Source organism: Oncorhynchus kisutch, linkage group LG6 (assembly GCF_002021735.2).
Source record: "Oncorhynchus kisutch isolate 150728-3 linkage group LG6, Okis_V2, whole genome shotgun sequence".
NCBI classification, from domain to species: Eukaryota; Metazoa; Chordata; class Actinopteri; order Salmoniformes; family Salmonidae; genus Oncorhynchus; species Oncorhynchus kisutch.
Window position 1 is genome coordinate 28419971 of NC_034179.2, and position 70603 is coordinate 28490573.

A 70603-nucleotide genomic window follows, 5' to 3' on the forward strand; every position below is an offset into this window, starting at 1 on the left:
ACTCTGGAAGAGCTCCAGAGTTCCTCAGTGGAGATGGGAGAACCTTCCAGAAGGACAACCATCTCTGCAGCACTCCACCAATCAGGCCTTTATGGTAGAGTGGCCAGACAGAAGCCACTCCTTAGTAAAAGGCACATGACAGACCACCTGGAGTTTGCCAAAAGGCATCTAAAGGACTCTCAGACCATGAGAAACATGGTTCTCTGGTCTGATGAAACCAAGATTGAACTCTTTGGCCTGAATGCCAAGCTTCATGTCTGGAGGAAACCTGGCACCATTCCTATGGTGAAACATGGTGGTGGCAGCATCATGCTGTGGGGATGTTTTTCAGCAGCAGGGACAGGGAGACTAGTCATGATCGAGGGAAAGATGAACAGAGCAAAGTACAGACAGATCCTTGATGAAAACCTGCTCCAGAGCGCTCAGGACCTCAGACTGGGGTGAAGGTTCACCTTCCAACAGGACAACAACCATACGCACACAGCCAAGACAACGCAGGAGTGGCTTCAGGACAAGTCTCTGACTGTCGTTAAGTGGCCCAGCCAGAGCCCGGACTTAAACTTGATCAAACACATCAAATAAGATGTTATTTGTCACATGCACCGATTACAACAGGTGTGTAGACCTAACAGTGAAATGCTTACTTACAAGCCCTTAACCAACAATGCTTTAAAAAAAAAAGTTAACTAGAAAATAGAAAATAAAAGTAACAAATAATTTAGCAGCTGCAGTAAAATAACAATAGTGAGGCTATATACAGTGGGTACCGGTACAGAGTCAATGTGGGGGGGGGGCACCAGTTAGTTAAGGTAATTGAGGTAATATGTACATGTAGGTAGAGCTAAAGTGACTATGCATAGATTATAAACCGAGAGAAGCAGCAGAGTGAAAGAGGGGTCTGGGTAGCCCTTTGATTAGCTGTTCAGGAGGCTTGTGGCTTGGGGGTAGGAAGCTGTTAACTTCTCTGGGATATGTGGGACCTCGCCAACAGCCAGTGAAATTGCAGGGCGCCAAATTCAAACAACAGAAATCTCATAATTAAAACTCCTCAAACATACAAGTATTATACACCATTTTAAAGATACACTTCTTGTTAATCCAGTCACATTGTCTGATTTCAAAAAGTCTTTAGAGCGAAAGCACACCTTGCGATTATTTTAGGTCAGCGCCTAGCCACAGAAAACCATACAGCCATTTTCCAAAGAAGGAGAGGTGTCACAAAGACAGAAATAGCTTTAAAATGAATCACTAACCTTTGATGATCTTCACCGGATGGCACTCCCAGGACTCCATGTAAGACAATAAATGTGTGTTTTGTTCGATAAAGTTAATCTTTATTTCCAAAAACCTCATTTGGAATTGGTGGGTTATGTTCAGAAATGCATTGTCTCAAACAAACATCCGGTGAAAGTGCAGAGAGCCACATCAAATTACAGAAATACTCATCATAAACATTGATCTAAGATACAAGTGTTATACATACGATTATAGATAAACTTCTCCTTAATGCAACCGCTGTGTCAGATTTCAAAATAACTTTACGTTAAAAGCACACCATGCAATTATGTTAGGTCAGCGCCTAACCACAGAAAAACATACAGCCATTTTTCAACCAAGGAGGTGTCACAAAACTCAGAAATAGCATTATAAATATTCACTTACCTTTGATGATATTCATTGGAATGCACTCCCAGGAATCCTAGTTCCAAAATAAGTGTTTGTTTTGTTCGATAAAAAGTCCATCATTTATGTTTAAATACCTCCTTTTTGTTTGCGCGTTTAGTTCACAAATCCAAATTCACATGGCGCAGGGACTTAGTCCAGACGAAAAGTCAAAAAAGTTCCATTACAGTTCGTAGAAACATGTCAAACGATGTATATAATCAATCTTTAGGATGTTTTTATCATAAATCTGCAATAATATTCCAACCGGAAAATTCCTTCGTCTTTAGAAATGAAAGGGAACGCAGCTCGCTCTCACGGCCGCAAGCGTGACTTAGCTCATTGGCTTTCTGCCAGATCCCTGGTTCAAACGGCTCTTATTCGCTTCCCCTTCATAGTAGAAGCCTGAAACAAGGTTCTAAAGACTGTTGACATCTAGTGGAAGCCTTAGGAAGTGCAATATGACCCTATAGACACTGTATATTGGATGGGAAATTACTTGAAAAACTACAAACCTCAGATTTCCCACTTCCTGGTTGGATTTTTGTCTCAGGTTTTTGCCTGCCATATGAGTTCTGTTATACTCACATACTTCATTCAAACAGTTTTAGAGACTTCAGCTTGTTTTCTATCCAAATCTACTGGGCCTGAGTAGCAGGCAGTTTACTCTGGGCACCTTATTCATACAAGCTACTCAATACTGCCCCCCAGTCCCAAATAATTTTTTAAGAAGCCTTTTGGACCTCGACTATGCGCTCCGGTACCGCTTGCAGTGTGGTAGCAGAGAGAACAGTCTATGACTAGGGTGGCTGGAGTCTTTGACAATTTCTAGGGCCTTCCTCTGACACCGCCTGATATAGAGGTCCTGGATGGCAGGAAGCTTTGCCCCAGTGATGTACTGGGCCGTACGCACTACCCTCTGTAGTGCCTTGCGGTCGGTGTGCCATTCGTCATACCCAAGAAGACTCAAGGCTGTAATCGCTGCCAAAGGTTCTACATCAAAGTACGGAGTAAAGGTTTTGAATACTCATGTATATTTAATATTTCCGGTTTTTTCTCCAATAAAAAAACTATTTTTCCTTTGTCATTATGGGGTATTTTGTGTAGATTGATAAGAAGAAAAAAAACATTTTTTCAATTTTATAATAAGGCTGTAACGTAACAAAATGCGAAAAAATTCAAGGGGTCTGAATACTTTTCAAATGCATATATATATATATATATATATGTATATGCATATATATATGCACTTTTCAAATGCATATATATATATATATATATAAATATATATATATATATATATGCATTTGAAAAGTATTCAGACCCCTTGAATTTTTCAAATGCATATATATATATATATGTATATGCATATATATATGCACTTTTCAAATGCATATATATATATATGCATTTGAAAAGTATTCAGACCCCTTGAATTTTTTCGCATTTTGTTACGTTACAGCCTTATTATAAAATTGAAAAAATGTTTTTTTTCTTCTTATCAATCTACACAAAATATATATATGTACAGTACCAGTCAAAAGTTTGGACACAGCAACTCATTACAGGGTTTTTCTTTATTTGTACTATTTTCTACGTTGTACAATAATAGTGAAAACATCAAAACTATGAAATAACACATATGGAATCATGTAGTAACCAAAAAAGTGTTTAAACAAATCAAAATATATTTTACACATGAGATTCATCAAAGTTGCCACCCTTTGCCTTAATGACAGCTTTGCACGTTCTTGACATTCTCTAAACCAGCTTCACCTGGAATGCTTTTCCAACAGTCTTGAAGGAGTTCTCGCATGGCGGTAATGCACCATAACACTTTTTTTATTTTTTTATTTTACCTTTATTTAACTAGTTATAGAAATAAGAACAAGAACAAATTCTAATTTTTAATGACGGCCTAGGAACAGTGGGTTAACTGCCTGTTCAGGGGCAGAACGACAGATTTGTACCTTGTCAGCTCGGGTAGACCGTGTCCTTCTAACGACAGTGAGGGCAAGAATTAGAGGACACAGGGTGCTAGTTAGTTAGTTAGCTAGCTAGGACTCTGGTTCACAGGAGGCAGGATAGGTATTTAGCTAACGATAGCTGGGACACCGGTAGACGGTGTCCTTTGCCCCCGCTTGTTGGGCACTGTTTTCCTGCAGTTCTGTTAACAACAGCGAGGGCAGATGTTCAGCAAGCAGGAGCGAAGGACACTGTGTGCTAGTTAGCTAGCAGGCAGGATTGGTAGCGAGCTAGCACACCGATAGACAGTGTACTTCACCCCTAAAAAGTCAGATAATACTTTTATTAAACTTTTGACCAAAATGTTTATCTCATAGACAATCAGTGGAAATCCAGAATATCAAAAGTGTCCCACAAGCATAAAGATGGCATGCTCGAGGGGGGGTGTTCATGCAGGAACCAGTGGGATGCTCGAGGGGGAGGACGTTCATGCAGAAACCAATGGGCGCATTGTAGGAAGATGTAGGAATGCCCACATGCAGGAACGGCCACATGCAATCACAAATGTATTAAAGTTGGACAATTCCATAAAATTCTTGAAAAACTAGTAGGTTGCTAGAAAGAGTAGGGTATTAAACATAGCTGCTAATTTGTCAGGAAAAATATGAAATTCTATGGGAGCTTGTGTGACACACACACACACACACACAGTGGACAGAGGCTTAGAGCACTGTGAGTTCATTTGGGATATGTGAACTGGCTCATTGACACTGAAGAGAGGTAAGTATTCTGTTTTTCCTCTACAAGTTATTCCCTGATTTCTCTGGAATGTGATTTAGCATATGCAGATGATGGCTAAGAAATTGTATTATTGTGTCTGCTGTCCACAACAGAACGTCAGTGATGACTGATAACATAGTCTAATGACTTATTGACAAGAGTTATCCAGCTGTTTTGTGAGTGGTCATGATTGATGGATGCTTTTGGAAATTTTGCTGATGGTATTGACCACAGATAGATAGCCTGCTGTAGTTGTTATGTGCTGGCATTAGGCCTGTAGGCACTAACCTGTGGGGGGTTAGCCAAGACACTTTTGCAACAATAACGTTCTCTAAAGATGACCAGAAGAATGGTCACTGATTTGGTTGATACATGCATTATGGTCGTGATGTTAAAATTGATTGATATTAATGAAATAAGGTCTTGCAGAAAAAAGCAATTGATGACATTTCATGAATAAATTCCTTCAACATTAATTTCTTCAATCTGTGCTATTCAGAGCAACCCAGAGCTCCGAATCCCAGTGCAGCACAATGCAGCTATGTGTTAACAAGGAGAACATTGACCACACTCACATTAACAATCAGCCCTCTATTCCTCAGTGCCAGAGCATATAGCCCGTGCCTCTTCTAGCCTGGCTCTGGACAGTCCCTCCTCTCATATAGTGAAGCCTTAGCTCAGTTAAACCAGGCAACGAGTTTTGCTCGTGTTAGGGCTGAACAAGGGTGCCTAGTACTACCACACATGCTTACTAATTTCTCTCCCCCTAATTCTCAGTTGTACATTTTTAAGCCAGTCTGGTCATACATTCTCCCATAGCTGCCATTGAACATACCAACCATCACCTCTGTCCAACACACTCTATTTCTCAGGTGGAGAAATCCATTCAGCCCCCCCCAGCAGTGACACTCTCTCTGCCATGGCCTCCTGTATCACTGCCCACAAGGGCTGGTTTGGTGAGAGGGGGGTTCACCAGGGGGTTGGGCTGGACATCCTCTTCAGTGGCAGGGACTTTGACACACCAGATCTGTACTCCCCAAATGACACTAAACAACCTCAGGAGACCAAGTCACACTATGCCTGTCCCAGGGCCCCCCAGAGGTCCATGCATGGCTGGGGCACATACAGCCCCCCTCTGCAGATATCCAGCCCCAGCACTGAGAGAAGAGGGGGAGCATCCTCTTCTGCCAGGCCTGTCTCCCTCAACCAGTGCCAGGGCTACCATGCCCACACCCTGCCCCTGCCCCGCAGAGTCCTGGCTGTCTTCAGACCCAGGTGAGTAACAGACAGGGGGAGTAAGGAAGTGAGGGAGGGACACCTTGGTGGGTAAGACACCTGGCGGGAGTGAGAGACAGGAAGGGGGACAAAAAGGGAGGGTGGAAAGGGACACACAGGTGAGAGACAGGCATAGTGAGACAGAGACCATAGTGGGAGGGACCCTGGTATAGATTGATGTGTTTAATGATTCCGGGTCAGCTGAGAGCTGCAGAGTCCCACATGGGGGGACCACAACCTTCGTGTGACACATAACTGTAACATACAAACACACTGGGTGCGGCATCGGGTTAGCAATAAGTGATTGGATTAATGCTTGGATAAGTCTCAATAATGTCGACATTTCTCTATGTGTCCCATGTGCGAGTTTGCACATCTGCACTGTGTGTGCATTTCTTTGGTGTGTTTGTTTGTACTGCTGTGTCTGTCTATGTTTGTGCTGTACCCGTGGTTCTGAGATGTGTGTGTTTGTTTTGCCTGCAGTGTCTACAGCAGCACTCAGGGATTTAAGACTACCACAGTGGACAAACCTCGCATGCTCAGAGCCACTATCAGATCCCGCCCCTCGGACCCTAACCAGTCTGGCCGACAGCAGAGCCAGCACCAGAGCCAGGACCAGCACCAGAGTCAGCCTTTCCAGCACCAGCAGCAGCCCAGACCAAACCAGCAGCAGCACCAGCGAAGCCTAAGCCCCAAGCTTCTCTACCAACCAAGCCTTCGTCCCAAGCCGGTCTACCAGCCAAGCCTCAGTCCCACTCTTCCTGTCTATAGGAGACTCACAACCTGGCAGCACAAGGACAACACCAACATAGACAGCAACACCATCAAGACCAACAACAGCTCTCACAGTAACAGCATCAAGAGGTTAGTTTGAGCGTAAGAGAGAGAGAGTGAGAGAACGTTATTCTATATTATTTCAGTTATTGCAGTTCTATAGTGCATGTATCAAGTACTTACTTCATTAATGAGAAAATAGAGAAAAGGCTATGTGATCTGAGTTGACAAAGGAAGGTTCCAAGAAAATGTCTATTCAGTTGATCCAAACAGGATTTGCAGCGTGTTTAGATGATTTATTACTGAGTAACTGTGCGGTACCACTCTGTAATCAGACAGGTGGACATGACGTCCCAGAATGTGTTTGGTCAGCCACGTGTCCTGGCCTCGCTGCGGGGACCTCCCTCTCCGCGACAGACCCGCAAGACAACAAATCTAGAGGAGGAACTGAGGAGGCTCATCATAATGGACAACACATTAGAGGAATCAGGGAGGGATGCAGTGAGTTAAGACCTCAACACACATCATAGAGGCACAGGTGTTGAATATTGTTCTAACATACTCAAATTCAATATGAGTACGAACCTTACAGATCTGATTTTCCTGTGTTTTATATATATTTCCACACTATGAGGTTGGAATAATACTGTGAAATTGTGAAAATGATGATAATGCCCTTTTAGTGTAAGAACTGTTTGAAAAGACCGCTTGAAATTGAAATTTCAGTCTGTCTTGTGGAAAGGCGTTTTGGCCTGCCTGGTGACATCATAAGTGACCAATAAGAAAGAGAGTTCCAAACCTCTCTGCCAATAACAGGTAGTTTTCAGTTTTTCCATTCCCACTCAGACCACTCCCAGACAGTCCTTGCTTGCTTGAGAAATTGCTCTTTGCTAAGAAGCTATTTTCATTTTATTTTGACAATTTTAATTGAAAACAATCCCAGTAAGGTACTTAATTGTTACCCAGAAATTATTTGATATTAAGAACAGCTGCATTGAACCTTTAAAGTTCAAGATTATGTCCATGTACACATTTAACTGACCACAGCTCATTTTGCTTCTGTTCCCTAGTACTGCCGTCATAGCCTCTCCACAGAGATCAGTCTAGGCAGTGGTCCCATGGACTACAGTCTGGCCTGTTCCCCAGTGTCTGACTGCTCAGAGTTGGCAGGGCTGGAGGACCTGTCTGCCTCTGAGCTGTCCCTGACAGAGGGCTGGGACTCTGGGCACATCCCCCTACCGGACCCTGCAGGGAGCCTGAAGTGGAGCAACCTGGTCAACACTGCCAAGGCCTATAAGGGTAGGAGAGTATGTGTGCAAGAAGCATGTCCATGTGCCTGAACTTGCCTATGAATGCTTGTGAGATGCATGGCATTTAAGACTAAATGAGAATATGCAGGGATTTTTGTGACATCAGTGTATGGTGCATTTATGTTTCATGTTTGTAGCACAGAGGACAGTGGAGCCCATTCCCCCCAGTAAGTCCATGAAGCATGGATCAAAGGGTGGACCCACGGCTTGCCCACCCAATTACTACCCTCCTCAGGACTACAATTTCCAGCCTGTAATAAGAAGGTACTGTACACACATTCTCTCTCCCTATGGTTCCATTCCCTTTACTGTGCGGATATACACACATAATGGCTCTACTCTGACTTAATGAAACTGTGGGTCCTGTAAGATCTGGCTATTAATTCTCAAAGGCACATGGGAATAGTATGGAGTGTGCCATTATGGCGTTTTATATTTTAATTCACCTTCAGCACATAATCTTTTCCCCCATGAAGCTTGTGTTGAAGTTATTCTGTATTAAGAAGATGTTTTGCTTCTCTAAAGTGAAGTGACCAGTGATCTGTCTGATAGACTTCACAACCTGGAGGTGCTGCTGAGACACTTGGAGAGCAACCTGGAAAAGGTGAGACATTTCTATCTCAGATACACAACCCCCATCTGTCATCATTAAATCAATGTGTTGACCACCTCAGCATCTCTTTTTAAATAACCCCAATGACCTCTCTCTCTCTTTGTCTCTCTCTGTGACGGTCAGGAGAAGCAGGACAGGATAGCCCTGATGGGGGAAGTGACGATTCTGAGGGAGACCAACCAGCGCCTGTGGGAGGAGTCTCTTTCATCTAATGAAAAGCTCTGTAAACTCAGCCTGTTGTTCAACGTGGCCCCAGGAATGGTGCCTAGAGAGAGAGAATGACCAACAACACTAAGAGGAGAGAGGGATAACTTGAACAGAGGGGTGGAGGACTGTCTGCAAAATGTGATCAGAGAATGAGGATATATAAACTCAGCAAAAAAATAAATGTCCTCTCACTGTCAACTGTGTTTATTTTCAGCAAAATTAACATGTGTAAATATTTGTATGAACATAACAAGATTCAACAACTGAGACATAAACTGAACAAGTTCCACAGACATGTGACTAACAGAAATGGAATAATGTGTCCTTGAACAAAGTGGAAATCACGCATTGTCATGCTGGAGGGTCATGTCAGGATGAGCCTGCAGGAAGGGTACCACATGAGGGAGGAGGATGTCTTCCCTGTAACGCACAATATTGAGATTGCCTGCAATGACAAAAATCTCTGTCCGATGACGCTGTGACACACCGCCCCAGACCATGACGGACCCTCCACCTCCAAATCGATCCCACTCCAGAGTACAGGCCTCGGTGTAACGCCCCAAAGTTGTTGCTGGTGATGTCTGGTGAGGACCTGCCTTACAACAGGCCTACAAGCCCTCAGTCCAGCCTCTCTCAGCTTATTGCGGACAGTCTCAGCACTGATTGAGGGATTGTGCGTTCATGATGTAACTCAGGCAGTTGTTGTTGCCATCCTGTACCTGTCCCACAGGTGTAAGGTTCGGATATACCGATCCTGTGCAGGTGTTTTTACACGTGGTCTGCCACTGCGAGGATGATCAGCTGTCCGTCCTGTCTCCCTGTAGCGCTGTCTTAGGCGTCTCACAGTATGGACATTGCAATTTATTGCCCTGGCCACATCTGCAGTCCTCATGCCTCCTTGCAGCATACCTAAGGCACGTTCACGTAGATGAGCAGGGACTCTGGGCATCTTTCTTTTGGTGTTTTTCAGAGTCAGTAGAAAGGCCTCTTTAGTGTCCTAAGTTTTCATAACTGTGACCTTAATTGGCTACCGTCTGTAATCTGTTAGTTTCTTAACGACCGTTCCATAGGTGCATGTTCATTAATTGTTTATGGTTCATTGAACAAGCTTCGGAAACAGTGTTTAAACGCTCTACAATGAAGATCTGTGAAGTTATTTGGATTTTTATTAATTATCTTTGAAAGACATGGTCCTGAAAAAGGGAGGTTTCTTTTTTTGCTGAGTTTATATACAAATATATACTGTATATACAGTACCAGTCAAAAGTTTGGACACACCTACTCATTCCAGGGTTTTTCTTTATTTGAACTATTTTCTACATCGTAGAATAATAGTGAAGACATCAGAACTATAAATAACACATATGGAATCATGTAGTAACCAAACAAGTGTTAAACTAATCCAAATATATTTTATACTTGAGAATCTTCAAAGTTGCCACCCTTTGCCTTGATGACAGCTTTGCACACTCTTGGCATTCTCTCAACCAGCTTCACCTGGTGACTACCAAATTGAATTACTAGCACTGTGAATATACTTTAACCTGAGATGCCCAAAGTCAAGTAATAATAACTTTTAAAGGACTACTAAGTATACTTAGTTTGAGGGCCAGTGGCCTTGACTTTAGATTATGAAAAACTGAGTTACACAATGTGATTTTTTCAAATAATTAATTTTGAATAATCTAAAATACTATATTGTGTGGTATTTAAAATAAATGTTAACTCATCTCAAATAACTCAACAAAGTAGTAATAACAAGTTAGAGCTTTTATTTACAGAACATACACTACATGACCAAAGGTATGTGGACACCCCTTCAAATGAGTGGATTCGGCTATTTCGGCCACACCCATTGCTGACAGGTGTATAAAATCGAGCACACAGCCATGCAATCTCCATAGACAAACATTGGCAGTAGAATGGCCCCTACTGAAGATCTCAGTGACTTTCAACGTGGCACCGTCATAGGATGCCACCTTTCCACAAAGTCAGTTTGTAAAATTTCTGCCCTGCTAGAGTTGCCCTGGTCAACTGTAAGTGCTGTTTTTGTGAAGCTGAATTGTCTTGGCACAACAACGGCTCAGCTACGAAGTAGTAGGCCACACAAACTCACAGAATGGGACCGCTGAGTGCTGTTGCGCGTAACAATTGTCTGTCCTCGGGTGGTTTGTCGAGATCAGTGTGGAAGAACTTGACTGGCCTGTGCAGAGCCCTGACCTCAACCCCATCGAACACCTTTGGGATTAATTGGAACACTGACTGCAAGCCAGACCTAATCGCCCAACGTGCCTGACCTCACTAATGCTCTAGTGGCTGAATGGAAGCAAGTCCCTGCAGCAATATTCCAACATCTAGAGGAAAGGATGTGGTCATCCTGTCTGGGTTGGCGCCCCCCCTTGGGTTGTGCCATGGCGGAGATCTTTGTGGGCTATACTCGGCCCTGTCTCAGGATGGTAAGTTGGTGGTTGAAGATATCCCTCTAGTGGTGTGGGGGCTGTGCTTTGGCAAAGTGGGTGGGGTTATATCCTTCCTGTTTGGCCCTGTCCGGGGGTGTCTCCTGACACTTCAGCAAACTTCAATTCTCAATTTGAATAACCAAATACAACATTAAGACTTCAGTTCTTACCTGCCTGGTAAAAGATGAGTGATTCTTAAAATGTGTAATATAGAAACACAGACATTACACATATATTCATAAATTCAATGTGTATAAATAGGCAATAAATACATCTGTCAGTCCATGGTGCAAGTGATTGTTTTGTGCTACATACTGTGTAGTCTGGAATTGATTTGGTCGTTTGCATTATGATCATAAATACAGTGATGAAATAAATGTCAGAATGTGTCACGTTCTGACCTTAGTTCTTTTTTATGTCTGTTTTAGTATGGTCAGGGCATGAGTTGGGTGGGTTGTCTATGTTCCTTTTTCTATGATTTGGGATTTCTGTGTTTGGCCTGGTATGGTTCTCATACCATACTTAGGTAGCCTGGTTTCACTTTTGCGTTGTGGGTGATTATTTTCCGTGTCAGTGTTTGTTCCACACGGGACTGTTTCGGTTATTCACGTTGTTATTTTGTAGTTTAGTGTTCATGTAAATAAAGTATCGTTATGGACACTTACCACGCTGCGCATTGGTCCTCCGATCCTTCCTACTACTCCTCTTCGTCAGAATCACAATCGTTACAGAATGACATGACTAGTAAAACACTGCCTTGGCATTATAACCCAAGGGAAGACCTCACTTAATGTAAATAGAAAACTCCCAAGTAAAAATGTAATCAATGATATCTTTAAAATCAAGTTTGAACATTTTGTATAAATACATTTCAACCTGAAGTAGAAAACAATAAGTAACAGTTCAAATGTGGCGTGCAAGACAGAGATAAAGTGTCTGCGTTTGAGAATATAATTTAACCTCCAACGAACTCCATAATTAACTCATACAGTAAGACTTAAATAAACAGTGTTTATTTGAATATGGACACAGATATAAATATGGACATCCAATGCTAGATGCATATGGTCAGTGAAGGGTCAGTGTCAGGAGGTAGCTTCTCTAGGAGCCTCCTCTGGCTGCAGCACACAGGTCTCTCTGGGCCAGCAGCATGTGGAGGGGGTGGGTACACAGTCCTCTTCCTCCCGGTCTCCCTCTCCTTCCACCAGCTCACGTTACGGTTCTGCTGGCGGCAGAAGCGACGAGCCGTTCAGACTGAGAGAGATAAAGCGAACACACATTCCTCTAAAGAAACTAATGAAGCACATCCTCTCATTACCAAACTACAATATCAGAGTACAGAGACCTACACAGTGAGAGGGATACTGACCAGTAGACACGCCTCTCCTGCTTGGGCATGACGTGCCACAGGCTGGCCAGCTCCTTGGTGACCACAGTAGACGGAGTGCCAGGGTGAGTGCTGTTCAGAGACATGGCAGCCATCTTTGTTATAGACACACAGAGGTAGAGAGCATCCAGCTGAAACACAGGGTTATGGGGGTTAAAGGGTTTACTCACCAGAGGTAGGTCTTCCTGTTGATGCGGCAGAACATGATAAAGCCATTGATACTCTTCTTCTTTAGGGGTGGAGGGACTTGAGGGTGAACCCTGGTGGAGGCATTGCGACTGCGCCGGCGTGCTGTGCTGCTGGTCTTCGACTTCAGAGGGACTAGTTGTTGCTTGGGGGTCCAGGTGATGTCCCCCTCCTCCCCCGGGGAGGACTGCCACTCTCCTTCATGCCTCGCCACAGCTTCACCTTCCGACAGCTAGGGGGAACAGTGGCTTTATATTTGACTTGAACATACTCATGTACCTAACATAATTTCGAATCAAATTTTATTCGTCACATGCGCCGAATACAACAGGCATTACAGTGAAATGCTTACTTACGAGCCCCTAACCAACAATGCAGTTTAAAAAAAATACAGATAAGAATAAGAAATAAATGTAACAAGTAATTAAAGAGCAGCAGTAAAATAACAGTAGCGAGACTATATACAGGGAGGTACCGGTACAAAGTCAATGTGCGGGGTCACTGGTTAGTTGAGGTAATATGTACATGTAGGTAGTTATTAAAGTGACTATGCATAGATGATAACAACAGAGAGTAGCAGCAGTGTAAAGGGGGGGGGGGAATGCAAATAGTCTGGGTAGACATTTGATTAGATGTTCAGAGGCTTATGGCTTGGGGTAGAAGCTGTTTAGAAGCCTCTTGGTCCTAGACTTGGCTCCGGTACCGCTTGCTGTGCAGTAGCAGAGAGAACAGTCTATGACTAGGGTGGCTGGAGTCTTTGACAAATGTTAGGGCCTTCCTCTGACACCGCCTGGTATAGAGGTCCTAGATGGCAGGAAGCTTGGCCCCAGTGATGTACTGAACCGTTCGCACTACCCTCTGCCTTGCGGTCGGAGGCCGAACAGTTGCCATATCAGGCAGTGATGCAACCATGCTCTTGATGGTGCAGCTGTAGAACCTATTGAGGATCTGAGGACCCATAAAAAATATGGGTCCTCAGATCCTGAGGGAGAATGGGTTTTGTCGTGCCCTCTTCACGACTGTCTTGGTGTGCTTGGACCATGTTAGTTTGTTGGTGATATAGACACCACAGAACTTGAAGCTCTCAACATTCTCCACTGCAGCCCCGTGAGAAAGGGGGCCTGCTCTGTCCTCTGTTTCCTGTAGTCCACAATCATCTCCTTTGTCTTGATCATGTTGAGGGAGAGGTTGTTGTCCTGGCACCACACGGCCAGGTCTCTGACCTTCTCCCTATAGGCTGTCTCGTTGTTGTTGGTGATCAGGCCTACCACTGTTGTGTCATCTGCAAACTAAGCATGCACCCCTGAGTGGCCAGGTGTTGAGGATCAGCGTGGCGGATGTGTTGTTACCTACCCTTACCACCTGTGGGTGGCCCGTCAATAAGTCCAGGATCCAGTTGCAGAGGGAGGTATTTAGTCCCAGGATCCTTAGCTTATTGACGAGCTTTGAGGGTACTATGGTATTTAGAGGATTGTAAACAGCTTCTACCCCCAAGCCATAAGACTCCTGAACAATTAATCAAATGGCAACCCAGACAATTTGCATTGCCCTCCCCCTTTTACACTGCTGCAACTCTCTGTTATCATTTATGCATAGTCATTTTAATAACTCTACCCACTTGTACAGTTTACATACACTTAGGCTGGAGTCTTTAAAAAGCGTTTTTCAACCACTCCACAAATTTCTTGTTAACAAACTATAGTTTTGGCAAGTTGGTTAGGACATCTACTTTGTGCATGACACAAGTAATTTTTCCAACAATTGTTTCCAGCCAGATTATTTCACTTATAATTCACTGTATCACAATTACATACACTAAGTTGACTGTGCCTTTAAACAGCTTGGGAAATTCCAGAAAATTATGTCATGGCTTTAGAAGCTTCTGACATAATTTGAGTCAATTGGAGATGTACCTGTGGATGTATTTCAAGGCCTACCTTCAAACTCAGTGCCTCTTTGCTTGACATCATGGGAAAATCCAAAGAAATCAGCCAAGACCTCAGAAAAAAAATTGTGGACCTCCACAAGTCTGGTTCATCCTTGGGAGCAATTTCCAAATGCCTGAAGTTACCACGTTAATCTGTACAAACAATAGTATGCAAGTATAAACACCATGGGACCACGCAGCCGTCATACCGCTCAGGAAGGAGACACGTTCTGTCTCCTAGAGATGAACGTACTTTGGTGCGAAAAGTGCAAATCAATCCCAAAACAACAGCAAAGGACCTTGTGAAAATGCTGGAGGAAACAGGTACAGAATTATCTATATTCAAAGTCAAAAGAGTCCTATATCGACATAACCTGAAAGGCCGCTCAGCAAGGAAGAAGCCACTGCTCCAAAACCGACATAAAAAAGCCAGACTACGGGGGGCAAAGATTGTATTTTTTGGAGAAATGTCCTCTGGTCTGATGAAACAAAAATAGAACTGTTTGGCTATAATGACCATCGTTATGTTTGGAGGAAAAAGGGGGAGGGTTGCAAGCCGAAGAACACCATCCCATCCATGAAGCACGGGGGTGGTAGCATCATGTTGTAGGGGTGCTTTGCTGCAGGAGGGACTGGTGCGCTTCACAAAATAGATGGCATCATGAGGCAGGAAAATTATGTGGATATATTGAAGCAACATCTCAAGACATCAGTCAGGAAGTTAAAGCTTGATCGCAAATGGGTCTTCAAAATGGACAATGACCCCAAGCATACTTCCAAAGTTGTGGCAAAATGGCTTAAGGACAACAAAGTCAAGGTATTGGAGTGGCCATCACAAAGCCCTGACCTCAATCCCATAGAAAATTTGTGGCCAGAACTGAAAAGGGGTGTGTGAGCAAGGAGGCCTACAAACCTGACTCCGTTACACCAGCTCTGTCAGGAATAATAGGCCAAAATTCACCCAACTTATTGTGGGACGCTTGTGGAAGGCTACCTGAAACGTTTGACCCAAGTTAAGCAATTTAAAGGCAATGCTACCAAATACTAATTGAGTTTATGTAAACTTCTGACCCACTGGGAATGTGATGAAAGAAATAAAAGCTGAAATAAATCATTCTCTCTACTATTATTCTGACATTTCACATTCTTAAAATGAAGTGGTGATCCTAACTGACCTAAGACAGGGAATGTTTACTCTGATTAAATGTCAGGAATTGTGAAAAGCTGAGTTTAAATGCGTTTGTCTAAGGTGTATGTAAACTTCCGACTTCAACTTCCGACTTTTGAGGTAATATGTACAATATTACCTCAACTAACCGGTGCCCCACGCACATCGACTCTTTACCTGTACCCCCTGTATATAGTCTCGCTATTGTTATTTTACCGCTGCTCTTAAATTACTTGTTATTTTTCTTTCTTATTCTTACCTGTATTTTTATTTTATTTTAAACTGCATTGTTGGTTAGGGGTTCGTAAGTAAGCATTTGACTGTAAGGTCTACTACACCTGTTGTATTCGGCGCATGTGACTAATAAAATTGGATTTGATTTGATGAATGCTGAGCTGTCATCAATGAACAGCATTCTCACATAGGTGTTCCTTTTGTCCAGGTGGGAAAGGGCAGTGTGGAGTGCAATAGAGATTGCATCATCATTGGATCTGTTGGGGTGGTATGCAAATTGGAGTGTCTAGGGTTTCTGAGATAATGGTGTTGATGTGAACCATGACCAGCCTTTCAAAACACTTTATGGCTACAGACGTGGGTGCTACGGGTCGGTAGTCATTTAGGCAGGTTACCTTAGTGTTCTTGGCCACAGGGACCGTGGTGGTGTGCTTGAAACATGTTGGTATTACAGACTCAGACAGGGAGAGGTTGAAAATCTCAGTGAAGACACTTGCCAGTTGGTCAAAGCATGCTCAGAGTACACGTCCTGGTAATCCATCTGGCCCCGTGGCCTTATGAATGTTGACCTGTTTAATTACTCACATTTGCTGTGGAGAGCGTGATCAGTCTTCCGGAACAGATGGTGCTCTCATGCATGTTTCAGTGTTATTTGCCTCGAAGCGAGCATAGAAGTAGTTTAGCTTGTCTGGTAGGCTCGTGTCACAGGGCAGCTCTCGGCTGTGCTTCCCTTTGTAGTCTATAATGGTTTGCAAGCCCTGCCACATCCGACAGGCATCAGAGCTGGTGTAGTACGATTCGATCTTAGTCCCTTATTGACCCTTTGCCTGTTTGATGGTTCGTCTGAGGGCAGCTTTGGCCTTTAGCTCAGTGCGAATGTTGCCTTTAATCCATGGCTTCTGGTTGGGGTATGTATGTACGGTCACTGTGGAAACGACATCATCGATGCACTTATTGATGAAGCCAATGACTGATGTGGTGTACTCCTTCAATGTCATCGGAGGAATCCCGGAACATATTCCAGTTTGTGCAAGCAAAACAGTCCTATAGCTCAGCATCTGCTTCATCTGACCACTTTTTTATTGATCTAGTCACTCACTGGTGCTTCCTGCTTAAATTGTTGCTTGTAAGCAGGAATCAGGAGGATAGAATTATGGTCAGATTTGCCAAATGGAGTGCGAGGGAGAGCTTTGTACGAGTCTCTGTGTGTGGAGTAAAGGTGGTCCAGATTTTCCCCCCCCCGGTTGCACATTTAACATGTTGATAGAAATTTGGTCAAACGGATTTAAGTTTCCCTGCATTACAGTCCCCGGCTACTAGGAGCGTCGCCTCTGGGTGAGCGTTTTCTTGTTTGCTTATGGTGGAATACGGCTCATTCAATGCTGTCTTAGTTACAGCCTCAGTCTGTGGTGTTATGTAAACAGCTACAAAAAATACAGATGAAAACTCTCTAGGTAGATAGTGTGGTCTTCAGCTTATCATGAGATACTCTACCTCAGGAGAGCAATAGCTCGATACTTCCTTAGATATCGTGCACCAGCTGTTATTTACAAAAATACATAATCCGCCGCCCCTTGTCTTACCAGACGCCGCTGTTCTATCCTGCCGGTACAGCGTATTAGCAGCCAGCTGTATGTTGATAGTGTCGTCATTCAGCCACGACTCCGTGAAGCATAGGTTAATACAGTTTTGAATGTCCCGTTGGTAGTTTAATCTTCCGTCTAGGTCATCTATTTTATTCTCCAAAGATTGCACGTTTACTAGCAGAATGGAAGGAAGTGGAGGTTTATTTGATCGCCTACGAATTCTCAGAAGGCAGCTTGCCCTCCTTCCCGCCCTTTTTCTCCCCCTCCTCTTCATGCAAATCACGGGAATCTGGGCCTGTTCCAGAGAAAGCAGTATATCGTTTGCGTCGGGCTCGTCAGACTCATTAAAGGAGATGATTCTGCCAGTACGTGGTGAGTAATCACAGTCCTGATATCCAGAAGAAATCCCAAAAAATAAGTTAAAACAACGCAAAAAAAAACATCGGTTGGGGACACGTAAAACGCCAGCCTTCTTCTCCGGCATCATACTATACACTCAAGATTTGTGTTGTGAAAACATGATTCTGTGAGGCTTACCAAGTCAGTGGGGTCATGGCGGGGCAAGCGGGACACTTTCGTGTGGGTTGTTTTAGGGGTGACCCAAACATCCTCGAATAGCACTGTAAAAAAGCTGAAGTGCTATGTTGGCTATGTTTCACTCTCTCTCTCTGTCTCTCTCTCTTGCACCAGGAACTGTAGATGATTCAAATCTGATGGAATCCTTCCAACTGAGTTAAAGCCAGCTTTTACAGACTGCACTGCTTGGTAGAATGCACACTACAGCGAGCCTCCCTTAATCTATTTGAAGTCAGACACTTCAAATACACTTAAATGGTTAGGAACCAATATACACAGGCAGTTAGGAAAGCAAAGGCTAGCTTTTTCAAACTGAAATTTTCATCCTGTAGCACAAATTCCAAAAAGGTCAGGGACACTGTAAAGTCCCTGGAGAATAAGAGCATCTCCTCCCAGCTGCCCACTGCACTGAGGCTAGGAAACACTGTCACCACCGATAAATCCACGAAACTTGAGAATTTCAATAAGCATTTTTCTATGGCTGGCCATGCTTTCCACCTGGTTACCCTTAACCCGGTCAACAGCCCTGCACCTCCCACAGCAACTTGCCCAAGCCTCCCCCATTTCTCCTTCACCCAAATCAGATAGCGGATGTTCTGAAAGAGCTGCAAAATCTGGACCCCTACAAATCAGTTGCGCTAGACAATCTGGAACCTCTCTTTCTAAAATTATCCACCGAAATTGTTACAACCACTATTACTAGCCTGTTCAGCCTCTTTTTCGTATCATCTGAGATCCCCAAAGATTGGAAAGCTGCCGCAGTCAGCTTCAAAGAGGGAGGTACTCTAAACCCAAACTGCTACAGACCTATATCTATCCTACCCTGCCTTTCTAAGGTCTTTGAAAGCCAAGTTAACAAACAGATCTCTGACCATTTTGAATCCCACCATACCTTCTCCACTATGCAATCTGGTTTCCGAGCTGGTCATGGGTGCACCTCAGCCACGCTCAAGGTCCTAAATGATATCATAACCGCCATTGATAAGAGACGATACTGTGTAGCTGTATTCATCGACCTGGCCAAGGCGTTCGACTCTGTCAATCACCACATTCTTATCGGCAAGACTCAAAAACCTTGGTTTCTCGAATGACTGCCTCGCCTGGTTCACCAACTACTTCGCAGACAGAGTTCCGTGTGTCAAAATGGCAAAATGGAGGCCCTTTTGTCCGGACATCTGGCAGTCTCTATGGGGTGCCACAGGGTTCAATTCTCGGGCCGACCCTTTTCTCTGTATACATCTATGATGTTGCTCTTGCTGCTGGTGATTCTCTGATCCACCTCTACGCAGATGACACCATTCTGTATACATCTGGCCCTTCTTTGGACACTGTGTTAAACCTCCAAACAAGCTTCAATGCCATACAACACTCCTTCCGTGGCCTCCAACTGCTCTTAAATGCAAGTAAAACTAAATGCATGCTCATCAACCGATCGCTGCCCGCACCTGTCCGCCCGTCCAGCATCACTTCTCTGGACGGTTCTGACTTAGAATATGTGGACAACTACACATACCTAGGTGTCTGGTCAGACTGTGAACTCTCCTTCCAGACTCACATTAAGCATCTCCAATCCAAAATTAAATCTAGATTCGGCTTCCTATTTCGCAACAAAGCATCCTTCACTTATGCTGCCAAACTTACCCTCGTAAAACGTACTATCCTGCCAATCCTTGACTTTGGCGATGTCATTTATAAAATAGCCTCCAACACTCTACTCAGCAAATTGGATGCAGTCTATCACAGTGCCATCCGTTTTGTCACCAAAGCCCCATATACTACCCACCTCTGCGACCTGAATGCTCGTTGGCTGGTCCTCGCTTCATATTCATCGCCAAACCCACTGGCTCCAGGTCATTTATAAGTCTCTGCTAGGTAAAACGCCTCCTTATCTCAGCTCACTGGTCACCATAGCAGCATCCATGCGTAGCACGCGCTCCAGCAGGTATATTTCACTGGTCACCCCCAAAGCCAATTCCTCCTTTCCTTACAGTTCTCTGCTGCCAATGACTGGAACTAATTGCAAAAATCACTGAAGCTGGAGACTCATATCTCCCTCACTAACTTTAAGCCCCAGCTGTCAGTGCAGCTCACAGATCATTGCACCTGTACATAGCCCATATGGAAATAGCCCATCCAACTACCTCATCACCATACTGTTATTATTTAAATATATTTTTTTGATCCTTTGCATCCCAGTATCTCTACTTGCACATTCATCTTCTGCACATGTATCACTCCAGTGTTTAATAGCTAAATTGTAATTATTTCACCACTATGGCATATTTATTACCTTACCTCCCTTATCTTACCTCATTTGCACACACTGTACATAGACTTTCTCTATTGTGTTGTTGACTGTATGTTTGTTTATTCCATGTGTAACTCTGTGTTGTTGTTTGTGTCGCACTGCTTTGCTTTATCTTGGCCAGGTCGCAGTTGTAAATGAGAACGTGTTCTCAACTAGCCTACCTGGTTAAATGAAGGTAAAACAAAAAAGGAAAATAAAATGGCAGGTAGGGTCTCATATGTACTAGAGGTCGACCGATTATGATTTTTCAACGCCGATACCGATTAATGGAGGACCAAAAAAATGCCGATACCGATTGAGCGGAAAGTTTTTATATATATATTTGTAATAATAATGATAATAATGACAATTACAACAATACTGAATGAACAATGAACACTTTTATTTTTACTTAATATAATACATAAATAAAAACAATTTAGTCTCAAATAAATAATGAAACATGTTCAATTTGGTTTAAATAACGCAAAAACCCAGTGTTGGAGAAGAAAGTAAAAGTGCAATATGTGCCATGTATAAAAGCTAACGTTTAAATTCCTTGCTCAGAACATATGAAAGCTGGCGATTCCTTTTAACACGAGTCTTCAATATTCCCAGTTAATAAGTTTTAGGTTGTAGTTATTCTAGGAATTATGACACGTCGGCTATTTCTCTCTATACCGTATGTATTTCATATGCCTTTGACTATTGGATGTTCGTATAGGTACTTTAGTATTGCCAGCCTAATCTCGGGAGTTGATAGGCTAAACAGCACAATGCTTGAAGCACAGCGAAGAGGTGCTGGAAAAATGCAGGAAAGTGCTGTTTGAATGAATGCTTACGAGACTGCTGCCGCCTACCACCGCTCAGTCAGACTGCTCTATCAAATCATAGACTTAATTCTAATATAATAAACACACAGAAATACGAGCCTTTTGTCATTAATATGGTCAAATCTGGAAACTATCATTTCGGGATTAAAAAATATAAATATTTCAGTGAAATACAGAACCTTTCCGTATTTTATTGAACGAGTGGCAACCCTAAGTCTAAATATTGCTGTTACATTGCACAACCTTCAATGTTATGTCATAATTTTATACAATTCTGGCCAAATAATTACGGTCTTATTTGGAAAAAATGGTCTTCACACAGTTCGCAACGAGCCAGGCGACCCAAACTGCTGCATATAACCTGGGTCTGCTTGCACTGAACGCAAGAGAAGTGACACACTTTGCCTAGTTAATATTGCCTGCTAACATGAATGACTTTTAACTAAATATACAGGTTTAAAAATATATACTTCTGTGTATTGATTTTAAGAAAAGCATTGATGTTTATGGTTAGGTACATTTGTGCAACGATTGTGCTTTTTCGCGAATACACTTTTGTTAAATCATCATATGTTTGGCGAAGTTGAAGTAGGCTGTGATTCGATGACAAATGAACAGGTTATATGCAACGCAGGACAAGCTAGTTGACCTAGTAATATCATCAAGTATGTGTAGTTAACTAGTGATTATGTGAAGATTGATTGTTTTTATAAGATAAGTTTAATGCTTGCTAGAAACTTACCGTGGCTCCTTGCAGCCACAAGGTCCTTTTGATGCTGCACTCACGTAACAGGTGGTCAGCCTGCCACGCAGTCTCCTCGTGGATTGCAATGTAATCGGCCATAATCGACATCCAAAAAGGCTGATAACAGATTGTTATGAAAACTTGAAATCGGCCCCAATTCATCGGTCGACCTCTAATACATACCCAACATAAAGCAGCAACACCGTGGTCACTAAGGACCAGGTTCAAACAGCTTAATATTGAGCGTGTGATATTAATAAAAGTGTTACCGTGGAGCTCCTCCTTTCCCTCAGGCAGCAGGCAGTGGCTGAGGCCCCGGGCAGGGGACGTGAGGAGGGAGGGGCTAAGGTTCAGACTGTCTCCCATCCTAAACAGAGGCAGCAGGATGGGGCATTGGGGTGTAGCAGCAGGGCTTAGGAAGGGCTTCCTTTTCTTTCCCATGGGTGGGATGACACCAAGCATGCGGTCCTCCAGGAAAAGTGATCCTGACCTGAACACACACATATGGGTTGAAAACACATGCAATAATACTATACTTAGTTATAATATAAAAAACAGGCATGAATGCCAGTGGATACAGGGATGTAAACCCACCCAGTAGGAGAGTCGAGGACTCCACTCCCTGGACTGCTCTCACTGCCGGTGCGGTCCTCACAGATAGAGCAGTGGCCTACCTGTGTTGGAGATGGAGTCCACAGAGTCCCACTGCTCCCTACGGTAGACATATAGAGAGGCATTGACTCATGTACATTTGTCCTAAACATACCTGTCCTGTATAGCCCTGAAACCTCTGAGGACCCTCCAGTCTAACTCACCCTCCAGAAGTGTGCTCAAGGGAAGCAGCTGATTGAGACTGAAGCCTGAATCCAGGGAACTCGGCTGGGAGTCGCTGTCATACACAGGCCACGCCCCATGGCTATCACTAGACTGGAGCTCTGACCAATCAGAATGCACTCCCCACATGTGGACAGACACACCCTTCTCCTCTGGGTCAACTAATTTTCCATTAGCTACAGCTTTGTACAATCTCCTTCTTTTCATCTGAAGCTCTGCCTTAAATTCTGAGTAAAGCAAACAGAAAAGCAACATCCTGGTTAGTGTGATGGTATTACACACAAAACTACAGTTTGTAATCATATTTGATGTAATCAACAGAACTACTCTCGTCACTTCACAATAGTCTTTAACTGTGTTGAACATAATGTCATGGGGAGTTGGGGGAGAGGTGTGGGTTGGTACCTGAGGTGGGGGCAGGTCTCTTGCGGGAACGACTGCAGACATACTTGCATTTGGCCTTTGGATTGTGAGGGGGAGTACAGGGCTCAAAGGGGGTGTTCTCTTCACTCTCAGAACCTGTGCATGCAAACACACATAGTGTAAATGCATTGATATGAAACTCAAGCACAGTCTGTACTTGTCTTGATGCTCGTACCTGTGTCGGGTTCCTGCTTGGGGATGCATTGGGGAGGCAAGCGGCACTGCGGGGTCCTCATCCTACTCTGAAGAAAGTCAAAATAGCGCAGCATGTGGACCAGAGTCTCCTTCTGAAGATAGATTAGAGGAGAGACATCACACACAAACACCCACCCACATAATGTAACAGTACTGAATTCAGGCAAAGACATGCACCCACATACTGTCTATATAAAACAGACACAAAGACTTGTACAGAGAATTCATGAATACAAATAAATCAAGAACGTCAGTGCATAAACCTTGGTGAGGCCATTCCTAGGCTCAGATATGGGCAGGAGGCCTGCAATCTCTTTCAGACTGTTCCTCCAGCATGTGCTCCAGTCCAGCTGATCCAGTCCAAAATCCCTTTGCACGAGGCTAGACACAGACCAATCCTAGGGAGTACAGTGAATGTTCTAAGATTTTTAAGAAATATATTGGATTTGAACATTACCATGTGGAAATGTGGCCTACCTGATTAACCAATCAGTTGTCTGGTTCAATAATTTATTCAACAATGTACACTTATACAGATATTGATAAAACAATACACATATATATTTTGGGGGCTAATGTGGGATTCTTTTATTTGTTTAAATCTAGCCTGTTGTCATTTCAGAATGTATTCCAAAAACACTAAGCCACTTTTCCAGTACTTTTTTTTCTCCATCGATTGTAAACCTAAACCTTTTCGTGCACTACAATTTTCGCAGCAGGTACCGGTCTGAACTTGTCTGCCTGAATACTGCTCTTGTTTTTGCACCAACGGCAGACACGGAACTTCCGGGTGCAAAAATGAGGCCATAACGAATGATATGGCGGAATCAATATTCGACTGGTGTGGACGTTGGTAGATTTAATTGAATAGATCTGCCGATGCATGCATGTCCCAACATGACTGCGTAAGTGTTCCATTCAGGTAAATTATCCTCTATGTTCTTGTTGAATGGTAGCCTATCCTGTTGAGATTGTGTCAAATGAAATAATAGATGTCATACATGGGCTCGAGTCTAAGCAGCCAGTGGCCTCATTAATTACATAAACAGTATATCAGTCATGGAAGGTGTCATATTGTTTTTTTGTGATATTTAACATGCGCGTTCTTCTCCATTGCCATACGCCAGCCTGGAATCATATGCACTTTAACGCAAATAGTTGAGAAAGGCTCTGTACCAGACTGTACTGTTGTGAGAATCTATCCATACTTCAAGTCATGAGAACCATCCGGAGGCACCGATCTGCTACGGGCACCGAGCTGCTACTGGGACGCTGCAACCGACTCCGGATGTCCCGAGTTCGGATGCTTCTCGTTTGTCTATGCGGGATGCTGGCGATGGCTCTGACACTTGGATTTTATTTGTCGAGTAATGATACAAGAGATGATGATGACAGTATTCATATGCACGATAACATACAATTTCGTGTGCCAGACCTAATAAGAGACAAGGTAGGTGATAGATACTGTATTGTTTATTGTATATTGTAGCCTCCAGTTTTCCAATATTGCACCAAGCCGAAAGGAGTAGCATACTTTTTAGGTGATGCTATCTTGCTACAGCCTACATACCCCAGCTAGCAGGAATACTTAACCCTGTCTGTTCAACTATAGATGCTATAATAGCATCTATATTGATACATTTCACTGATGGTAGAAAATTAATCTCAAGTCAGATATTTGATTGCTCAATAATAAACAATATTTTCTGCAAGGTAACAGACAGTTTTTCAAAATGCATATGTGAAAAAATATTGCAACTGCCTCCTCTCTCTCCTGCTGTCCTCCCCTTCTGCAGTTGACCCATAACCCCCGTAGGTCCACTGTGGCCCAGATCAAACGTCTGGTGGGCCAGGTAAATTCGGGGAGGCTTTGGTACTCTCTCCTGAGGCCCATCCTGGTAGAGAGACTGCCAGGTACAAGAGGCAGCCGTAGGGTGCGTGAGGTTAGGAAATTTATTGACTCCTGCATGAGACATCAGGGTAGAGCGTCTGTAATGTCTGAACTGGTATCTCTCAATCTCTGTTTTACATATTATTCTAACAATTAACATTTTGTTTCCTGAAATTAAAACCACACTTTTTTTCTGTGATTGCCACAGCACATCTACAGCCATCTAGAGTTCCTGTCAGCGGGTTGGTCGTTGGAGGTCGACTCCTTTAACTCTGCTACCCCAAAGGGACTAATCACCTTCTCCAACCTGCTAGCAGTCCTGGACCCCTCGGCCCCGCGTCGTCTGCTGCTGGCCTGCCACTACGACTCCAAGGTCATGCCCCCAGCTTCCAAAACCCCGGACGGTCCTCTCAGGAGGTTCCTAGGGGCCAGCGACGCGGCCGTCCCCTGTGCCATGATACTGGAGCTGGTGACTGCACTGGACGTCCACCTGAAAGTGCTAAAACAACAGGTAAATACTGTGTCTGCTCTGCTACTTTAGGGCAAAGGTATGCTTTAGAGGGCAAGGATGAAAGTGATGACTTCACAGATCCTTTTAAGTTCTCGGTTGCATGGGGAAAATAAAATGTTGGATTTGCAGAAAGCGTAGGGAAACAGATGAAATGATGTGCTATCGTTTGTGGGTGGACTACCCTCTGAAGAGTTTGCCACTCTCCCGAGATGTCAGACTATTTATAGATCTGGAGTTTTACCCATGCTTACACATTAATTATTGATACATTTATTTCCAATTTAAACTGTGCAGACATTGATGGGTTGGAGCCCAGACATCATTAACACTCGCCTGTCATCTCCCATGTTGGCAGCAGAAGCAATGCATTTTAAAGGATATTGAATGGTAGTCACATATTATTCGACCTACAACTTTTTTTTCTAAACATATACTGTATGTTATATTACAAGAAGATCTACCACTCCATCCCCTGTACATTTTTTCTCTCTGTCTGTTTTTCTCTCTGGTAGAAGTCACAGGTGACATTGCAGTTGGTTTTCTTTGATGGTAATGAGGCGTTTGAGCAGCCAAGCCCCTCCGACTCTCTGTATGGCTCACGTTACCTTGCTGAACAAATGTCCCGCACCCCTCACCCCCCAGGAGCCGAACATACTACCCTGTTAAATGCTTTGGTGAGGCTTTTTTAGTGTATGTTACAATGTTCCCTTGCCAAGCCATATGTAGTATGCAATGTGTTCTGTGTGTTGATTTGCTGACTTTTTACTGGCAGGACCTGTTTGTTCTGTTGGATCTGATTGGTGCACCTGACCCTATGTTTGTCAACCACTTTGACAACACTGTACGCTGGTTTGATGAACTCATATATGCAGGTAAGAACCCCCCACCCCACTTCTCAACATTTTTACTCCACATACAGTATCACAAAAATTGCCAGAAAAATGAAAGAATTGTTATCACATTGATTGCTCACTTGAATCATAATGGGGCAAAAACATGTTGTAATGGAGATTGTGAAGTAGAGGGAAGGAGGCAGAGGTACACTAGAATGACAGAAAGAGCCAGGGAGCAAGGCAAAGAGAGTTAGGTAGGTGGATGACTGACTCATGCTGATACAGGACCAGGCTCTCCAGTGCTGATCTGACTTTAATTTCACTCAGGCACAGTAATAAGACACCTGGAGTGAGCTGTTCTTACTCCCTCAATATTCTGTCTCCTCTCTGCTTATTCCTCCCGTTCTTTATCATTGGCCTTGACCATGGCCCGCGGTGGCTGTCATGTCCGTCTGCCAGAGAGGAGACTCCATAAGCTGGGTCTGCTGTCCTCCCACCCCAGAGAGGTGAGTTACTTTAGGAAGGACATAAGCCTGGGCCCTGTGGAGGACGACCATGTGCCCTTCCTCCAGCAGGGTGAGAGCACACCTACTGTACATAGATAGACAGATGGTTAGAGAGCACATTTACTGACTAATACGACACATTGAATACCTACACAGCTGATTAGACTATGGCCTTATGACTGTACTGTATCTACAGAGATTGGTTCCCTCCTGCTTTAGTTTTATCCCTGTAGAACTTAATGTACCATCTGCCTGTTTTCTCTCTCGCTCTATCAAACTCTGTCTACCCTATCTGTCCTCTACACTCTACCCTATCTCATTTTTCCTCTCTCCTCCTCTATCTCTCTGCCATTCCCACCCACTCTGCTCTATGCCTGCAGGGGTTCCAGTACTACACATGATCACAACGCCCTTCCCCTCCTTTATGCACACTCTGGAGGACACAGCGGAACACATCCATTCTCAGACTATCGAGAATCTCACCAAGGTGCTAGTGGTGTTCCTTGCTGAATACATAGGACTCTGACTGACATTTTCCCCCCATTATTATTGACCATACACATTGATCCGTTCGATTTTATGCCACAATCACCCACCCTTGTTTTATAATATCAGCCACTCTCCCACTTACAGTTAATTACTTGATTACTTAGTATCACATCCCCACATCATACATTTCCAAAGTCCTATCACACCAGGCAATTTTTCCACATCACCTATAATCGCACATTCTATACCCTATTCTTATTGTTTTTTCTTTATCCATTCTGGAGCGAGCCAAACTAGAAAACTTTTGAAATTAGGATTGTGATTACAGAGGCCTTTTTACATACCCTGTCCCTCTAATTCTCATAATCAATGTGGGTCTCAGATTTATGCAAAAACACGTGGCTAAACTTGATAATGTGCCTTTTTTCAATATGTTCAGTAAATAAGGTTGTGAACATTAGAGTATATAGTGCTTCCCAGTGAGGGATAGAAAAAACAGTTTAAAAGGCTAAATAAAGAGGTGATATACAGACATTACTGTACACATTTGTTCACCCAAAAAGTAATTTATAGTCCAGCCCAGTAATAATATAGCAATAAATATGTGCTTTGACAAGTGCCAGATTATATGGAATATAATTGCATGTAGCTAATACAAGTAATACAAAGTAAAAGTTTCCAATAGTACATACACCCAATAACTCTGTTTGTTGAAATATATGTATTATGTATTAGGATGAAGATGAATCAAATGTATTGGTATGACTTTGTATATGGAGCATTAAGATATTTAGAGAGATTCGTCTAAAATCAAAACTAGGTTCAGTGCCAATGCTTTACATATCACTTGTATACTGAAAGAGTTGCATCTACCAGTTAACTGGCCAAAAGTGATAATAACTCATTGAAAAGTATTATCTATTGCATACTGTATGCATCCACTATTGTAGCATAACAATGATCTTGACATGAGGTGTCAGCCAGCAGAATGTAATAATGCATAATGAGAAAATATTTTATGCGCAATACTTGTTACAGCATACTCAGTTCCAACATTATTATACTGTGTGAATGGATGCTGAAACTGCCACTGTTTTGTTACATAGCCTGGGTTCCAGTCTGTTTCTGCTAATGTAGCACATGGGGATGTGTGAAACTTACTCCTCAGCCTGAAGTGTCCCTACTTGCACCAGTGTGTAGCTAGCTTTTCACGTGGTGTCGACTGGTAAGATGCTTCAGGAAGGTGGTCACTTGTGTTAGGAAGGCAGAGGTCCTGGGTACGAGCCTCATGTGACCTGAGTCAAGAAGAAGTGGTACTTGCTAAGTATAACGTCTGTTAACACTCAGTTGTTTATGCACAAAAAGCAGGCACCCAGGCTCCAATTTGAGTCATCTAATCGCCTATGTGAAAGATTGATTGATGCTATACTTAAGCAATAAGGCCCGAGGGGGTGTGGTATGTTGGACATATACCACAAGCCTTATTGCTATTGTAAACTGTAAACTGGTTACCAATATAAATATAACAGTAAATAAGTATTTTTGAGTCATACCCATGGTATATTGTCTGATATACAAGACTGAAATACTGTTTTAGCCAATCAGCATCCAGGACCCAAAATACACCGTTTGTAATGTACCTCAACCCTTGTATTGCACTAATATCTGACATTGCCTCATACTTTCATTGTAGGGTATAAAAAAACTGATGTGAAATGAATGATAGCTTGCATAGAATTCCTCGAAGAATATTTTCTTAAATAAAAAAATATATGAACTTGTTTGATTGGTTTTATTTCATAAATGAAAAAAATGGTTGAAACGTTAATTTCCCCAACATCTGAGCTGCTACCTTCCAGCAGGCGGTACCGGAGCATCAGATCTCGTCGGTTCTGGGACAGCTTCTTCCTCCAGGCCATAAGACTGTTGAACAGCTAACCCGAAGAAGTCTACCTGTACTCACCTGCACTAGACTATTTGCACTTGCTCTTTTCACACCTGTATCTTAGAGACTATTTGCAGACTCTCACCCACCCTTACACACACACATGCACCATTGCTGCTACTATTTGTCTAAGCTACTCTACCATGTCCCTACTCACTTTAGCAAAATTCATAGTTAGCTCTGTATATTCTTATTATGTGTAAATATTTACAAACATTATCATTTACTGTGTATTTGTTTGTATAACTGTGTATTGCACTGTTTGAGAGCTTGCAAGTAAGCATTGTGCATGTGACCAATAAACTTTAATTTTATTTGAGCTGACAGCAACATTGAGAAGTGAGACAATCAAGCCAATAGAGGGAAGTGTAATACCCAAAGCAATAGTACCGTCGTCTTTGGCTTTCGTAACATGATCATAACATGAGTTATCATTAAGGTCATACTGTTAGCTAGTGGCTAGTAGATTTTTTTTTAACGAACCCAAGATAGACCACAGACTCGTTTCCAACAGAAGCAAATTAAATCATAGTGGGCCGTGTCAAGCAAGAGCTAGCGAGATCCTATTGGCGGGTTCTAGCATAAATTAGCATATATCCGTTAGGGAACGCTTCTTCTGTGAAGTGCGCATGTGCAATAACTCAATTTGCCCTTGCACTCCTAAACAACGCACCTTTTCAGAAGCTTTTGCAAAGTGTAAAGTCTACAAAACGTAGTCCACTCTGTTCTTAATAGATTATAGTTTTGGGAACAGAAAACTGTTTTGAGATCAAATATTTAATCGATGATAAAATGTGCAGTATGTCGGCATAAATACATCTCGCTCCATATTCTCCCACTGCCAGCCACTGGGCTTGCTTTGATCACCATATTTGGTGGTGAGTGGTAACGCCAACCGGATGCTTCAGATTTACACATCTGGTAAAAAGTTTGGCTCATTATGCTCATCTGTGGTAGTGTGTGTTAGCAATATTCTCCTCGTGCTGTTTAAGTTGTAGCTAAATAGGTTATTCATGAAAGGTTGAGAGTTGATATGAGACGCACTTCTTTGTTAAAGACAAGCGAAGCTTTTTTCGAAGTTGACACTGACTATCAAGGTAAGTTAGCTGGCTAGCTAGCAGTTCTAGCTAACTTACCCCTGCAAAGCTATGCTAGCCAACTAGCTAATTGACTTTAACCCATATTGTGGTGTTTCGGGTATCAGTCTATATGTAAAATGTGTTGTAAAGTTTTCCTCTTTGTTGTTCGTATAGGTCAGTCAGAAAGCGCGCAAGCTAGAAGTTCTCCGATTTTATTGATGTGACTCACTGATATACTGTTGCTGTACTGTCCATACTTTATTAATTGTCAGGGATAATAAGGTTCATGGGCTGTCATCAAATCACATTTTATTCCTCACATACTTCATAAGCAACAGGTGTGGACTAACAATGAAATGTTTAGTTATGGGCCCTTCACAACAATGCATAGAGATATTTAATAATAGATAACTTGGCTATATACAAGCGTTGCCCTCCACCTCACGGTAAAACATAGTGGCCCCCTTTCTTGACGGTGGAGAGAATTGTGTTTTATAGTTAATTTTCTGTAATTCTACACATTTTGCCATGGGTCGTGGAGAAGTAATAGAAAAGTGAAACACATTATAATAAAAGTAACAATAGATACATGATGATGAAAGATAACTTGGCTATATACAAGTGCAGCCAGGTTCAATAATTTTGGGGACCCTAAGCAAAATGAGGTTGGAGGGCCCTCCACCTGATGATAAAACATTATAGTGGCCCCCTTCTTGACGGTGGAGAGAAATGTATGTTTTCCTGCAATGCTACTCATTTTGCCATCGGGTGGAGAGACATTTTTGCAGTTTTGAAGCTGATTTCCTGCAATTCTACACATTTTGTGATGACTTATGTTAATATGATATCTTAGTGAGAATGACTTACAAAAGGAATGGGGGCCCCCTGGAGGTCAGGGCCCCTGGGCACTTGCCCTGCGTGTCGGTCGGTATTCGGCCATGAATACTACAAGTTTAGATAACTGGCTAGACTAACTAACCATCTAAAAGTTGGTAGCTGACATGGCTAATTGAGTGACTGTCAGTGACTGATATAACAAGAGCAAAACTGCTGATGCACAACCAAATTTCAAAATTGCACCTGGTGTATTCTACTATTCTTACTCTAGTCTGGGGGCCCTAAGCGACTGCATATGTCGCTTATGCCTGGAACCGACCCTGTACAAAGGGTACGAGGTAATTGAGGTTGATATGTACATACAGTTCATTCAGAAAGTATTCAACCCCTTCCCTTTTCCGCCTTTTGTTACATTACAGCTTTATTCAAAAATGTGTTAAATTAATTTCCCTCATCAATCTACATACAATACCCCATAAAGACAAATCAAAAACAGGTTTTTAGAATTTTTTGCAAATGTATAAAAAACATTAACCTTATTATCATAAGTATTCAGACCCTTTGCTATGAGACTTCAAATTCAAAAATTGAGCTCAGGTGCATCCTATTTCCATTGATCATCCTTGAGATGTTTCTACAACTTCATTGGAGTCCACCTGTGATAAATTCAATTGATTGGACATGATTTGGAAAGGCACACACCTGTCTATATAAGGTCCCACAGTTGACAGTGCATGTCAGAATGCCAAGTGTCACATCTGGAGAAGACCTGGCACCATCCCTGCGATGAAGCATGGTGGTGCCAGCACGATGTTGTGGAGATGTTTTTCAGCGGCAGGGACTGGGAGACTAGTCAGGATCGAGGGAAAGATGAATGGAGCAAAGAGATCCTCGATGAAAACCTGCTCAGGACGTCGGACTGGGGCAAAGGTTCACCTTCCAACAGGACAATGACCCTAAGCACACAGCCAAGACAACGCAGGAGTGGCTTCGGGACAAGTCTCTGAATGTCCTTGAGTGGCCCAGCCAGAGCCCGAACTTGAACCTGATCGAACATCTCTGGAGAGACCTGAAAATAGCTGTGCAGCAATGCTTCCCATCCTAACCTGACTGAACTTGAGAGGATCTGCAGAGAAGAATGAGAGAAACTCCCCAAAGGTGTGCCAAGCGTGTAGTATCATACACAAGAAGACTTGAGGCTGTAATCACTGCCAAAGGTGCTTCAACATAGTATTGAGTAAAGGGTCTGAATACAATTTTTTTTTGCTAGTTAAAGCTCCGCCTAATCTCAGTTTACTTGTCACCATAGCAACACCCACCCGTAGCAAGCGCTCCAGCAGGTATATTTCACTGGTCATCCCCAAAGCCAACACCTCCTTTGGCCGCTTTTCCTTCCAGTTCTCTGCTGCCAATGACTGGAACGAATTGCAAAAGTCACTGAAGTTGGAGACTTACAGTGGGGCAAAAGTATTTAGTCAGCCACCACTTCTCCCACTTAAAAAGATGAGGCCTGTAATTTTCATCATAGGTACACCTCAACTATGACAGACAAAATGAGAATAAAAATCCAGAAAATCACATTGTAGGATTTTTTATGAATTTATTTGCAAATGATGGTGGAAAATAAGTATTTGGTCAATAACAAAAGTTTCTCAATACTTTGTTATATACCCTTTGTTGGCAATGACAGAGGTCAAACGGTTTCTGTAAGTCTTCAAGGTTTTCACACACTGTTGCTGGTATTTTGGCCCATTCCTCCATGAAGATCTCCTCTAGATCAGTGATGTTTTTGGGCTGTTGCTGGGCAACACGGACTTTCAACTCCCTCCAAAGATTTTCTATGGGGTTGAGATCTGGAGACTGGCTAGGCCACTCCAGGACCTTGAAATGCTTCTTACGAAGCCACTCCTTCGTTGCCAGGGCTGTGTGTTTGGGATCATTGTCATGCTGAAAGACCCAGCCACGTTTCATCTTCAATGCCCTTGCTGATGGAAGGAGGTTTTCACTCAAAATCTCACGATACATGGCCCCATTCATTCTTTCCTTTACACGGATCAGTCGTCCTGGTCCCTTTGCAGAAAAACAGCCCCAAAGCATGATGTTTCCACCCCCATGCTTCACAGTAGGTATGGTGTTCTTTGGATGCAACTCAGCATTCTTTGTCCTCCAAACACGACGAGTTGAGTTTTTACCAAAAAGTTCTATTTTGTCATATGGTCAGATGAAACCATTCTCCCAATCTTCTTCTGGATCATCCAAATGCTCTCTAGCAAACTTCAGACGGGCCTGGACATGTACTGGCTTAAGCAGGGGGACACGTCTGGCACTGTAGGATTTGAGTCCCTGGCGGCGTAGTGTGTTACTGATGGTAGGCTTTGTTACTTTGGTCCCAGCTCTCTGCAGGTCATTCACTAGGTCCCCCCGTGTGGTTCTGGGATTTTTGCTCACCGTTCTTGTGATCATTTTGACCCCACGGGGTGAGATCTTGCGTGAAGCCCCAGATCGTGGGAGATTGTCAGTGGTCTTGTATGTCTTCCATTTCCTAATAATTGCTCCCACAGTTGATTTCTTCAAACCAAGCTGCTTACCTATTGCAGATTGTCTTCCCAGCCTGGTGCAGGTCTACAATTTTGTTTCTGGCGTCCTTTGACAGCTCTTTGGTCTTGGCCATAGTGGAGTTTGGAGTGTGACTGAGGTTGTGGACAGGTGTCTTTTATACTGATAACAAGTTCAAACAGGTGCCATTAATACAGGTAACGCGTGGAGGACAGAGAAGCCTCTTAAAGAAGAAGTTACAGGTCTATGAGAGCCAGAAATCTTGCTTGTTTGTAGGTGACCAAATACTTATTTTCCACCATAATTTGCAAATAAATTCATAAAAAATCCTACAATGTGATTTTCAGGATTTTTTTTCTCATTTTGTCTCTCATAGTTGAAGTGTACCTATGATGAAAATTACAGGCCTCTCATCTTTTTAAGTGGGAGAACTTGCACAATTGGTGGCTGACTAAATACTTTTTTTGCCCCACTGTATCTCCCTCACTAACTTCAAGCATCGGCTGTCAGAGCAGCTTACCGATCGGTATAGCTATACACAGCCCATCTGTAAATAGCCGATCCAACCTTATACCTACCTCATCCCCATATTTGTCTTTTGTTTTTTCTGCTCTTTTGCACACCAGTATTTCTACTTGCATATCCTCATCTGCACATCTATCACTCCAGTGTTATTGACTACGTTTGTTTATCCCATGTGTAACTCTGTTGTTTTTGTCGCACTGCTTTGCTTTATCTTGGCCAGGTCACAGTTGTAAATGAGAACTTGTTCTTAACTGGCCTACCTGGTTAAATAAAGGTGAAATGTAAAACTATGTAAGTGTAATTTTTCATTTTAAAACATTTCTAAAAACCTGTTTTTGCTTTGTCATTATGAGGTATTGTAGATTGATGAAAAAACATTTTTTAAATACATTTTAGAATAAGGCTGTAACATAACAAAATGTGGAAAAAGTCAAGGGGTATGAATCATTTCTGAATGCACTGTTTAGCTAGGAATAAAGTGAAAGATAATAAACAGTAGCAGCAGCGTATGTGATGAGTCAGCCTTTTTGCACAAACTTTAAATGCAGGTAGTCCAGGTAGCTATTTGGTTAACTATTTAGCAGTCTTATGGCTTGGGAGTAAAAGCTGTTTTTTATTTATTTAACTAGGCAAGTCAGTTAAGAACCAATTCTTATTTACAGTGACTAGGAACAGTGGGTCAACTGCCTTGTTCAGGGGCAGAACAACAGATTTTTGCCTTGTCAGCTCGAGGATTCGATCTAGCAAACTTTCGGTTACTGGCCCAGCGCTCTAACCACGAGGCTACCTGCCGCCCCATTCAGGGTCCTGTTGATTACAGACTTGGTGTATCGGTACCGCTTGCCGTGCGGTAGCAGAGAGAACAGTCTATGACTTGGGTGGCTGGAGTCTTTGATCATTTTAGGGCCTTCCTCTGACACTGCATGGTATAGAGGTCCTGGATGGCAGGGAACTTGGCCCCAGTGATGTACTGGGTCATACTCACTACCGTGTGTAGCGCCTTGCAGTCGGATGCCAAGCAGTTGCCATACCAAGCAGTGATGCAGACAGTCAAGATGCTCTCAATGGTGCAGATGTAGAACTTTCTGAGGGCCCATGCCAAATCTTTTCAGCCTCCTGAGGGGGAAGAGGCATTGTCATGACGCTAATACATTATTTTGGACAGTAGTTATAGTTGTATCTTCAGCAATACACCTAGCTATAACCATAAGAGAATATTTATGGCCATATACATGGCCAGATAAGATCCTTGTTTCACCAGCAATTATGTCTTTCCCCCATAGGTTTAGGAGACACTTCATCTACACTCTGATGCATTTGTGACTTAGTCAACGGTGAGACTGCTTAATCTTTCGGTTAGTCGCCCTCCCTTGTCAACTGTGTTGCTGTTGCCCTGTGTTCCACACCATGGCACGCCACAGTAAGCTGCAAAAACAGGTGTTGTCTCTGTACCGCCAGTTCCTGCGTGCTGGCCAGGACAAGCCAGGCTTTCTACCCAGGATCCGGGATGAGTTCCGAGAGAACTCCAGCATCAAGAAGACTGATGTCATGCACATAGAATACCTTTACCGGCGCGGACAGAGACAGCTAGACCAGCTGAAAGATGTGAACACAAAGCAACTAGGAACTTTCTCCAAACCTAAGGCAGAGCGATAACCAACACTATTTCCGTCTCCACACCCTCTGTTGTAGCTACCTCTAGTTATGTGGATAATACACCGTTATCCATTGTGTTACATTCATCATTCACTAGTCAGATTACTACTTTCAGTCTGCAGCTGAGTAAGTGCAGTCATTGTCCTAAGCAATGGCTATTGTTCTGATCTGTATGACAGTACCAATGCACTGTACTCTTTCATAGAGCTGGATACCACTGATGATGATGATGATGATGATGATAAATGTTTAAGTCAATCTCTGGCCAGTGAGTTTGTTGGGTTGAGCAGACCAGTTGCTCTGGTCATTGTTGTAAAATACTTACTTTCATCTAGCTACATTTACCTGTTGAGTGTTTTGGATTAAAGACTTTTATCATCTGTATGGGAAGTGAATTTGACTATTATGTAAAAGGTCTAGTTAATACTATTATATGCTTACGTGTCACAGGAGGTCAAGTTATGGAATCTTAGATTTTTATAATACTTTTAAAAATCGAAATGGTGTACTCTTACTGCATTGTTAGGTCGTAACATAAACATTTTTCTGCACCAGCTATAACATCTAATAAACTGTGTATGCGACCAATAAACTTTGATTTGATTTAATGCTCATGAAATATACAGCCAATTAGAAATGCCTGAGTAATTTAGACACTGCCAGTCAGCAACAGACAGTAGACAAATCTAATGGTCCAATCCCAAATTGACCCCTTGACCCTACGCCCTATCAGAGAGGAATAGGTGAAGCAAGAGGGTTATTTCTCGCCAAAATCTGTCCAAAATAGATTTCAAATAGAGCCATGACTACATGGATCTCTGCCACCCCAGGTAACTCAAACCAGCAATAAAACCAATTTCAAAAAACAGATAAAAGAATACCTTACTGCACAAAGGGGACTGTGAAGAGACACAGACATTTGATATACTGTATAATGTATTGTAATTTGCACTGTACTATTAGACCTATATATTGTGTGTATGTACTGATTATGTATGTTGGCCATGTACCCCTGACTGCATTGTGCAGTTTGGGGTGAGGCTCAATGTGGGCGGAGTCAAACATTTGACCCCGCCCACTGCATTTTTTTAGTGTCCTCCACAGGTTTGACAGGCACACACTGAATACAAACACACACGTTTGTGCAAAGAACACGTTGAATACAAACATATTTCCTTTTTGAAGATCGTAAGAAATATTATATAAAGTGGTACCAGCACATATGTTGAAACACTTTTTGCTTCATGCTATATTTGAGACAAGCTACTGATATTGATGCGGTGAACAATAGACTTGTTAAGTATGCCATGTACTGTTAAAATTGTGTTGATAAATGTTATAACTTTGTAATTATATTATTTAATTGAGAATAAATATACAGTTACTAGCTATCCTGATTTATAATGCTATTTACTTTCCTCATCAGAATGGAGACACACTATACCATATAGACAAGCTGAATGTGCTTTGTACATTAAGTTATACCAGCTCCAGTAAAGAGATCAGAGACTCGGGTGACTTCTAAGTCATCTTTACTAAACAACATAACACAATTAACAAATGAAACAATTAACACAGCAGACAAAAACAAAGTTTGACCACTCCTCAAAAATTGCTTCACTCCTGCTCCTCAAAAGAGGCAAAGGCAGGCATTTTCTTGTTGTCAACTGCCTCCACATAGAACATCTAATAATCTCTCTGTGACTGGAATGAGAACATGAATGGTTTCTTGAGGAGAATATTTTCCTCCTCATCCAGGCCATCATACAACCGTAGTTCTTTAAGGGTTGTAATACGGTCTTCCCCCTCCATCCCAATTACACTAGGGAGGGAAATGGTGCCTTTAAATGTTTGGCGTTCGCACCACCTTGCTGCTTCCTTGAAGAAAAAGGAAGAATAAATATTAAGAGTTGTGCCTCATTGGGTGATCAAGTAAAGTTTTTACAATACTACCATGCAAACAAAAGCCACTATTACTAAAGAGGTTTTCAGTGATATCTATAACTACTCACCAAGTCTATTATATCTTGCCATGCATCAAGCCTTCAGCATTACACACAGTAGACTACATACACAGTTCACAGCTCCCAGTTCGCCGTGCATTTTGTTTTCAGTATTGTCTAGAAAGAAAACAGATTGTTGTCATTAAGTAATGTAAGGGAACCTCTAGGGATGAATGCACCTTACTTTAGCTAATAGTCTATACAGTACCTGATCCTGCAGAGCTGAAGGCTGATGTGACATGCTGTGACTTCTTGGGGGAGAGTCATATACATCATCCTGAAATATATTGGAGGGGGGGTTAAGTCTTTAAACATTGGTTTAAGACTATACCACTCATCATATGATACCTCCTGATACCTGTGTTTTGTTTTCGCCTCCTTTTTCGATCTTTCAACCTCACTTCTTCAGACCTTAGTGAGTATATGACGTACATTACATACATAAAAGGTCAGTCTGGCTACAGTGAAACAAATGATTTTAAGGAAGCAAATGAAAAGTTTGTATAATGTTCAAGACTTTGGGGCGGCAGGGTAGCCTAGTGGTTAGAGTGTTGGACTAGTAACCGGAAGGTTGCAAGTTCAAATCCCCGAGCTGACAAGGTACAAATGATCTCGTTCTGCCCCTGAACAGGCAGTTAACCCACTGTTCCTAGGCCATCATTGAAAATAAGAATTTGTTCTTAACTGACTTGCCTAGTTAAATAAAATTAAAATTAAAACATGGAAAGTTCTGCAGTAGAACTAGGCACCACAATAGTGTGCTGCAGGCACAGAAATAATCATTGTTCATATGTTATAACAGAAAATAGGACTAATATAAAATACTGAATAACCAGCATCTTACCATCAAAACAAACACCCCACATTTGTTTGAGAAACTTTGCGTTGGTAGGCCCTGTGGTGTGAACAAGGTACAATTTTCAATAAAGAAATGACAATCAAATGACAATCAGTGGAATCATTTCAAGAAATATCTAACCTGAACATCACCCACACCAAAAGTCCTCCAAGGTCCAGGGGACAAGATTCGAGCAATGTTTCTGTGAACACAGTGTATGTGAAAGTTAAGAAAAAGTACAATTCAACAGCTTTTTATACTCCAGTATGCATAACAGTTTTGAACACAGTTGAAACTGAATTTTCCCAAAGGCTCGAACTCAATTTTTTTAAGGGGTCATAATGAGTTCAAAGAGAACTGCCCCACTGATAATGTTGTCTATGGTTTTGTTTCCATCTGTTTAATGCACCGAATGGGAAATTATGTATCATACATGTATGTAAGTACAAACATATTTGACATATTACATTTCACTTCAAATTAAACAGAGCCATAGATTTTTAAACTGAACTACCACTATCCAGATGGGATGAAACCGGGTGCCCGAAAAACCTGAATGTTTGGGTGGGACTTTTCTCTCCAGCCAGCGCCATGGAGGGGATCTAGAAAGAAAATCTCCCTAGCTTGCGGTCTCAGTATCTGTTAAATGTGTTCAAATATGAACAGACACACTTTGACATACAACTTTCAAACCTATGACTTTAAAATAGTAGGATTTATACTGAAAAACTATAGAGGTAGTGGTTAATGAAACAGCTATAACGCATTGTAATTCTAGAAAAGAATAAGAGCGGCAATGAGCAACTTCGTTTTACAGTAAACAAACAATAACAAAGGCAAAACTAAATTTACTAACACCTAATGTCCAATGTGTTTATCCATGTAACTAGATTAAATTCGATTAAGACTCGCTTTCGTTGACGTTGATACCTTCGACGTGAACCAAACTATTTAGATTACCCGAAAGGAGGGGTTCGGGTTAAACGCGTTTGACTCCGCCCACATTGATCCCGGCCCGGAACTGCACACTGCAGCCAGGGGCTTCTCGGTCTTATTGCTTAATTATATTATTATTATATATTACTATGTAAGATTCTCATTATAGCCACAAGGTGGTGGTAACTTGCGTAGCAGATCTTAGCACACGAAGTAGCGTAGTTAAATGTAAACAGGAAGTGGATACACGGGGTTCGTTCTTGGCCTGTGAGTCTTTTGAGATTGAGACTACATTTTTGTTCATTTTAATCGGATAATTACATATCTACCGAATTATTGTTATAGTAGCTTGTATATTTGTTTTACGTAAAATATTTGAACATGTCCGGATCATCGAGGCCAGGTGAAATGTCCAATTCGCAGTTGTTCCAGCAGGTCAGTATTTTCGATTGATAAAGCCTGGACGTATTTAGTTTACAAATTATAATAGATATGATGTCATGCAGATAGATTGGTTAGTCAGAGCCATAGCTATATTTAGATGTATCTTAATACATGGCTCTGGTCATAGGCATATACATTATTGGTTAGAGCCTGTTTGATCTGTTCAATGGCTATTTAAATTAATGATATCCCTAGCGCTACATTCATTGGCAAAACCGGGCAGGGTACTTCATATAGTATTTGTCTTATTCCATTATATCCCAAAATACAAGGTTGTTTTACTCAGATGGTTATAAACAATGTCAGTTCTTGCGTCTATAGGTCCGTCTTTGAATTTGAGAGTGGTTATTTCTCCAGGCCCATAGCTCAGCTATAGTAAACTAAGTGGGAGGGCAGGGCTTTCGTTTGGCTGAAAAATGCATTAAGAATTGTGCTGTAAGATTAAAGATGTGGTTGCTGTAACATGTACTCAGCTGCTAACCTGCCCTCTCTTTTCCCAGTTAGCGCTTTTGGGCTGGCTCCGTTCAGACAGCGAAAAAGACAAGGAGATCTTAACGGCCATCACAGGCATTCAGGTGGCACGAGAGCTCATGAACCGTCTCACAGGACAAAGAGAAGTGGACGCTTTTAAGGTGAATTGATTAAACAGAATGGAAAGACCATTCTTATAGTCTATAGGAGCAGTCTACATACTAAACAATCTTGGCAGAAGTTGTCAAACATATTCTAGTCAGGCCCCACTCGAGGATGACCTGCCTAAGGGGGGATTTTAAGTCCATGGTCATACACATCAACAACCTTTGTTGTATATAATAACACAAGATATATATGCACCCCACTAGACATACTAGTGTATCTGAAATGGAGCCATAGCTGTCTAAGGCCTACACATAATTTGCCAACACACACCGATCAGCTCGACAGAATGAGCACCACTAGGCTATCAAAGATTCTTACAGGCTTCATAGCATCAACTTCAATTACAACTATAGGCTACATTGCTGTTGAATTTGTGACACTACGCAATAAGCATAACCAAGCTGCCACTTCTCCAGGTGCACAATATTTTCTGTGTGGGAGAGTTTCTCACAGTTTCACACACACACACTGAGACATACAAAATGTAGGCCTATCTGAAATGCAGCCATATACACAACACATGTCATTTTGCACACAAGAAAGCATGTGATGTTGAAGTGGACAGCCAGGACAACAGGAGCACTGCGCCAGGGCTCACCTCATAGCACAACCAATTAGGCTACATTGGTCATTGTCCTTATACCCTTCAAATAACTCAAAGCTGTATATCTATCTTTAGCAATTAGACCCGTAAAAGTAATCGATGACATTAAGAATCACAGATAAATCTAAAAGATGCTTAGAAGAGTTGCAGTCTCCTCGATGCTGTGTTTAACCTCTCATCCTCTCAACCTTTCATTCTCCTTCCTGGCAAAATATACTTGTCAGTAATTTTTTTGTATTATATTAGGATCCCCATTAGCTGTTGCCAAAGCAGCAGCTACTCTTTCTTGGGTCCACATGAAACATGACATAATTCAGAACATTAATAGACAAGAACAGCTCAAGGACAGAACTACATATCTTTTTTAAAAGGCACACGTAGCCTAAATATCAATACATACACACAAACTATCTAGGTCAAATAAGGTATAGTGGGGAGAACAAGTATTTGATACACTGCCGATTTTGCAGGTTTTCCAACTTACAAAGCATGTCTGTAATTTTTATCATAGTTACACTTCAACTGTGAGAGACGGAATCTAAATGCAATAAAATGCAAATTAATTACTTAAAAATAATACAATGTGATTTTCTGGATTTTTGTTTTAGATTCCGTCTCTCACAGTTCATGCTTTGTAAGTAGGAAACGCTGCCGATTTTGCAGGTTATCAAATACTTGTTCTCCCCACTGTAGAGGCGTTGTGCCGTGAGGTGTTGCTTTATCTGTTTTTAGAAACCACGTTTGCTGTTGATTTGAGCAATATGAGGTCCCTTTCAAAGCCTAGCTGGATAAACTGGGCTTCTCATTGATGTAACATGCTCTGTGTTCACTGACTATGTTCTTTAGGGTGGAGAACAAATTTTCACACATTGCTGTAGATTCCCCAAAAATTTTAGTCATGTTTCAGTGCCAACAGCACAGTAGGCATTGCTGACAAAGGCCCGCCATATCTTTGAAGAACACTGATGTTGGTGGGGCCTGCAGGCTGGTCGGTGAGCTTGGCATCACTCTCGACTAGAGGTCGACCGATTATGATTTTTCAATGCCGATACCGATTATTGGAGGACCAAAAAAAGCAGATACCGATTAATTGGTCTATTTTTTTAACACTTTTTTGTTGTTGTAATAATGACAATTACAACAATACTGAATGAACACTGATTTTAACTTTATATAATACATCAATACAATCAATTTAGCCTCAAATAAATAATGAAACATGTTCAATTTGGTTTAAATAATGCAAAACAAAAAGTGTTGGAGAAGAAAGTAAAAGTGCAATATGTGCCATGTAAGAAAGCTAACATTTAAGTTCCTTGCTCAGAACATGAGAACATATGAAAGCTGGTGGTTCCTTTTAACACGAGTCTTCAATATTCCCAGGTAACAAGTTTTAGGTTGTAGTTATTATAGGAATTATAGGACTATTTCTCTCTATACCATTTGTATTTCATGAACCTTTGACGATTTGGATGTTCTTATAGGCACTTTAGTATTGCCAGTGTAACAGTATAGCTTCCATCCCTCTCCTCGCTCCTACCTGGGCTCAAACCAGAAACACATCAACAACAGCCACCCTCGAAGCAGCGTTACCCATGCAGAGCAAGGGGAACAACCACTCCAAGTCTCAGAGCGAGTGACGTTTGAAACGCTATTAGCGCGCACCCCGCTAACTAGCTAGCAATTTCACATCGGTTACACCAGCCTAATCTCGGGAGTTGATAGGCTTGAAGCATTGCGAAGAGCTGCTGGCAAAATGCACGAAAGTGCTGTTTGAATGAATGCTTACGAGCCTGCTGGTGCCTACCACCGCTCAGTCAGACTGCTCTATCAAATCATAGACTTAGTTATAACATAATAACACACAGAAATACGAGCCTTAGTTCATTAATATGGTCGAATCCGGAAACTTATCTCGAAAACAAGACGTTTATTCTTTCAGTGAAATACGGAACCATTCCGTATTTTATCTGACGGGTGGCATCCATAAGTCTAAATATCCCTTTTACATTGCACAACCTTCAATGTTATGTAATAATTACGTAAAATTCTGGCACATTAGGCATCCCAAACTGTTGCATATACACTGACTCTGCGTGCAATGAACACAAGAGAAGTGACACAATTTCACCTGGTTAATATTGCCTGCTAACCTGGATTTCTTTTAGCTAAATATGCAGGTTTAAAAATATATACTTCTATGTATTGATTTTAAGAAAGGCATTGATGTTTATGGTTAGGTACACATTGGAGCAACGACAGTCCTTTTTCACGAATACGCACCGCATCGATTGTATGCAACGCAGGACACGCTAGATAAACTAGTAATATCATCAACCATGTGTAGTTAACTAGTGTATGATGTTTTTTATAAGATAAGTTTAATGCTAGCTAGCAACTTACCTTGGCTTACTGCATTCGTGTAACAGGCAGGCTCCTCGTGGAGTGCAATGTAATCAGGTGGTTAGAGCTTTGGACTAGTTAACTGTAAGGTTACAAGATTGAATCCATGAGCTGACAAGGTAAAAATCTGTCGTTCTGCCCCTGAACAAGGCAGTTAACCCACCGTTCCTAGGCCGTCATTGAAAATAAGAATGTTTTCTGAACTGATTTGCCTAGTAAAATAAAGATTAATAAAGGTGTAAAAAATGAATAAAATAATTGGCCAAATCGATTTCCGAAAACTTGAAATTGGCCCTAATTAATCGGCCATTCCGATTAATCGGTCGACCTCTACTCTCGAAATGGTGGTCATCAGTTTTTTTGCTCTTGGTAGTGCCCAGACATTTTTGGATATCCATGCTGATAAAAGCTTAGCCAACTAGCTATAAGTATTCAGCGCGCCATTACCAAAACTTAACGAAGCTACTAGCTAGGCTATTATTAGCTGTCGCTGTCTGCAAAAGTTAATAACTTTTTCCCCCTCTCTGTAAAAAAATAAAACCAACCCTTTGATCCAATGAGCTTCCTAAACAAGGCAATAAAGGCAGTACCTTGTGACATTGCATGGCTAGGCATTTTTTAATTTTAAATACTAAATATTACATTATTGCATACCCTCTCCCTCACCCCTCCTCAGATCATGAGCGTACACCAGGCATATAGCCTCTGTCCCAGTCTGTGTCTATGGCAGGCCTGGCAAAACCGGGTAGGGTACATATACCATTTGTTATGTTTATGGGGAAACAAAACTGGGGGGTGTCCATGCCCGGCTTTACCAACCCGTAGAGCCGGCCCTGACTGTAGTGTTCATGTGGTTCATGTTTATGTGTCTGGGTAGACACTTGCTGACCTGCTTGCTTTACTTCTGTCCTCACAGAAAGAATGTATCCAGAGCATTGCAGACTTTGTGCAGAAGAATCCACGTGCCTCACAAAAGGAAATCAACACAGCAGTTGAGAAGCATGTCTTGCTTTTTGCTGCTCGAGTACAGGCCCTTGATTCTGCACCCCTACTATGAGTCCCACACAGCTTACACACAGCTTATTTGTTGTAGCTCACTATCGCTGACTGACCACTGTATCTGAATAGAAAAGCTTCTAAAATTAAGAAATTATTACACCAATCAAGGTATGCCTACACACATGGGTTCTATCTGCGCTCTCTCTCATGCTGTATTGCAAACAACCCTATTGCAATGTTGTGCTACAGTACAAAGAATACTGGATAAAAAGCCTTATGTCATGGACCAGGAGATGACCAGACAACTGTACATTTTGGTAACATTCTAATAATTCCACCAGCCAGTCTGTTTAGATTGTTATCGAACCTAATTTAATCTAAACCATGTTTTTGATATAATTTTCATAACGTAGATAGCCTTATCTAAGGCAGATGTAATTGTTGTCTATCTGTTGTATGTTGTCTTCATATATTGTCTAATATTATACATATTGCCTTGTTTTAATTATTGTAATGAATTGATATTAAAAGGGAGACTCTTCTGATGCTTTTTTGGCAAATTATTGAACACAGGATAAAGAAAAGGAATGGGTTGTATGATTTGGGGATATTGCAATTTTTCATTCTGTGCATAACAGCATGATATGTGTTAGTGTGGTAAGTGACACATGAGCATTTTAAGATGAAAAATTATGGATGCAAAAAAACTTCTGAACGCAAGACTACAGCACTACTAAACTTGTGCTAGCAGATATGCTCTTAAAATAGGCTTTCCTGGACACATTGATATACGATCTGGAATCACTAAAAGAAGTGTCAGTTGAAGGGTATTTTGTACAGTGCCTTCAGAAAGTATTCATACCACTTACTTATTTCACATTTGGTTGTTATAGCCCGAATTCAAAATGGATTTAAAAAATTCTCACCCATCTACACACAATACCCCATAATGACAATGTGAAAACAACATGTTTTTAGATTTTTTTTCTTCTAATGTTTTGAAAAGGAAATACAGTGATTTTGGAAAGTATTCAGACCCCTTGACTTTTTCCACATATTTAAGTTTAAAAAATGAAATTAAAAATCACTTTTACATAAGTTTTCAGACTCTACTCAGTACTTTGTTGAAGCACCTTTGGCAGTGATTACAGCCTCAAATCTTCTTGGTATGACCCTACAAGCTTGGCACACCTGTATTTGGGGAGTATCTGCCCTTCTCTGAAGATCCTCTCAAGCTCTGTCAGGTTGGTTGGGGAACATCGCTGCACAGCTATTTTCAGGCCAGAGATGTTCAATCGGGTTCAAATTCGGGCTCTGGCTGGGCCTCTCAAGGACATTCTGAGATTTGTACCCGAAGCCACTCCTGCATTGTCTTGGCTGTGTGCTTAGGATTGTTGTCCTGTTGGAAGGTGAACCTTCGTCCCAGTCTGAGATTCTGAGTGCTCTGGAGCAGGTTTTCATCGAGGATCTCTTTGTACTTTGCTCAATTCATCATTTCCTCAATCCTGACTAGTCTCCCAGTCACTGCTGCTAAAAAACATCCCCACAGCATGATGCTGCCACCACCATACTTCACCGTAGGGATGGTGCCAGGTTTCCCCCAGACGTGACACTTGGTATTCAGGCCAAAGAGTTCAGTCTTGGTTTCATCAGATCAGAGAATCTTGTTTGTCATGGTCTGAGAGTCCTTTAGGTGCCTTTTGGCAAACTCCAAGCGGGCTGTCATGTGTATTTAATTGAGGAGTGGCTTCTGTCTGGTCACTTGACCATAAATGCCTGATTGGTGGAATGCTGCTGACATGGTTGTCCTAGAAATTTCTCCCATGTCCACAGAGGAACTCGGAGGAGCTCGGTCAGAGTGACCATCAGGCTCTTGGTCACCTCCCTGACCAAGGCCATCTCCCCCGATTTCTCAGTTTGGCCGAGAGGCCAGCTCTAGGTCTGAATACTTTCCGAATGCACTGTATATGTAATTTAAAAAAGTATTCACACCCCTGAGTCAATACATGTTGGAATCACCTTTGGCAGTAATTACAGCTGTGTGTCTTTCTGGGTAAGTCTCTAAGAGATTTGCACACCTGGATTGTACAATTTTTACACATTCTTTTTAAAATTCTTCAAGCTCTCTCAAGTTGGTTTTTGATCATTGCTTGACAGCCATTTTCAAGTCTTGCCATAGATGTTCAAGACAATTCAAGTCCAAACTGTTTCTAGGTGACTTAGGAACATTCAATGTTGTCTTGGTAAGCTACTCCACTGTATATTTGGCCTTGTGTTTTAGGTTATTGTCCTGCTGAAAGGTAAATTTGTCTCCCAGTGTCTGGTGGAAAGCAGACAGAACCAGGTTTTCCTGATTCAGCATTTTGCCTGTGTTTAGCTATATTACATTTATTTTTATTCCATAGAAAATTCCCTAGTCCTTGCCGATCACAAGCATACGCAGGACATGATGCAGCCAACACCATGCTTGAAAATATGAAGTGATACTCAGTGATTTGTTTTGTTGGATTTTTCCCAAACATAACGCTTTATATTCAGGACAAAAAGTTAATTTATTTTCCACATTTGCAGCAGTTTTTCTTTAGTGCATTACTGCAAACATGATGCATATTTTTGAATATTCTGTGCCGTCTTCCTTCTTCTCACTCTATCATTTAGATTAGTATTGTGGAGTAACTACAATGTTGTTGATCCATCCTCAGTTTTCTCCTATCACTGCCATTGAACACTGTTCAATATCACCATTTGCCTCATGGTGAAATCCCTTAGCGGTTTCCTTCCTCTCTGGCAACTAAGTTAGAAACGATGCCTGTATCTTTGTAGTGACTGGGTGTATTGATACACCATCCGAAGTGTAATTAATAACTTCACCATGCTCAAAGGGATATTCAATGTATGATTTGTTTTTACCCATCTACCAATAGGTGCCCTTCTTCGTGAGGCATTGGAAAACCTCCCTGGTCTTTGTGGTTGAATCTGTTCAGTGTGGTACTGAGATCTGGTACTCATTCAAAAATCATGTTAAACTCTATTATTACACACAGAGTGAGTCCATGCTACTTATCATGTGACTTGTTAAGCACATTTTTACTCCTTATTTAGGCTTGTTATAACAAAGGGGTTAAACACATATTGACTCAAGACATTTCAGCTTTTAATTTTGAATTAATTAGTAAAAATGTCTAAAACCATAATTCCACTTTGACAGTATGGAGTATTGTGTGTTGGCCAGTGTGTCATGAATCCCGCTGAAGATGGTGCCTCTTCCTGTTCGGGCGGCGCTCGGCAGTCTTCGTCGCCGGCCTACTAGCTGCCCTTTTCTGTTTCATTTAGTTGTGTCTGATTAGTTGCACCTGTTTTGTGTTTAGGTTTTGATTTGTGGGCTATTTAAACCCAGTAGGCCCGCCGGCTGTTGTGCGGGCTTGTTTCTCTGTTCGTTTTGTGGATGTGATATTTTTGTATTTCTCCGGACTGTTTGTGTCCTGTTTTTGGGCCGGTCATTGTATGCGCCTGTTGTTTTGGCGTGACCTACTTTTCTCCGGAATAAATGCAGTTGTCCTTTACCCTCTGCTCTCTGCGCCTGACTCCGCACCCACTACTCCTAGAAGTCGTAACACAGTGAAAAATCTAAATTGAATCAATTTTAAATGCAGGCTGAAACACAACAGAATGTGGAAAAAGTCAAGGGGTATGAATACTTTCTGAAAGCACTATAGGTTGTTGTGGAAATTCTACACAGGAACTCTCAAAGTCAATATTAAATGAATCATCCTTTATTATTAGTGCGCTGGAGAGGTTCCAACCAACTCAATGCACAAAGTACACCAAATTATTTAACTATATTTCAAACATTTAAAAAATGTTGTGTATCAGGATTACATTGGGTTTTTCAGTATATTTCTTATCACGAGAATTTACATGTGTGCAACCAAAACTCCGACATTAGATACTTCAGAGATTTTCCTTTGTGTGCCCTTTAAGCTGCATCCTTTCCTCAGGAAGTCTTTCAAAGGGAGTAATACAGAGAATTATTGTTAAATGTAAAAAATAAAACTTGCTAGCGGCCATTACATCAGTGCTGGAAGAAATAAAATAAACATGTATATAGGTTTCATTACGCTACATTTTAATCAGTCTTAAAAAATCTTAACCATTAATTGAGTTTACTGCATCTTGGGCAGGAAGTCTTAATAAAACCATGTGTATACAGAATTATACTTCATACACATTTATACTTCAGACACATCAAATGATATGGTGTCCCGTAAAGCTGAATTAGGCTAAAGCCTTCTAAACCTTCTAAAGTAAACAATTCCAGAGCCCCTCTCTTGTAATGTTAATCTGTTGTTTAACACATCTGCTAGGACCTTCAAAAAGTTGGTGCAGGTTTATCAGCTCAATATTCGGTACCTACATTTTTACTTGGTTCTACTTCTAGACATAGTTCCACGTAACAGATTATTGTTTTAGATGACATTACATACGTAAATCGCTGGACACAGTTACACTTAATGGAAACAGATTATTGTTTTAGATGACATTACCTTTTTACTTAAATCATTTGTGCTACCCAAACTATAGAATTGAGCAATAAGTTGTCAAAAATGTGTGTTATTCAATTATTCATACCTCTGTCCCAAATTTCCCCACTGTGTCCCTTACCCCCACTGTGTTCCTTACAGCCTGTTTGAGTTCAGTGTGTACGATCTATTGTTCCACTGGAGGCTTATCTCTTACCCAAACACAAGATGGCACCCTCATACCTCTGTTCGTCATGTGATCTTGTATTAAAACATTTACTTCTTCAAATTACTAAGATATTGCATTATTAGAGTGCTATCTGAAAGCCAATTACCATTCGCTTTGTTACTTTCACTAGTCTCCATATGTTTCCTTCAACTAGGACTCCCTTCTTCCCAATAGGAAGACCATCTCAATCTACTACTTCTAATACACAAGGATCACTCTCAAACAACGTTCTGCTTTCCCCCCTATTGCAAGGTTTAAAACAAAACAAACATGATAACTTTCTCCATATTGGAAGGCATTGTTTTAATTTTAGTCTACCCTAACAATGCTCTATTTTTATTAACAATCTCTGTTGGATATTCACTTTCTGCTTCACGCTTATTAAATGTCTATTATTTTAATATTCATATGTAATACTTTGGAGGGATCAATATGTATTAAATGGGCTGGCACTGTCTATTAGTCCCATGTAGAGGGTGGTGATCTATCCATAATAAGTCTCTACCATAGCAAGTTATACGGTTGAGTAGGTGAATACAGAAAATCAATGGGTCTTTTTAACAGGGTATGGGGTTTATTTTCAAGGGTGGGGGAAATCTCGTAAGTGTTTATAGTTTTATTGGTTAGGGGTATGTCAAGTCCCGTACAATGCTTTAAACTTATCTTTATCAAATTATTCATAAAGGGACCACTCTGAACATTTCTCAGAATACCTTTTACACCACTTACGTACGTCTACGTGTGGGTAAGTTATTATTATTATTTCTATTGTTACATCATCAGATCTGTAGTAACCCATTTTACTCAATATTATCTTACTTTATCTCTACTAACCCATTATAAATGTGTGTTACATCACAAATTCCTCCTCTACACCAGTGTTCTATTCATACAGGGGTTTAAATAGGCTCCGGAGTGGTGCAGCGGTCTAAGGGACTGTATCTCAGTGCTAGAACCAGGGTCATTACAGACCCTGGTTCGATCCCAGGCTGTATCATAGTACCATAGGGCAGCACACAGGGGAGGGTTTGGCCGAAATAGGCCGTCATTGTAAAATAACAATGTGTTCTTAACTGACTTGCCTAGTTAAATAAAGGTATATATATATATATATATATATATATATTCACGTTAGTGTTCTATTTAACAGCATATTTGGGAATATTACTTTCTCCTTCCATATCTCCATACAGAATCCCTTTATACCGTTATACATCTTTAGGTTTTGACATCCACATCATGAGCAACGATTACAGCACAGCAGCCCGAGAGGTACACAATGGCTTCTCCGGTCAGTGCTCGCTACCTGTAGCTCGACGGGCGGTAGAGGACACCATATGTATCTTCAACGCTTCCAGTGGTTCTCGACCACGTAGACACTTCTCTTATAAATGGCTACAGACAATTTCTTTGCAAATCTGCCAAGAAGGGCAGCCTCCTGGAGTCGCCTCTTCATTGTTAATGTTGAGACTGGTATTTTGTGGGTACTATTTAATGAAGCTGCCAGTTGAGGACTTGTAAGGCATCTGTTTCTCAAACTAGACACTCTAATGTACTTGTCCTATGCTCAGTTGTGCGCCGGGGCCTCCCACTCCTCTTTCTATTCTGGCTAGAGCCAGTTTGCACGGTTCTGTGAACGGAGTACTACACCGTGTTATATGAGATCTTCAGTTTCTTGGCAATTTCTCGCATGGAATAGCCTTAATTTCTCAGAACAAGAATAGACTGACGAGTTTCAGAAGAAAGTACTTTGTTTCTGGCCATTTTGAGCCTGTAATCGAACCCACAAATGCTGATTCTTTAGATACTCAACTAGTCTAAAGGCCAGTTTTATTGCTTCTTTAATTAGCACAACAGTTTTCAGCTGTGCTAACATAATTGCAAAAGGGTTTTCTAATGATCAATTAGCCTTTTAAAATGATAAACTTGGATTAGCTAACACAATGTGCCATTGGAACACAGTGATGGTTGCTGATGATGGGCCTCTGTATGCCTATGTAGATATTCCATTAAAAAAATCTGCCGTTTCCAGCTACAATAGTCATTTACAACATTAACAATGTCTACACTGTATTTCTGATCAATTTAACCTCCTCCACCACAGCCCTGTTGATGAGAATGGGGGCGTGCTTGGTCCTCCTTTTACTGTATTCCACAATAATCTCCTTTGTCTTGATTGTGTTGAAGGACAGGTTGTTATCCTGGCACCACACTGCCCGGTCTCTGACCTCCTCCCTATAGGCTTTCTCATCATTGTCAGTGATCAGGCCTACCACTGTTGTGTTGTCGGCAAACTTAATGATGGTGTTGGAGTCGTGCTTGGCCATGCAGTCATTGTTGAACAAGGAGTACAGGAGGGGACTGAGCACGCACCCCTGAGGTACCCCTGTGTTGAGGATCCCATGTGCATCTTCAACGATTCTCTTGTCGTTACTTGTTATACACCATATGTATCTCCTATATATAGATATTAACACCTCGTGTTATTGTTAGTGGCTGCGGACCATGTAGTCACTTCTTATAAATGCATACAGACAGCTGTCAGTGGGGCTTTTCATCTTACCATTACACCCTCCTTCTATTCTTCTCATTAGACTAGTAAATAGCCTTCTCTCTATAAGACTTTGGGTACCTTTTATGCGTTACTCACCTTAATTTGATTGATATTATCAGTTGCCGTCCCTCAATTGTTTGCAGATGATGTGTCTCTTCCTGGGCAGCTCACTGTAAGCGTCTGGCCTGGGCGGATCTCATCGTCTTTTGGTCAGTGGGGAATGTACCTCATTCTTCATAAAATGCACCACCGGTTTTCCTCATAGACCCCCAGTGGAAAGCTCCGCAGGCAGCATCAACCATCAACATTTTTAAATACTGGTTACAGACATGTTACATAGGCATAGTTCGTAGGGTTGGTACCGGCATGTGTCTGGCACCATCTCCTATCTTAACTTATAGAACATATTCTGGGCATTCTGCCAGATTAGATTTTTTACCAGGTAAGTTGACTGAGAACACATTCTCATTTACAACAACGACCTGGGGAATAGTTACAGGGGAGAGGGGGGATGAATGGGACAATTGTAAGCTGGGGATGATATGAGGGACAGCTTGGGAATTTAGCCAGGACACCAGGGTTAACACCCCTACTCTTACAATAAGTGCCATGGGATCTTTAATGACCTCAGAGAGTCAGGACACCCATTTAACATCCCATCCTGAAAGACAGCACCCTAAACAGAGCAGTGTCCCCAATCAGTGCCCTGGGGCATTGGGATATTTGTTTTAATTTGTTTTTTAGACCAGAGGAAAGAGTGCCTCCTTCTGGTCCTTGAACACCACTTCCAGCAGCATCTGGTCTCCCATCCAGGTACGAACCAGGACCAACCCTGCTTAGCTTCAGAAGCAAGCCAGCAGTGGGATGCAGGGTGCAGATGGTCCTAAGGAGCAGGGCATGTCACCCCCCCCCCTCATATCTTTACCAAGCACAGGCAGGAACCAATAATTATTTATGACACTAAGACAAGATGAAAATTTTCAAGACTTTCTCTTCACATTATACACATTTCCATCACAAGGTGTAAAGGCCGGTGTCTCTCATTCATGCACAGCCTCTTTCTTCTGCACCTGGACACTCAGTACTTCAGTGTCGTAGCATGAACCAATGCCCCTCTAGTACCCCTCAGCCCTCATTCAAGATTAAAGGCAGACGTACAAACACAAAAGAGCAGTCAGGAACAACAAATCCATCACTCCCACACAAACTACAACAGAAAGGAGGTACACTTTGTACCTGAGACACTTGGTACTAAACCAAAGGAGAGAGGAGAACATATGTGGTTGTCTGAAAATTAGACTCAGTTAATCACTTGGTAAAGCCTGATAAAAGTATAATCAATGAGCTGTGAACCACCTCAGAAGACCTCTGAAGGTTCGATGTATTTGAATGCCACATTTGCAGTCAGATGTTGCATGGATAAATACCATGCAAATAAGAAGTTGCTGTGTTTTAATCAGTTTACAGTTCAAATCCAGTGTTTTAATCAGTTTAGATACAGTATTTGCATATCAATAATATATTGAAGACCATCTGTTACTGTCTGTCCAGTGAGAGAGAATATTAGATTGAATGTTGATTACAGGTTGGAGGACGTGAATAGAAAAGCTTCTAAAATCAAGAAATTATTACACCAATCAAGGTTTGCTTGCAAACATGGGTTCTATTTGCTCTCTCTCTCTCTCTCTCTCTCTCTCTCACTCTCTCGCTCCCGCTTTCTCTCGCTCTCATCTCACTACTCACTACACTTACATGGTCACTGATCATCAGATTCTTGGAAAAGCACGCTCAGTGCAGGTACCTTAAACCGCAGATCAAGTCTCACCATGGCCATGTGCAAAAACTGTTTGAATAAAGTGTGAAATTATCGGATTAATCAAGATCTCAAAAATCAGGTATGTTTTGTCTCTCTTTATTATTCAGATAATATGTGATATGAATTATCGAAAAGCCTTATGAGCAATTTGTGTAAAAAAATAAAAATATATGAGAGGTGTAGGTTTTGATGATACTCTCTGATATTCAGGAAAAGTAAATAGCTCTAGTGATTCATGATAGTTTTACCTTACAAGACAGATGTCAGTAAATAAATATACACATTTTGAGAAAAGATTGAAAAAAGGATTTCTATTGTTGATTGAAAACAATTCCAATACCAAGTTAATTACCCAGTAGTACCTGTATCTTGTTCACAGACCAGTTCAGGATTTCATAGTCATAAACTGTGACCATACAGTCAGGATTCCTCTTCTATCAGTGGGCACATCATCAGATTCAGAACTCATAGAGGTGAATGACCACTCAGGACATTACGACACATTGAGAGCGCTCTGGATGGATCAACCATCAACATCCCCTGGCATCGGGGGGCAGCTGTGTGTGTAGGTTCTCTGTGTGGGTACCCACTTTTTTGTTAGCATATTAGGGTATGTTAAGCTTGTATTTTTGTGTCTGTGCTGTAGTTTGGTGTGTGTGATGTATGTGTAGTGAGCGGTGTAAATAAGGCAGGCTCAGACAGGCAGTGTATGTTAGTGCGGTGTTGTATCTGTGCTGGGCTAGCTGCACTCATGGCTCGTAAACGGAGTGGAGGCTGCTGCCCCCGGCCGCCCTTCAATGAGGACAATGCCCGCTTCTGCCTGCTGGCAGGGCTTATCCTGCTCTACCTGCTGTGTGGGGCGGCTGTGTTCTCCGCCCTGGAGCGCCCCTCTGAGCTCCGTGCCCACCGCCTCTGGGACCAGCAGCTGGCCAACTTCACCCTGAGTCACCAGGTAAGCCTGGGAGCCTTGCACGCGCTGCTGCGACAGTATGAAGAGGCCAATGGGGCTGGGATCAGAGTGGACGCTCTTAGGCCCCGCTGGGACTTCTCTGGAGCCTTCTACTTTGTTGGCACGGTTGTGTCCACCATCGGTGAGTTGGACAGCTGCTCTGTGTGAGGGTCAGAGTCAGGGTATTTAAGATGCAAAGTTATTTGCTGTCATGTAGATGCAAACTGAACACAACTGTTTCAACAGATACACAGTATAATGTACAATATTTATTTGAGTAGATGAAGGGGATGACAAGAGAGAGGAGAGGACGCTGGGATGGGATTAGATTGATGATCGGTGAGACTCCGAGGCATTATTTGTCAAATTAGTTCAATTTCAATGTACATCTGGGCATGTGAGGTCAATTTACATTTCTGGGACTTTAGCATTTTGTTATGTGATCACTACTAATGACTGAACATTGTTAATGTTTCCATCTCATCCCTTCTTTCTCTCAGCTTCTGTTTTCATGACTCATTCAGTTTCTCTTATTTTGAGTTTGTCAACATAAAGTGTCCAGTACTGTAAAATGATGATCCCTTACTCTAATATAAATTGCATTCATGGTATGAAATGAAAAAACCTATATCAATAGCCACTCCACATTTTTTATCATCTCGACATCTAGTGCTAAGTAAGAACAAATGTAAAGGCACTTATTTGACAAACAATTGGCACATTGACCCTTCTCTTTTGTACTCTTTCCCACCAGGCTTTGGTATGAACACCCCAGCTACCATCCCTGGTAAAATATTCCTGATCTTCTACGGCCTCATCGGCTGTGCCGCCACCATCCTCTTCTTCAACCTCTTCCTGGAGAGGATCATCACCATGCTGGCCTACATCATGCGCTGGTGCCACGAGCGGAGGATGAGGCGCTCAGGGGTGGGGCCTGTGTCTGGGGTCGGGGAGCCCCGCAGTGAGGAGGACAGTCTGGAGGGTTGGAAGCCCTCTGTCTACTACGTGATGCTGATCCTGGGAGTGGCGTCTGTGCTGATCGCCTGCAGTGCCTCCTCTCTGTACTGCTCCATGGAGGACTGGAGCTACATGGACTCCCTGTACTTCTGCTTTGTGGCCTTCAGCACTATCGGCTTCGGGGACCTGGTGAGTAGCCAGAGGGAGCGTTATGAGGCCCAGGATGCCTATCGCCTGGGCAACTGTCTCTTCATCCTCATGGGCGTGTGCTGCATCTACTCCCTGTTCAACGTTATCTCCATCATCATCAAACAGACTCTCAACTGGATCCTGACCCGGCTGGCTTGCCCAGGTCGGCGCTGTCCCTGCTCTTGCCCTAAGAGGGGCCTCTGCCGGCTGCTCTGCTGCCCCTGCCTCCCTAACAAACACGCCGGCTTGAGGCCTCCACCCGCACGGCTCCGCCAGCAGCGGCTCAAACGCAACGCTGTGCAGCCCACCCCATCCCACCCCCCTGTGAGGCGACACCGCTACACAGACGCCTCGGTGGAGACAGTGTGTAACAGCGAGACAGACGCTGGGATGGGAGTGGACGGGGTCGCTGGAGGCCGGCGTCTCTCTGGGGAGATGATCTCGGTGAATGACTTCACAGCGTCCAATAAGGTGTCTCTGGCGCTGCTGCAGAAGCAGCTGTGTGAGACTGCCCACCAGGGCCCCCGTCAGAGCCACGTTCCTCGTCACAACGGCTTCTCTGGGGGGGTGGGCGCATTTGCCATCATGAACAACCGCCTGCAGGAGACCAGTGTGGACAGGTAATCACACCTGACCCCAGTCACACTAACTCACAGAAATAAAGCACTGTTTTCTGGGGGTTATTGTAATATTACCAAATGGTAGACTGGATGCTGGATCCTCTTCTGTTATTCCTAGAAAACTAGTGACGTTTCATCCTCAGAATTAGCATTGTTTGTAGATCAAAGTACAGTAGTGAAACAGAACAGTTGGATGCTACAGCTGGACATACATATTTGCCAAATGTAAATATATTCACATAAAACTCATTCGTTTTCAATGTAACTCATGTTGAGGGTAGCTAGGTTCTTAGTTCTAGACATGATGATAGCCCACAGCAGACCTCTTTTCTGTCTGACAGCTTTTCAGAATGCCAGACATTCATGATAATCACTGACAATGGTCCCTCTAAACTGCGCACTGGCGCACAGCTCCCCTCAGACTGCCGCACAGATTGAACTTCTCTCAACTTTCTAGAGTTTTCCCCTTCTGTTAACACTATCAACGTTTCGCTCTGCTGTGGGAATTGTGCTCAAATCAACGCAATATTAGCCACTTTCAATTTAACATTTCGAAACAAAATGAACTATGCAAAGCTAGATGTTATTGTAGGCAGCAGGCATTGGAGTAGGATTCTGTTGCATTGACATGCATGACAGAGGCCGTACTCTCCGCAGGCCAGTGCGCCATAACCAATCAGAGCTGTAGTAGACATATTGGCTGCATGAGGGTCGTGGGTAGATGCACTTGTTTTGAGATCAAAGCGAGAGCTGTGTAGCCACCTGCGCACATTTGTTCATATTCTTTGCTAGTTTGTGAGTTATTAGCCGAGTTATAGTGAATTCCTAGTCAACAATTTGGGTGTGGTTGCTTCCAAAATGTGTGCATTTCTAGCCATCTTTGAAAATAAAGTCAGGTAAAGAGCTTTTTTTACGTCTTAAAGGGGCAGTGTTATATTTTGAGACGGTCTTGAATAAGCTAAATAGTCAATAGGAAGAGGGTAGCATAATTTGTCTGATTCTCTGTAATAATGGTATGGGAATAACAATGAATTGTATTTTGTAAAGTGGTTTCTTGCATCAAACAACACAACTGTTCAGTCACCTTGTCTGAAGAACAAGTGGATAAACAGGTTAATGTTTTTTTCAAAAATCTTATGGAATGTAGGCCTACATTGAACAACCATGTTATGGGATGCATATTTCTCCATTGTTTTCGATGGTAGGCCACTCTGGTAGGCCTACATTATGAACAAATAGCCACAGTAGCCTACTTGGCCACTGTTAAAACTGTAACTTAAAGAAGTAAATGCACGCCAGAAGTTGCACAGAATTCTCACAATGTTCAAGTTTGCGCTCAGCAGTCCTGAAATTTGCTCAGTGACAAAAGAAATTGAGGGAACATTGATCACTGATCTCCTATTAATACACTGCTTGAATGTTCCTGTTTGGTTCAGTGGTGAGATGCAGTGGACAGATGCCTTTCATTTAAACAGCGTCTGTCTGGAGATGGGTTTGAAATGCTCAAGTGATTGGCTCAAATACAATGCTGAATGCAATCAGGCTTTGTGTGGAGTATGGAGACGTGGAGGGCCTCTTGAGAAGACCCACTGATTTATGAGAGCTTTGCAGATGTGTCCTGAGCTCCACCACAACACAATGGATTTGTATGGGGTGGTATCCGGGATCAGTGAACATAGATATGTATCCATATTATGTATATGCATCCTCGGTCACCTAATGTCTAGGCCTCTGGTAGAGAACCTGTTGAATATGTATCACAGTTGAATTGTGTTGTGTTAATTAGATAGAAAGCCCTCAGACACACAGTATGAGAGCTGTAAAAGGGAAAACAAAACCTATTCATCTTAATCAAATGTAGTCTAGCCCTGGGAAAGGTATTTATGTCAATAAACGGTATGAAAGTGTGACATCCACAATAATCTGGAGTGAGTTACGTTTTACCAATATTCTGTGCTCATTTTCACAGTGCCTAACTGGTTTGGGCCCCCTCATACCTATGCAAATATTTCCCTTAAGCATGACCTTGTTCATCCATAGTTATCTCTTTACCATTTTCCTGTACCATACCATATTATCATTACCAGTGGTGTAAAGTACTTCATTAAGTAGTCTTTGGGGGATCAAGTAGCATTTACTGGGTGACTTTTACTTGTACTTTAGGCATTTTATATTAAGGTATCTTTACTTTGACAATTTAGTACTTTTTCCACCACTGTTCATTACCAGTGGCGACCAGTCATTCAGGGCAGGTAGGGCAGAGCCTGTTTGTTTAGCTAAAAATATATATATTTATATATGTGTATATTTTTTGGTTGGCTGTTTTGCATGTTATTTTGCCATTCATTCTGGTCACATATCAGTTTGCAAACAATGTAAAAATAAACCCACATACAAACAAGGTTTCTTTCTTGCTTTCTTGAGTAAGGCAGCTCCAAAATGAAGGTGTTTCAGCCAAGCTCATGCTTTCTGAGCACTTTCTGTGGTGGATGGGCAATCAGCGGAAAATACATAGTGTAGGTGATGGTAATCTTCTCTAGCTGCACCATGATTGGCTTAGTGTTCTGTCACTCATTGGGACACTATGTCATCGCAGGATCTACAGGGAGAGCTAGGCATTTCAAGCCCCCTTGGGTGCTGCCATAGATTTAAATTAGAAGTGCCCATCGAAGAAAGCTCAAGGTCATTGGCCACAGTTAAATTCCGTCAAATCATGTTATATTTCCCGTAGCTTTGACTGGACTGATCATAACATCATACTTTCAAAATCTTAGCTATCAAGCTAGACAAGCAGTCATCATCATGAATCACATCAACAATCTACTGGCAAATCCTTTTCAATCCTTGTCATATGAAGAGAAATTATAGATAAAACGTATCAGTGCTCATCGGCCATTGGATATAAACGTTACACAACAGATCAGAAATCGCAAATTCAACAATGAGTGGTTTGGAAGGAATCAGCGGCTAACTTGGGGCTCCCGAGTGGTGCAGCTGTCTAAGGCACTGTATCTCAGTGCTAGAGGCATCACTACAGACCCCGGGTTCGATTCCATGCTGTATCACAACTGGCTGTGATTGGGAGTCCCATGGCGCGGCGCACAATTAGCCCAGCATCGGCCGGGTTAGGGTTTGGCTGGGGTAGGCCGTCATTGTAAATAATAATTTGTTCTTAACTGACTTGCCTAGTTAAATAAATGTAAAAAACTGCAAGTGTTGCAAAAAGCAATCACTATTTTTTTCCACCTGCCTGCTATTCGGTGGAGAGGGTGTGTTGTCCAAACGGGGTTAAGGATTTAAAACATCTGTCTGAAAGGATAAACATTCACACGGAACACCATGGGCCAGAAATGGTTGAATACATTGACCATACTGTCAATCCAGCATGACTTCTGCTGCGTTCAAGACAACTGGGAACTCTGACAAAAAATAAGCTCCGACTGGAAAAATAAGTTTTGAACGGTCATCCAAGTCAGAATTCCAAGTCGGAACTCGGGCCTCTTTCTAGAGCTCCGACCTGAAGGTGACTGACGTCATGATTCAACCTTGTTTTTTTCAGAGTTCCCAATTGTCTTGAAAGCACCATAAATTCAGAGAATGCCAGAAGTTGATGACAAAGTTTGATGACAAAATATTCCCACAAGAAGGACAGCACAACAACGGTGAGTCCAAAAATGTATTGTATGCTGCTGCATAAATGATGTAAAATGTATACTGTAGCTAAGCAAGAAATACTAAGCATACAGTATGTTGCATAGTAAGCTGTTAGTAGCCCATGTGCCTACTGTTCTCTTGGACGTCAAATTTGGCCTATAGCTGGGGTGCAATTTGGATATTAAAAGTGGGGGGCATAATAATAATATTTATTATCATTATTATTGTTTATCCAGCTGGATAAACACTCCAAACAGCCTACGCGACCACTCGGAGGCATCCGCACACCATTGCCTCGTTTTGTATCACATTCCAATGATAAAACTGGGGGGGGGGGACATGTCCCCCCGTCCCCAGTGAAAATTGTGCCCCTGGCCTATAGCCTGTTTTAGAGAAATGTCATAATTAAATATTGTAAGAGCTTTCTTTGTCTGCTTTTATGCCCCCTTTATTTATCCTATGGTTTTGACTTGGTGTAAAGGGAGAATACTGTAAGAACGTCCCATGTTCTGAAATCTGTCACTCTACATTTCATAAGTGCTGAACAAATAGTTATATTGACTATGTCCATCTTAGCTCGCTCATTAATGTCTTAATCGAAATGACGGATTGCCTCTGATACGCTCATCGTTCCCTTATGCCATAGTGTGTACATCTCAATTGATATAGGACTATTGCTTATATAGGTCTATCTCATTAGTAACTTATTCATCATTTTTCATTGTTTTGCTTACTTTGTGTATTATAATTAGCTCATGTGCTTTTCTTGACGAGAAGTCGATACTATATAATGTTGTTGGGTCTGTAACCATGTTTGCCAGGGACTCTTTCCATTCAAATATTTGTTTTCAGCAAAAAGTTCAGTAATAGACCCATGTAATTCCAGTTGATATTTCGTGTACTGCGCTGTAAAGGGTCAATGCGCAGCAGGTGGGACGGAGTCAGGTGCAGGACACAGAGGATGAGTAATAACGCACTTTCACTCAAGAAGACAGCAAGGGAAAACAATCCAGCTCACAAAATGGTAGCGACTGCTAAACACAGAACAAACACGCACAAAACCATGTGGGAACCAGAGGGTTAAATAGGGAATAAATAATAATGAATAATGACTTACACAAATCCACAAGGAGTCAGTAGTATCCACATTTGTTTAAGCAAGTCAGCCATATCAGCTATGTTTTTTTAAAGCAGTAAATGAGGCTGAATTAACTGTTTCTCTGACAGACAAGTCTCCGATAATAGCCAGGTGTAAGCGGTGGTAAGGATTCACTCCATGGTGCTGAAAGAAAAGCTATGCTGTTGGGACAAATTTACATGTATGTAGGCCCTAAAAGTTTGTGGGAACCTTTATTCTCCATTATAGTGCTATAATTTATTGTTTAGTGTTGTGTAGTGGCTTTGTTATTTTGTTTTGAGTTTGGCTCACCAAGATTTACATGCTAAAATCGCCACTGTCCATTACACATTTTTTCAAAGAGAAATGTGCTAAACACTCGTATTTTATCTCGAGACACAAATCCTCCTAGTGGACATGAATGAAATGGAGTCTCTTCATTGTCTGAGATTTACAGTACGTCAGTAATAATTTATTACACGAAAACATTTAATGGTCTTGCATATCAGTTAATCACATTAACTATAAAATACTTTTCATAATAAAAAAGCATTTGAGTATCCGCATGATGGAGATGTAACTGCATGTTGTGGTGCTCTCTGGTAAATCCTAAACAAGTTCTTAGTCACATAATCTTTATTCTGTCTGAAAACAGTCAGAACATGTAATGTCTAAACAGTATGTAAGTAAAGCACATACTCATTTAAATCACATTTGATAATATATTAACAAATTCATGGATCTACTGACCATTCTTGGGTTTGTCTTGGTCATATCACTGTAACATGTTAAATCTAATGTCATCAAGGTAAGTAATGCAGCACAGTACAGGTCATGCAAATCATACCAAACAGAGGACTGAGAGAGAGAGAGGTTTGATGACTCTTAAAACTAAACATCAACCTGAAATCCGTAAATAAATGTTTTTAGAATTTGACATTGTTATAGATATTATTGGATGAATATACAGTGGGGAGAGTTTCCAACAAAGCATGTAGAGGTCTGTAATTTTTATCATAGGTACACTTCAACTGTGAGAGACGGAATCTAAAACAAAAATCCAGAAAATGATTTTTAAGTAATTTATTTGCATTTTATTGCATGACATAAGTATTTGATACATCAGAAAAGCAGAACTTAATATTTGGCACAGAAACCTTTGTTTGCAATTACAGAGATCATATGTTTCCTGTAGTTCTTGACCAGGTTTGCACACACTGCAGCAGGGATTTTGGCCCACTCCTCCATACAGACCTTCTCCAGTTCCTTCAGGTTTCGTGGGCTGTCGCTGGGCAATACAGACTTTCAGCTCACTCCAAAGATTTTCTATTGGGTTCAGGTCTGGAGACTGGCTAGACCACTCCAGGACCTTGAGATGCTTCTTACGGAGCCACTCCTTAGTTGCCCTGGCTGTGTGTTTTGGGTCGTTGTCATGCTGGAAGACCCAGCCACGACCCATCTTCAATGCTCTTACTGAGGGAAGGAGGTTGTTGGCCAAGATCTTGCGATACATGGCCCCATCCATCCTCCCCTCAATACGGTGCAGTCGTCCTGTCTCCTTTGCAGAAAAGCATCCCCAAAGAATGATGTTTCCACCTCCATGCTTCACGGTTGGGATGGTGTTCTTGGGGTTGTACTCATCCTTCCTCTATTTTTGTCTCATCAGACCACATGACCTTCTCCCATTCCTCCTCTGGATCATCCAGATGGTCATTGGCAAACTTCAGACAGACCTGGACATGCGCTGGCTTGAGCAGGGGGACCTTGCGTGCGCTGCAGGATTTTAATCCATGACGGCGTAGTGTGTTACTAATGGTTTTCTTTGAGACTGTGGTCCCAGCTCTCTTCAGGTCATTGACCAGGTCCTGCCGTGTAGTTCTGGGCTGATCCCTCACCTTCCTCATGATCATTGATGCCCCACGAGGTGAGATCTTGCATGGAGCCCCAGACCGAGGGTGATTGACCGTCATCTTGAACTTCAATTTTCTAATAATTGTTCCAACAGTTGTTGCCTTCTCACCAAGCTGCTTGCCTATTGTCCTGTAGCCCATCCCAGCCTTGTGCAGGTCTACAATTTTATCCCTGATGTCCTTACACAGCTTCCTGGTCTTGGCCATTGTGGAAAGGTTGGAGTCTGTTTGATTGAGTGTGTGGACAGGTGTCTTTTATACAGGTAACGAGTTCAAACAGGTGCAGATAATACACGTAATGAGTGGAGAACAGGAGGGCTTCTTAAAGAAAAACTAACAGGTCTGTGAGAGCCGGAATTCTTACTGGTTGGTAGGTGATCAAATACTTATGTCATGCAATAAAATGCAAATTAATTACTTAAAAATCATACAGTGATTTTCTGGATTTTTGTTTTAGATTCCTTCTCTCACAGTTGAAGTGTACCTATGATAAAAATTACAGACCTCTACATGCTTTGTAAGTGGGAAACCTGCAAAATCGGCAGTGTATCAAATACTTGTTCTCCCCACTGTATATCAGATGGTTTGTCAACTACTGAATCATATCGCTTAGCCAGAATCTCAGTGTTTCAAAGCGCCAGGTCCTATAAAATAAAATGTTCCCCATATTGTATAAATATAAAATCTATAGTTTCAGCTTTCACAAATTGCGTTGTACTTGTTACATCAGGATTTTACTTGGCGTGAGGGATGAGAGACAAAATTCCTTTTGTGATTGGTTGAATTGCAACATAATGAAAACAGTTTTTTTTTGGCATTGATTGTCTTCCAGAGACGTTTCCCAAACGACAGAACCTAGACGAGCTTCTCAGAACCACCAAGCCCCTGGAGAAAAATGTAGACTGCTGTGAGGTGATTGTGCATACATTCTGACAAAGTCTGAGATTATATAGTTTTGGTATAGTAACTGAGACAGTTTGATATAAATACAAACCCTTACATTAGGTGTAGTAGGATTGTGTGCCTCTTTCTTTTCGTAATAGGCGGAGATGATACAGTTCCTTCTGCAACACACAGGAAACAGGTTTGAGGACAAGCAGTTTCTCTACTCAGATGATCCTTACTGCACTTTGTTATTTAGTACCTCTTGTACTGTAATGAACTTTTAGCACCATGCATTCAGATGAATTTACTTGCTCTGCAGACCGCCTCCAGGTGGTAAGCCTGGGACATCAGTGTTTGCCAGAACAGTAAGGACAGAGAACAGGTCAGGCTCCTTCCCCTGAGTACTCAGTTCCTCATAAATCTCTATCAAAGGAAGAGGGCAGTAGTTACAAACAAAACAATGATTAAAATGCCCTCTCTCAGGGGCAATTAACTATAGCAGTGTAAATCCTGTTGTAAACTCATGGATAAACTGAAGTGGGGGAATATAAGTATGCACACAACGACTGCCACATCACTGCACCTGCCACTTTGGACTCCAGCAGGTCTTCCAGCTCTGCCTCCTGGTGTATTGCTTCTGCTGAGAGCTGGGGGGCGCCAGGGAAGCAGACCAAGATGATACTGATATTGTCCAGACTGCCCTGCAGAGGAGAACAAGCCAACCAAGATTAGTAGCTACAGTTACAGTACACAGAGATGACCTCATGTTAGGGTACAGTACAGACCTGACATGAGTACGTCTTACGTTTGTAAACAGGGTTGACTGTCATTAGTGAATCTTAGTGATGTATGCTGACCTCTGAACAGAGTGTGCGATAGGATAATCTTTCCAACCATTATGATAATGGTGAAAATCACCTGCGCTGTAGATGTTGTTGTTGGTCAAGTGCCAAATCAGATGAGTGCCAAACAAGGCTTACTAGAAAGCTACTAGCAGGATTACAACAGACGCCTGCTCTGAGGGCAGGTGCTAAGTAGTGACCTTTGACCTCAAATTACGACCACTTCTCTTCTGTATTCATCTGATCCTTACGAAATAAGGCCCCTTTTGTCGAAGAGGTCACCCATTCACAACTGATAGTAGGTGTGTTAGAATAGATTGTTAGCCACAGGTAGCTGTTTTCAGTGACTGATGTTAGTCGTTGGTGACTGTGTTGGCTTTAGATTATGTGTGTCTGTCTGTAAGATGTGAGCAAGCAGCATTGGCTTCCCTGATGTGACCTGAGTGGGCCAATATAAGTCTAATGTACCAATGCTGTAGGCAACCTTAGCCTTTGTTTAACACTGGTCGTCCACACAGCAAAGCTAAAGCACTGTGTCTCCTTTCAGGAACATGAATAGCCTACTTCCTCCTTCATGCAGAACTGAACTGATTCTCAAAATGATTACTAAGGTGAAGTGTGGTGAAGTGTGTGAGAGGGTTAGAAACTGTGACATTGTCAGGTTGTTGGGTAGCACCTCTAAACTAGAACACTGTTATACAACCACAAGCCAGCCCAGCTCAGCTCACTTAGCCTGTGTACACACAGAGTATGTGTTTAATGGGTGTGTGCTGGTGTGTATGTGTTTGTAAAGGTCTTGTGGCACCACACATTCAATTCCAAGTAGTCTGTCTAAACCTGCTGGTATATCCTCAAAAATCGTATTTCTTATCGCCATTTTTGACGCCATTTCCGGTCACAACTTGCAGACTCGTTTAAGTGTTGCTGTGCGTTTTGTTGCCAACCTTACTTTGCTACCTGACAACTTTACGGTTTTTACTTTTTAATAACCGTTTATATTTTTTGTTTTTCCATCAATTTTTTTATATTTTTTTACCCCGGACGCTTTATCTGGACGTGGTTCGTCAGGACCTCCAACAGCCGAAGCTAAGTAGTAACATTAACATGATGCCTTCTAATTGCAGTTGTTGTACTCATAATATACAGGAGAACGATCGCCTTACGGCGAGGATAGCTGTGCTACAAGCCCAGCTTCAGTCGCAATCGTTGGGCAAGGGAAATTTCAGTGTAGGAAAGGATGAAACAGCGTCTGTGCCACCAGTAAGTAGAGATAGTAACGTTAGTATAAACCCCCTCGCACGGTCCCCGCAGCCGGACAACTTTCTCACGGTTTCTGGAGGGAAATGCTGTAGGAACGCTCAACCGGGTGTCGCTCATTCAGCAGACAGAAACTTTCAACCGGTTTTCCCCATTAAGCAACGAGTCGGAGCCAGATGCCGAGCCTTCTCTGGTCTCTACTCCTCCCGTTACGGGGTCTGAGACGCCGAAGCTTCCCACCATTAGATCTGACAAATTGAAAACTCTAGTCATTGGCGACTCCATTACCCGCAGTATTAGACTTAAAACGAATCATCCAGCGATCATACACTGTTTACCAGGGGGCAGGGCTACCGACGTTAAGGCTAATCTGAAGATGGTGCTGGCTAAAGCTAAAACTGGCGAGTGTAGAGAGTACAGAGATATTGTTATCCATGTCAGCACCAACGATGTTAGGATGAAACAGTGAGAGATCACCAAGCGCAACATAGCTTCAGCGTGTAAATCACCTAGAAAGATGTGTCGGCATCGAGTAATTGTCTCTGGCCCCCTCCCAGTTAGGGGGAGTGATGAGTCTCACAACTCAATCGCTGGTTGAAAACTGTTTTCTGCCCCTCCCAAAAGATAGAATCTGTAGATAATTGGCCCTCTTTCTGGGACTCACCCACAAACAGGACCAAGCCTGACCTGCTGAGGAGTGACGGACTCCATGCTAGCTGGAGGGGTGCTCTCATCTTATCTATCAACATAGACAGGGCTCTAACTCCTCTAGCTCCACAATGAAATAGGGTGCAGGTCAGGCAGCAGGCTGTTAGCCAGCCTGCCAGCATAGTGGAGTCTGCCACTAGCACAGTCAGTGTAGTCAGCTCAGCTATCCCCATTGAGACCGTGTCTGTGCCTCGACCTAGGTTGGGCAAAACTAAACATGGCGGTGTTCGCCTTAGCAATCTCACTAGGATAAAGACCTCCTCCATTCCTGTCATTATTGAAAGAGATCATGATACCTCACATCTCAAAATAGGGCTACTTAATGTTAGATCCCTTACTTCAAAGGCAATTATAGTCAATGAACTAATCACTGATCTTGATGTGATTGGCCTGACTGAAACATGGCTTAAGCCTGATGAATTTACTGTGTTAAATGAGGCCTCACCTCCTGGCTACACACTAGTGACCATATCCCCCGTGCATCCCGCAAAGGCGGAGGTGTTGCTAACATTTACGATAGCAAATTTCAATTTACAAAAAAATAAGACATTTTCGTCTTTTGAGCTTCTAGTCATGAAATCTATGCAGCCTACTCAATCACTTTTTATAGCTACTGTTTACAGGCCTCCTGGGCCATATACAGCGTTCCTCATTGAGTTCCCTGAATTCCTATCGGACCTTGTAGTCATAGCAGATAATATTCTAATCTTTGGTGACTTTAATATTCACATGGAAAAGTCCACAGACACACTCCAAAAGGCTTTCGGAGCCATCATCGACTCAGTGGGTTTTGTCCAACATGTCTCTGGACCTACTCACTGTCACAGTCATACTCTGGACCTAGTTTTGTCCCATGGAATAAATGTTGTGGATCTTAATGTTTTTCCTCATAATCCTGGACTATCGGACCATTACGTTTGCAATTGCAACAAATAATCTGCTCAGACCCCAACTAAGGAACATCAAAAGTCGTGCTATAAATTCATAGACAACACAAAGATTCCTTGATGTCCTTCCAGACTCCCTCTTTCTACCCAAGGACGCCAGAGGACAAAAATCAGTTAACCACCTAACTGAGGAACTCAATTTAAACTTGCGCAATACCCTAGATGCAGTTGCACCCCTAATAACTAAAAACATTTCTCATAAGAAACTAGCTCCCTGGTATACAGAAAATACCCGAGCTCTGAAGCAAGCTTCCAGAAAATTGGAACGGAAATGTCGCCACACCAAACTGGAAGTCTTCCGATTAGCTTGGAAAGACAGTACCGTGCAGTATCGAAGAGCCCTTACTGCTGCTCGATCATCCTATTTTTCCAACTTAATTGAGCAAAATAAGAACAATCCGAAATTCCTTTTTGATACTGTCGCAAAGCTAACTAAAAAGCAGCATTCCCCAAGAGAGGATGGCTTTCACTTCAGCAGTAATAAATTCATGAACTTCTTTGAAAAAAAGATCATGATTATTAGAAAGCAAATTACGGACTCATCTTTAAATCTGCGTATTCCTTCAAAGCTCAGTTTTCCTGAGTCTGCACAACTCTGCCAGGACCTAGGATCAAGAGAGACACTCAAGAGTTTTAGTACTACATCTCTTGACACAATGATGAAAATAATCATGGCCTCTAAACCTTCAAGCTGCATACTGGACCCTATTCCAACTAAACTACTGAAAGAGCTGCTTCCTGTGCTTGGCCCTCCTATGTTGAACATAATAAACAGCTCTCTATCCACCGGATGTGTACCAAACTCACTAAAAGTGGCAGTAATAAAGCCTCTCTTGAAAAAGCCTAACCTTGACCCAGAAAATATAAAAAACTATCGGCCTATATCGAATCTTCCATTCCTCTCAAAAAGTTTAGAAAAGGCTGTTGCGCAGCAACTCACTGCCTTCCTGAAGACAAACAATGTATACGAAATGCTTCAGTCTGGTTTTAGACCCCATCATAGCACTGAGACTGCACTTGTGAAGGTGGTAAATGACCTTTTAATGGCATCAGACCGAGGCTCTGCATCTGTCCTCGTGCTCCTAGACCTTAGTGCTGCTTTTGATACCATCGATCACCACATTCTTTTGGAGAGATTGGAAACCCAAATTGGTCTACACGGACAAGTTCTGGCCTGGTTTATCTGTCGGAAAGATATCAGTTTGTCTCTGTGAATGGTTTGTCCTCTGACAAATCAACTGTAAATTTTGGTGTTCCTCAAGGTTCCGTTTTAGGACCACTATTGTTTTCACTATATATTTTACCTCTTGGGGATGTCATTCGAAAACATAATGTTAACTTTCACTGCTATGCGGATGACACACAGCTGTACATTTCAATGAAACATGGTGAAGCCCCAAAATTGCCCTCACTAGAAGCATGTGTTTCAGACATAAGGAAGTGGATGGCTGCAAACTTTCTACTTTTAAACTCGGACAAAACAGAGATGCTTGTTTTAGGCCCCAAGAAGAACATATCAAGACTGTTTCAAGGACAGCTTTTTTCCATCTACGTAACATTGCAAAAATCAGAAACTTTCTGTCCAAAAATGATGCAGAAAAATGTATCCATGCTTTTGTCACTTCTAGGTTAGACTACTGCAATGCTCTACTTTCAGGCTACCCGGATAAAGCACTAAATAAACTTCAGTTAGTGCTAAATACGGCTGCTAGAATCCTGACTAGAACCCAAAAAATTGATCATATTACTCCAGTGCTAGCCTCTCTACACTGGCTTCCTGTCAAGGCAAGGGCTGATTTCAAGGTTTTACTGCTAACCTACAAAGCATTACATGGGCTTGCTCCTACCTATCTCTCTAATTTGGTCCTGCCGTACATACCTACACGTACGCTATGGTCACAAGACGCAGGCCTCCTAATTGTCCCTAAAATTTCTAAGCAAACAGCTGGAGGCAGGGCTTTCTCCTATAGAGCTCCATTTTTATGGAATGGTCTGCCTACCCATGTGAGAGTCGCAAACTCGGTCTCAACCTTTAAGTCTTTACTGAAGACTCATCTCTTCAGTGGGTCATATGATTGAGTGTAGTCTGGCCCAGGAGTGTGAAGGTGAACGGAAAGGCTCTGGAGCAACGAACCGCCCTTGCTGTCTCTGCCTGGCCGGTTCCCCTCTTTCCACTGGGATTCTCTGCCTCTAACCTTATTACAGGGGCTGAGTCACTGGCTTACTAGGGCTTATTCATACCGTCCCTAGGAGGGGTGCGTCACTTGAGTGGGTTGAGTCACTGATGTGATCTTCCTGTCTGGGTTGCACCCCCCCCCCCCCATCTTTG

The 70603-nt window shown here is 42.2% G+C and overlaps 5 protein-coding genes and 1 long non-coding RNA gene across 16 annotated transcripts in view; 4 read left to right on the top strand and 2 right to left on the bottom strand.

The window, feature by feature from the left end:
• Window positions 1-4148: 4148 nt before the first annotated feature.
• LOC109892099 (uncharacterized) lies at window positions 4149-8896 on the top strand. Its single transcript, XM_020484517.2, has 8 exons — window positions 4149-4407; window positions 5280-5682; window positions 6166-6546; window positions 6792-6957; window positions 7527-7755; window positions 7904-8030; window positions 8292-8370; window positions 8503-8896. The coding sequence occupies exons 2-8, from the start codon at window positions 5327-5329 to the stop codon at window positions 8659-8661; spliced, it is 1497 nt and encodes a 498-aa protein (XP_020340106.1). The 5' UTR covers window positions 4149-4407; window positions 5280-5326; the 3' UTR covers window positions 8662-8896.
• A 15287-nt stretch (window positions 8897-24183) lies between these two features.
• Window positions 24184-29437, top strand: LOC109892615 (glutaminyl-peptide cyclotransferase). 6 transcript variants are annotated; one of them, XR_004210246.1, is made up of 9 exons: window positions 24193-24348; window positions 24554-24876; window positions 25223-25369; window positions 25526-25828; window positions 26123-26215; window positions 26341-26502; window positions 26601-26700; window positions 27121-27237; window positions 27548-29437. XR_004210246.1 is itself a non-coding variant. In XM_020485284.2 (8 exons), exons 2-8 carry the CDS (start codon window positions 24643-24645, stop codon window positions 27691-27693), a joined length of 1209 nt encoding a protein of 402 aa, XP_020340873.1. In that variant the 5' UTR covers window positions 24184-24348; window positions 24554-24642; the 3' UTR covers window positions 27694-29437. The 6 variants fall into 6 exon arrangements, 5 of the variants coding, with proteins under 5 accessions (XP_020340873.1, XP_020340872.1, XP_031682397.1 ...); XM_020485284.2 differs by lacking the exon at window positions 26123-26215 and having other exon boundaries at window positions 24184-24348; XM_031826537.1 differs by lacking the exon at window positions 26123-26215 and having other exon boundaries at window positions 24197-24331; window positions 27121-27167; window positions 27548-28190.
• Window positions 29438-30480: 1043 nt separating this feature from the next.
• On the top strand, window positions 30481-45667 carry LOC109892617 (succinate dehydrogenase assembly factor 1, mitochondrial-like). 4 transcript variants are annotated; one of them, XR_002255654.2, is made up of 3 exons: window positions 30481-30698; window positions 40976-41107; window positions 45038-45667. XR_002255654.2 is itself a non-coding variant. In XM_020485287.2 (3 exons), the coding sequence occupies exons 1-3, from the start codon at window positions 40413-40415 to the stop codon at window positions 45176-45178; spliced, it is 327 nt and encodes a 108-aa protein (XP_020340876.1). In that variant the 5' UTR covers window positions 40102-40412; the 3' UTR covers window positions 45179-45667. The 4 variants fall into 4 exon arrangements, 2 of the variants coding, with proteins under 2 accessions (XP_020340877.1, XP_020340876.1); XM_020485287.2 differs by lacking the exon at window positions 30481-30698 and adding an exon at window positions 40102-40466; XR_004210247.1 differs by lacking the exon at window positions 30481-30698 and adding an exon at window positions 40190-40298.
• On the bottom strand, window positions 37770-40059 carry LOC109892618 (uncharacterized). Of its 3 annotated transcripts, none has more exons than XR_004210248.1 (6): window positions 39954-40059; window positions 39237-39297; window positions 39102-39152; window positions 38466-38534; window positions 38267-38374; window positions 37770-38132 (listed from the first exon to the last, which is right to left on the bottom strand). It is a non-coding gene; the product is annotated as an uncharacterized LOC109892618 (long non-coding RNA). The 3 variants fall into 3 exon arrangements; XR_002255656.2 differs by having other exon boundaries at window positions 39610-40051; XR_002255655.2 differs by having other exon boundaries at window positions 39237-40047.
• A 9323-nt stretch (window positions 45668-54990) lies between the features above and the next one.
• Window positions 54991-57015, top strand: LOC109891775 (potassium channel subfamily K member 13-like). The gene is made up of 3 exons (XM_020484259.2): window positions 54991-55330; window positions 55943-56508; window positions 56599-57015. Exons 1-3 carry the CDS (start codon window positions 54991-54993, stop codon window positions 56956-56958), a joined length of 1266 nt encoding a protein of 421 aa, XP_020339848.1. The 3' UTR covers window positions 56959-57015.
• A 7104-nt stretch (window positions 57016-64119) lies between these two features.
• Window positions 64120-70603, bottom strand: part of LOC109892101 (protein phosphatase 1A-like) — a 9545-nt gene continuing 3061 nt past the window's right edge. The window contains exons 3-6 of the mRNA XM_020484518.2: window positions 65104-65221; window positions 64829-64943; window positions 64636-64699; window positions 64120-64520 (exon numbers count right to left, since the gene is read on the bottom strand). Of these exons, the coding sequence (XP_020340107.1) occupies window positions 64491-64520; window positions 64636-64699; window positions 64829-64943; window positions 65104-65221 (327 nt within the window). The 3' untranslated portion in view covers window positions 64120-64490. The remainder of the gene's footprint in view (window positions 64521-64635; window positions 64700-64828; window positions 64944-65103; window positions 65222-70603) is intronic.

Bases quoted from the DNA above. Each gene is read 5' to 3' on its own strand.
- LOC109892099 (XM_020484517.2), top strand. From the start codon at position 5,327: ATGGCCTCCTGTATCACTGCCCACAAGGGCTGGTTTGGTGAGAGGGGG. The intron at 7,756-7,903 runs GTAGGAGAGTAT...TCATGTTTGTAG, and splicing joins CACTGCCAAGGCCTATAAGG to CACAGAGGACAGTGGAGCCC. The intron at 8,371-8,502 runs GTGAGACATTTC...TGTGACGGTCAG, and splicing joins TGGAGAGCAACCTGGAAAAG to GAGAAGCAGGACAGGATAGC.
- LOC109892615 (XM_020485284.2), top strand. From the start codon at position 24,643: ATGAGAACCATCCGGAGGCACCGATCTGCTACGGGCACCGAGCTGCTA. The intron at 24,877-25,222 runs GTAGGTGATAGA...CCCCTTCTGCAG, and splicing joins CAGACCTAATAAGAGACAAG to TTGACCCATAACCCCCGTAG. The intron at 27,238-27,547 runs GTGAGAGCACAC...CTATGCCTGCAG, and splicing joins TGTGCCCTTCCTCCAGCAGG to GGGTTCCAGTACTACACATG.
- LOC109892617 (XM_020485287.2), top strand. From the start codon at position 40,413: ATGTCCGGATCATCGAGGCCAGGTGAAATGTCCAATTCGCAGTTGTTC. The intron at 40,467-40,975 runs GTCAGTATTTTC...CTCTTTTCCCAG, and splicing joins ATTCGCAGTTGTTCCAGCAG to TTAGCGCTTTTGGGCTGGCT. The intron at 41,108-45,037 runs GTGAATTGATTA...CTGTCCTCACAG, and splicing joins GAGAAGTGGACGCTTTTAAG to AAAGAATGTATCCAGAGCAT.
- LOC109891775 (XM_020484259.2), top strand. From the start codon at position 54,991: ATGGCTCGTAAACGGAGTGGAGGCTGCTGCCCCCGGCCGCCCTTCAAT. The intron at 55,331-55,942 runs GTGAGTTGGACA...CTTTCCCACCAG, and splicing joins CACGGTTGTGTCCACCATCG to GCTTTGGTATGAACACCCCA. The intron at 56,509-56,598 runs CCCTGCTCTTGC...CCTCCACCCGCA, and splicing joins CTTGCCCAGGTCGGCGCTGT to CGGCTCCGCCAGCAGCGGCT.